The following is a 72,089-nucleotide window of genomic DNA, read 5'->3' on the forward strand; positions in this document are numbered from 1 at the left end:
CCTGCTCTATTCCCATGCGCCAACTGCTACTCTAGACTCACCTATTTGACTGATTTCTCACCTAGGGTTTCAGAGAAAAGAATGGTGAGAAATCAGTGAAATAGAGGGCTAGAGAGAGGGGTATTAGGTGGTTTAGGTAATATAGGTGGTTGTGATGATGGTATGGTGGTTGCATGGTGGTTGTAGCAGGTGAAGAAGGTGGTGGAGTTGCAGAGAGGGATGAGGTCGATGGAAAGAAGGGGAGGGGCTGTTTGGTTGGGTAGTATAGGGTTTGGTGTTAGAGTGTTGATCGGGGATATCAAGTTGGATGATCTTCAAAGCTAGGCCGTGGGATGTGGAGTTGATAGAACAATCTGACGGCGAGATGGAGTGGAGCTTGTATCTACCGTCGGATGCATAGATACAACGAAACCGACGGCGCAAGATGGAGTTAGGTACTGTGGTGTTAAGCGGAAGTATTGAGATTTGATGCATAGTCAAAGAAGCGACCGTAGGATTCAAATGCAATCTAATCTGAAGGCTTAGAATTTAGGCACTATGATGTTTGACAAGAACTTCAGATTTTGATGCACTATAGTGAAGCGACCATCGGATTCAGATGTAATCTAATCTGACGGCTGAAGATGGAGGCGGGTATGGATATAGAAAATGGGTTTGGGTAAGGGTTTTGGGTCTTGGGTATGCCAAGCCCATATCTTCTTTAAGAACAATTCTTCCTTCTTGAGCCCATTCCTAACTTTTTGGTCTTGTGCGCACCATTCTTTGCGGCTTCCTTGCGTAATTTCTTCCGGCTTTTCACCACTCTTCAGCTCTTTTCCGCTCCGCAAGTCATCCAGACTTTATTTATTACCTAAAAATATAAAATTAAGTAAGAAAAATATTTATTCTTGAAAACAATGAAAATACAGAATATGGGATAAAATGTAGAATTAATGCACAAAGGATGAGTTAATTGCCAACAAAAAGATATAGAAATATGCACTTTTTAGCACTCATCAACCGATACGGCCGATATTATCGGGCGAATACCGTATCCCCGATATCCTTCTTATCGTATCGTTCTCGGCCGATATCCGAAATATCCCCGATATATCGGCCGATACGGCCGATATTGACTACACTGGTCATGGCACACTTCTCTGGGCCAATTTTTGAAGCCAAGAAGGGACAATAATCCCAGGCCCAGAAATACCGCGGCAGGTACAAATTTCTGAAGCATTTTCACTGGAAAAAAACAAAAGAAACCTATCTTAATCAACCGAACCAAACTCTTACTATATAATTTAAATACAATAATTCAATAATTATATTTTTAAAAGTAAACATATTGTTTCTACGAAATTCCATTCCACTATGATCTGATATTATGATGTATTTATTGCTTTCGCTTCAATATCTTAGTCCTTATCATGTCTTGTTTTGGTGCAACTGTATACCTAAAAAATGATAAGTTGATTTAATCTTTAATTCCAATTAAGTTATCAAACCAGAAAGTCCACTTCCCATTGACCTAAACAAACTATTAGTAAATTAGAATCCTACTAAATCAAGTCAAGAATATAAAGCATAGTTTGGATAACTTTGCCTATGTAAGTGGCGGTTCAGATTTGTCTCCACAAGAAATAAATTTAGGGATCTAATCGCTTGCCATAAGTATTGTGATTGAGATTAGAAATGCATCTAACGGACAAAATTTATCATGTCCTTAAGGTTCCATAATTCTTCATAATAAATACCCTATTAATTTGCCATTTTAATATTTTATTAAATGTCAAATTAAAAATGATAATATATAAATTATTTTACTAATCATGATAATAAATATATTTTTATTAGCTAATACTTAGGATTAGTTTGGTATTGCTGCGAGCTTTACAAAAGTGCTTCTCCGATGTACATGACTATGCCGAGCTATGTAACAAAAGCAATTGAATGGTTGCCGATGTACGTTACTGTGCCGAGCTATGTAAAAAAACAATTGAATGATTGCAAATTATAAACTAAAGCTAAAAATATTTAAAAAAGCGACCAAATTGTGTCTGGGAAATTATCAGGTTCAACTATAGTTAGTGAGAAAATGACAAAAGCATGCATATTTCTGGAAATTGTTTATTTTATTTTACTGTGCTTAACATAAATTAATTTTTCTACTAGTAGAGTACATATATATGTCGTATTAAATTTACTAATTAGTATTATTACTAAAAAAGTAATATCTTTCTTAACCACTTTTTAAAAATCAATAATTGGTTGATATTTATTGTTGACAGATTAAAGTTATGCAACCCGAAAGATCAAAATATCGGGTTGCATAACTGTAAAAAACTTACATCAAAATGTAGTTTGAAAATAAAAATAATTATCTTCAAACAATAAAATATGACGAATAAAAATTAGTGATATAGATTCAAGGATAATTTTTGTCAGTTCTAAAAATAGTTGGGATATAATTGGAAAATAAAACATGAAATTAAGGTGAACTATAGCATTTTCTTTTGAAGCTTTTAAAAGCTTCTTCTCGCCCACTTTTAAAATTGATAAATTTTGCAAATATTTTGCATAAAAAACACTTTATGAAATCTTTACCAAACAGTAGGATGAAAAGATATTGTTATAAATATGTTTTCAAAGTATTTTTTTTTTAAAAGAAAAAAAACAATACCAAACTTAGTTATATTGGCTAACAATTATATAAGTGGACCATAGTGGCGGTGGCAAGTATTGATGCCCAGTGAGTAATTTCGCATCATCTCACGTATTTCTTGATAAATGGTTTAACGTTATTTTTATTCAGTGATGATGAATATTTATTGTTAGTAGAGCATATTGTTATTAAGTTAAGTACTTAACGATTTGACTTACTAACTAATCATGGTTTTATTATTTTTATGTGACGAATAATCTCACATTTGGAAGCGTAATGTCGTCGAACGTAATGGTCTGACCCTCTATCGATAATTTCCTCACTTAGCCACTGCGTTCATCTAAAAGTATAGGTTTTTCAATAGTCACCGCTGCGGTCAGCCAGCAATATCTTCTTAGGAGGTCATCCATCTCAGGATTACTCCATACCAAGCATGCTTAACTATAGTGATTTTTCTCCAACTATGAAGCCAATGATGCTGGAAAGGTCTCGGTGTTAGGAAAGGACAAATCATTACCTATATTCTATTTGACGAATCCTACCTGCCGATTCGGAGTACTATAACACCACCAACTTAATTTGGAACCGTCCTCGGCTTCGGAATATGTTCAATCCTAGACTCTGGCATTTTTTCTCATTCATGAGACACTTTCCCGACACAATCCGTCAAACATACTCTTTCACCCTCGACAGGCAACCCGTGGTTGACTCTGATACCATTTGTAAGGACCTAATCCTCCACCAATATTGTCTCCACTTAGTCACCGCGGTTGTTCGACAATGTGGGATTTTCAACTGACACTGATGCGGTCATTAATCAACAATTTTCTGGGAGGTAACCCATAGATGACTCTCGCCAGAGAACGCATAAATACAATGATTTTTACCAACTCTGGATCCAACTATGTTGAAAAGGCCACAATGTTACGAAAGGACAAGTCATTACCTATATTCCATTCGGTGAACTCTTCCTACTGAATTCAATTATGTACGTAATATATTTTGGAATTTTGAAAAACTAGAACTACGTTGTATGTGAGTAAATGGTTGCCATCGGAAATGAATTAACATTTTAAAATATAATAGATTAAGTGAATGAATTAGCTTTTCATTATGTCATTGAAATAGTAAGAACATAAAATGTGATATGTATTGTTGAGTCAATTCTGAGTTTTAATCTTTTTAGACTGTTAATATCTACACAACTATTCTTGAGACGAATGAGTTCAGGTGTTGTAATTTTGTTACAGCTTACATAGTTTAATTTATGGGTTCCGCTCGGTTGTTGGAGTAAGTGGCGCGATAAACCACATGTGTATAGCTAGGGATAGTCCCTCATGGAATAAAGAGGAATACACGTGGAGGATTAATAAGCTTGGGCTCCTCCATACATAGCACCGATGAATTTTAGTTAAAAATCCCATACCTCTTATCCCAATGTGGTCAATTGGGGTTCGAGGTTATGTGGTCGGGCCATGAATAGTGTCTGATGGTCCGTGAAGATCCTGAAAATTGGTATCAGAGCTCATGGTTGGGGCGACTGTCCAAACGTATAAGTGGTTGTGGATGTCACGCGATTTAGGCCGTAAGTGGAGTCAGACCCAAGGTGGAGCAGAAAAGGCCCAAAGTTGAAATAGCGCTCAAGTTGGAGTTAGTGTATCACCCATTGACTCAGGTGGAGCAGGGTTCTAGATAGGCAAGGCAATGCTCAATGTTGAACTAGCGATCAAGGTGGAGTTAGCGTCTCACACATTAACTCTCAAGTGGATCAGGGTTCTAGGTGGTCAAGGAAACGCTCAATATGGAGTTAGTGCTTACCTTCTCATTAACTCAACGTGGAGTTGGATACCAAGGCGCATAGTGATAATAATCATGATATATATGTAGCATATACAGATAGTAGTCGTATGGTCTGGAGTCTGATTGGACTGGTGAAGTGGTTTAATCTCGCCAAAATGGAGATTATTGGCGTATGTGGCACGATAAACCACATATACAACTAGGGATAGCCCCACATGTAATAAAGAGGAGTACATGTGGAGCTTAATAATCCTGGGCATCTCCTTTCGTAGCACCGAGGCCTTTTAGATTAAAACCGCACACCTCTTATCCCAAGGTGGTGAAGTAGGGAAAACATCGGTGTTATGTGGTTGGTCCCATAGTAGATTCATATGGTCCATGAAGATCCTAACATCGTTCACTGAAATAAGGAAGATGCAGAAAGGTAATACCATTTCAAAGGATCGATAAGATATCTTTGTAAACTAAAACAATATCAAATAAATTTTTTTGGACGGGCGGGGGGGGGGGGGGGGGGGGGGGAGGAATATGTAAAAATTAACTCCGATATTATTTCATGGCTGACTTGATTTTACAACTCGAAAAAGGAGAAGGATAGCATGGGAGAATGTCAAAGCGGAAAATGCTAGAAAGAATTTGTGGAGTGAAGAAGGGTAAACTTGATATTAATGAGTATTCAAATGTCTAAAATGCATAACTAAATACAAATTATGCCCGTGCCGTAACGGCACGGGTTAAGCCCTAGCGCTAAGTAAAGGAAGCAAGGGCAAGTCAATTATAGGGGGTTATCAATCCAGCACTATGTGGGGAAGATTGTTTTGCATTATATGTATTTGGTTATCTCTCATGGAATCTGATAACCCATATAATATTTATGGAGATAAAGTGATCAGTGATTAGTCAATGTCTAATTCTATATCCCCCGGTAAAAAAAAATTGATTATCTTTTGTAAGAAAGTAAAAGCCATTGGAAACTAACTTAAACAATATTACAAATATTCATGGATTACTTCGGCACAATATCTAAAATAAAATAAAAAATAATTGAATGGTTGGATAGTTGAGCTAATGGAGTCAAGACATGCATTTTCTTAGGGATGTTTGATTATTTTTTTCTCATGTATTTCATTCTTGCCAAGTTAAAATCAACTTGACATATTAGCATCTCTGACTGGATGTTGGAATAGTAGCATTTATGTCCATAATGATATTCGTGTTAATTAGAATACACATAATGATAAGTTTTGTGCACATAATTTACACGTTATTTGTTTTATCCTGATTTGTCTGAATCGGATTTGGCTGGATCCGACTAATATCACCTGATTCATCTGGATCTGATTCAATATGTTTGTTTTTTGAGTCAGATCTGACTCATCTGACTCAGAAATATGTGAATCAGTGGCTTGGTCTCATGAGTCAGTGACATGAATCTTATTTTAATATCCGTCAAAATCTACATCTTGATATATACCCTTATTCAATTTTAAGAATACCCATGTCTTCTAAAAAGTGAAAGCAACTAGCACAAGTTGCTTTCTGAAGTGGACACAACTAACACAAGTTGCTTCCAAAATTGAACGCAATTTTATACAAGTTGCTTCCAAAAGTGGGAGCAACTTTCTCAAGTTGACTCCAAAAAAATTATTTTTTTACCCTCGAGAATATTTGTGCAAGGTCAACCAAAATGGAGGGTATTTATAACATTCTCACAATTTTATTCCCTAACTCAAATGGTCTGAATCAGGAGTTACGTCTGAGTCAGAATAAAAAATAAACGGTCTTACATCTAACATCTGACTCGAATCAGATTCAGGCGCTGAGTCAACAAAAACACAAACACACTCTTAGACACAAATAAAAAAATTTTAAAAGAAATTAAACTTAATAATCTTAATAATATGAAACACATTCTTGTACCTCTCATTTCTTGCTACCAGAAAACGATCAGCCAGACTATGGTTATTAAAGAAGGGTCATACATACACTGTTAAGAAACATAAACAATAGAAGAGGTGAGTCAGTCTCTTTGGACCTTGGCTCTTGGAGAAAGGAAGAAAACAACCCCAAGACATTTGAAATGAGGACAAGAAATTTATTAGATCCAACTTAAAAACTGTGCTAGATTTTTCAGATCAACACTCAACAGTCTACTGACTCAACCACTTAAACAACTATGCAATTTCTGATGGCACGAGCAATACTCTTTCTTAAAGAATCCCATTATTGGGGCTTTAGAGTCAAGGGATTTTGGGGCCTTTTTAAGTTCTAACATCCTAATATGGATAAACCTAACTAATAACAAAAATCAAATATATCCTTTTCAATAAACATACTATTAAAAAAAAATCTACTCTTCTTTTTCTTTTTCTTTTTCTTCTTTTCTTCTTCATTTTATCATGATTTCATCATAAAGAAAATGATGATCATAACGAAAATGATGATCATAAATTATTAAAAAACTTAAATCTATAATTCAACTTTCTTTCCTCTACTTCTTCTTCTCCATCACATCGTGATTTTTCCACCATAATTTCATTATAGTTTCATCATGATGAGAACGATGATCATAAAGAAAATCCAAAACTATTATCTTATTTTTCTCCTTCCCATTTATAGATCATAATAAAGATTGTGATCATCATAAAAAGAAAAAACTAAGAAAACCCATCATTTATTTTTGCTTTTAGATGGTTAAAAAATATGATTCTATGAATTTCGGGTTAAAAAAAAGAAGCTTCTGAAGGTGTTTACGGCTGGGAGTTTTTAGATTCCCAGCCGAAAGTAAATGTTTCGGCTTGGTTTTCCAACCGAAATTAGTTTTTTGTTTTTTTTCTTTTGTTTCCAGAACCAGACGGCTGGGAAAACCCAGTCTTAATTGGTTCTAAAAACAAAAATAATCAGAAAAATGATTTCAGCTAGGAGTTCTTTATTTTCCCGCCGTAATAAAAAATACAGCTTGGAACACCATCATTTCCCAACCGTTTTTGCGTTCTACGGTTGGGTCGACAAATATCCCAACCGAATAAGTGTCAGTTGTGGCTGGGTTTTCCCAACCGTAACTGGTTCTGAAAACCAAAAAAAGAAAAATCGAAAAAACTTTCGGTTGGGAAAACCAAGCCGAAACAGGGACTCTCGGTTGGTTCGACAAAGTTTCCCGGCCGTAATCTTGATTCACGGTTGGGAATCTAAGAACTCCCAGCCGTAAATACTTTCAGAAACTTTTTTTTTACCCGGAATTTATCGAATTGGATTTTTTTAACCATTTAAAACAAAAATAAATCGTTGGTTTTCTTAGTTTTTTCTTTGTATGATGATCATCATCTTTATCATGATCTATGAATGAGAAGGAGAAAGAGAAGATAATAGTTTTGGGTTTTTTTTCGATGATCATCATCCTCATCATGATGAAATTATGCTCATCATCTTTTCACAATTTATGAATGAGAAGATAAGGACGGGGAGAAGATAATAGATTCAGTTTTTCTTTTTTATGATCTTCATCATGATGAAATCATGATCATCATTTTCATAATCATTGTAAATGAGAAGGAGAAGGAGTAGAAGAAAATTATAAATTTAGGATTTTTTTTTTTATTCTTTATTTTTATGAATAGTGAAATTTTGGTAAGGGTATAATAGATATTAGGAATATGATGTGATAAGGGATAACCTCATTTGCTATTCCATGATCCTAAAAATCCTCCAAAAAAACCATTGACTTTCCAAGCCCTAACGGTTAAAATCAGACCAAACGGTTAAGTTAGGCAGGTCAGATTTTGGAACCTAACGGAGCAATGTTACCATCCAAGTGATATGCAGATTTCACGACTGACATAATGTTTTGTAGTATTGTATTGATTTGATAACTGACTTTTTATATCACTGTGTCTCTTTCTATCGAAACATACGTCACACTTCACACTACAATTATTCCATAAATAATGATGGAAGATTTCGAAGAGCATGAAGTTTACGGAAAATATATTATACTCCTAGACGGGATATTTTCATTTGGGTCCACTTTGTTGCTAAGCTAGGGTCATGAGAATTTTCAACCCCAAACTCAGGTCCCAGGTTTACTGTTGAACTTAATGGTGAAATGCGGATGATGCAATTGCTTGTTTTTCACCTAGCTAGCAGTTGAAGAAGTTGGGATTATCATTGATCAAACTTGTCAGGCGACTCAGGGCTGTCGTGACAATTCAAGTAGGTCAGTTGTTCATCTGGGGCCTAGATGATTAAAATTGGACATTTAAAGGATCTAATTAAGTCCCGACTCTGCGACGCGATCGATCAGTCTTTGCCCATTGTGCGAGGTTATGAGCCACAAATACAAGCTCCCTGGAACATTGGATGTTGTACCCTTGAACGGCCACAACGGCACAAGCTCTCCAAGTTCCGTTGTATCACTCTCCAAACTTTTGGCCCACTACTTTTATTAGTCCCGCCCACAGAACAACGATTTCCTTTTAAAACTGGGCAGCGTCACACGTTTAGTTGCTCAAAACTTCTTAAAGACAAAATCTACATTCCTATGCAGAGGAGTAATTCTTACAAAGTGGGGGAAGGGTGCATCCACGTACTGTTCTTAGTACGATTGAGAGTGAATTCAATGGAAAAGAAATGGAAATCGACGGAAATTGAACGGATAATAGTAACTTCTGTTGCAGCGGCCTGTAATTTTATTAATTCATACTTGTTCTAAAATAGGGTTTTATTACATCTTAAATACTCAATGATTGGAAGATAAAACCCTAATAACAACTAATCTAAACCTGACGCGTGTTCCAATCTCAACAGGCAACAATTTCCAAAATGATCAGCCGACACGTCACGTCACGATTAATAAGGCAATTGATAAGGGCAGACGAACGTTTATTCGGGGCAGCTAAGAGTAAACTAGAGAAGTAGAAGGTATATGACAACACCATCCCATCAGGAGATCCTTGTCCTCAAGGATTGAATTTAGGAAAATGGTGAGCTATGTGTTTTGCATCCTCCCATGTAGCATCTGCGGCTGAAGAGTTGGTCCACTGAATAAGTAGTTGAGGCACATATACTCCATTACGCAGGATAGCTCTTGAGGCCAGGACAGCTGCAGGAATGACAAGAAACTGTCCCTTTGTATATAAAATAGGTAATGCAGGAGAAGGGATGTGAGTTGTAACAATGTGTTGCTTCAGCTGGGATACATGGAAGACGGGGTGAATCCTTGCTTCTGCTGGCAACTGTAGCTTGTAAGAAGCTAGACCAATTTTTTGTACTATCTCAAATGGCCCATAGTATTTGGCAGCAAGTTTCAAGTTTCTTCTGAGAGCCACAGATGCTTGCCTATATGGTTGCAGTTTCAAGTAAACCTTGTCCCCTACAGAGAAAACTCTGTCAGTTCTCTTCTGGTCAGCAAAAAACTTCATTCTCTCTTGAGATTTGTGTAAAGCATCTTTGAGTAAGGCAAGCACAGCATCCCTTTGCTTTAAATAAGATTCAACGTTCAGTAACAGAGGTGGTGGCAGTGGATGGAAAAGCTAAGTGTGGTGGGAGATAGCCGTACAAGGCTTGAAATGGGCACATCTTCAAGCTGGTGTGGTAATTGGTGTTATACCACCATTCTGCAAGTGGAAGCCATAAATGTCATTTCTTGGGATGGTGACCACACATACATCTCAAGTAACTCCCAAGGCAAGAGTTTACTCTCTCATTTTGACCATCAGTCTGTGGATGGTAAGCTGTACTGAGGTGAAGCTGAGTGCCAAGAGATTTAAAAAGGTCTTCCCAAAAGTTGTTGGTGAAGATCTTGCCTCTATCAGAAACAATAGAAGATGGCAGACCATGAAGCTTGAAAACCTGTGAAATGAATTCCCTAGCAACAGAAGAAGCAGTGTATGGATGGTGTAGACCAATGAAGTGGCAATACTTTGTTAATCTGTCAACTACCACCAGAATAACTGATTTTCTCTCACTCATTGGTAATCCCTCAATGAAATCAATTGATATGTGCTACCAATCATGACCTGGAATGGGTAGTGGATGCAGTAAGCCAGCTGGAAATGTGTGTTCCCCTTTATTCCTCTGACACACATCACAAGTGGAAACATATAACATGATATCCTTCTTCATGGCAGGCCAAAAGAAATAATATTTAGCTCTAATGTAAGTAGCCTACATACCAGAATGGCCTCCAACATCTGAACAGTGTAGAGAGTTAAGAATTTTAGATTTTGTTGTGAGCTGCCAACATAAAGCCTGTGTTTGTACCTCAAGACTCCATTAATGTTAGAATAGTGAGGAGTTGTGTGAGGAGTAATAGTGAGATGGGCAATTAGATGTTGTGCCTTAGGATCATCAGCACAGCTAGCAATAATTTCTTGTGCCCAAGAAGGTTGAGATAGAGAAATGGAATTGCAGGAAGCAGGCAAATGAGCTCGTCTAGAGAGAGCATCAACTACTTTGTTCTCTGAACCCTTTTTGTACTTGACTTCATAATGAAGTTTCAAAAGCCATTTCTGCTGCGAAGTTGTAGAAATACTTTGCTCCTGGAAGTAATTTATGCTTTGATGATCAGTGTTTATAATGAAATACTGACCTTGTAAGTAATGTTTCCATTTAGTGATTGCTTGAACAATTTCCAAAATCTCCTTTTCATAAGTGGATAAGGCAGCAGCTCTGGGTCCAAGGGGCTTACTGTAAAAATCTATAGCTCTGCCTTCTTGCATAAGGACAACTCTAATGCCTGAGTCACAAGCATCAGTTTCAAGGATGAATTCTTGCTAAAATCAGGCAGAGCTAAAACAAGAGTAGCTGTCATTACTTTTTTGAGTTGAAGGAAAGTTGTAGTTGCTGCAGGAGACCAACTGAAAGCATCCTTCTTCAAAAGTTCAGTAAGTGGTCTGCTAATGATGTCATAATTTTGCGCAAATTTCCTATAATACCCTGTAAGGCCTAAGAATCCTCTCAAGGATTTTAGGTTGGTAGTAGTGGGCCAATCTACCATTGCAGATATCTTCTCAGGATCAGCCATAACTCCATTGCCTGTAATGATGTGTCCCAAATACTCAATCTTAGACTGGCCAAAAGAGCATTTGGAGAAATTTGTTGTCAGTTGATGTAGTCTGAGGAGCTCTAATGTTGTTTGTAAGTGTAATAAGTGATCTTCTAAAGTAGGACTATAAACCAGAATGTCATCAAATAAGACAAGAATGAACTTCCTAAGATGTTCTTGAAAAATGTTATTCATTAGAGCTTGAAAAGTAGTTGGTGCATTAGTGATACCAAATGGAATTACCTTGAATTCAAAATACCCATGATGAGTTATGAATGTTGTTTTGTGGATGTCAGAAGGAGAGACTCTGATTTGGTGGTAACCAAACTTCAAGTCTATCTTGGTATAAAACTTAGAGCCATGCAATTCATCCAACAACTCATCAATAACTGGTATTGGAAATTTATCCTTAATAGTGATGCTATTCAACTTCCTGTAATCCACACAAAATCTCCAAGAGTTGTCTTTTTTCTTGATAAGTAAAATGGGAGAAGCAAATGGACTGTGACTGGGTTGTATGATGCCAGAGTGGCGCATTTCTTTGACTATATTCTCAAAAATGGATTTTTGAATATAAGGACATCTATAAGGTCTGAGACTCACTGGTTCAAAATTAGGTTTGAGAGGTATTTGGTGATCCAAACTTCTCTTAGGTGGAAAGGTGGTATGCTCAGTGAAAACACCAGAGAACTCAGTGAGTAAGTTGGCAACTGGTGGTGGGGTGATTAGTTGGACAGCATAGCTAGTAATGGAGAATAATTGACCAACAATGCCATGAGTATGTTTCTGAAAAAATTTCTTGACTGCAGAGCCACTCATTATGCTTAGTGAAGACTTCTGTTGAACACCAGTTAATGTGATTTTCTTACCCTTGTGTTTGAAAGTAATGCAGAGTTTTGATAAGTTGAATAGAACATCACCCAAGTTCCTTAACCAATCTGCTCCCAAGAATATATCACACCCTCCTAGAGGAAGTAGTCTCAAATCACCACAAAACTTGTGACCTTGCATAGTCCATTCCAACTGAGAACAAACACCAGAACTCACTGTTTTATCCCCATTTGATACTGTGACCAATAAATTACCGGTTTGAGCAATGTAACAATCTAAGATGGCAGCCAAAACAGAATCTATAAAACTGTGTGTGCTATACCAGTATCAATTAAAATGTAGATAGTTTTTTCTTTACAAAACCAGGAATTCTTATGGTGTCCCCTGAGATATTTCCAGTCAATGCATGTAAGGAGATTTCCATATCACTCTCGAGTGGAGGGTCTTCATCAGTTTCATGTTCAGGCTCTCCTCCAGGCTCATAAATTTCCTCAGCTTTTCCCTCTATAAGCACACATAAATACTGATTTTTACAAATATGTCCCCTCTTGTAATGATACGTATGATCTCTATACTTTGGTAGCTATTACTATAAAGGCGGAATTCAGAATAATAATAGACGAGAAACTTAGAAAACATAACACAAGTAGTGATTCGAAGAAATTTATCTTCTCTAGATTATGAACAAGAAAACGATTTACAATTCTCTCTTTGTTACGCTCACAATCTCTCTAAACAGTAGTTAACCCTAAACTGTTGCTAAGCTTGCTTTTACAATAAATGATTGTCTCGCCAACTTCTCTAGGTTTTTTGTGTCATTAGCTATTAGTCAAAGCTCTCTATTTATAGACTTTTGTCGTACTTAGCCGACTAGGTTTTCTATTAGGAATATATTTCCTAAAATAAGAGTATTGCCTAAAACAAAACTCTTCCCTAACTAGGAATTCTGCCTAGAATAGGATTCTTCCCTCAACTTATCTTGAGGTTAAGTAAGTTCCCTGAAGGAGTACGGATACACCTGTATCATGGGTCCCCCTTTTAAGAACTTGAACTCCGGTGAGAGTTAAAAATGAAGGTTAGGGAACTCGAGAGTCCTTTTTTCCTTGTTAAACCACTTGGCCTTGCTAGGAACTTGACCTTTACATCCAATCAGGAAAGCTTCCTTCTCCCCTTGTCGTGTTTTAGTCACTCTTCGCTCCAATATGAAGTCTTCCTTGAGTGGTTCTTCTCTATCAATCCATAAGTCTTCTACTCGTGGTAAGATCATAGTGTCGTCACCGTCATCGTCCAGTAATGGTGGTTCAAACAACTTCAAGTATTCGGCATTTATAACCGCGTACATTCCTAGATAAGGTGGCATATCCATACGAAAGGCAGTGTCACCAATATGATCGAGAATACGAAATGGCCCATATCGCAATGGATTCAACTTCTTATCTTCCCCCTTCAGTCGTTCCTTACCTAATTTTAACCGTACCAAGTCACCAACACCGAAATTACAAGGTACGAGATGCTTGTCATGTTTTGCTTTGTATTTGGCTTGTGACTTCTTTAATTGTGCTTCAACAGTTGTATGAATCTGAGATATCTTCTCTAAGAACTTTTGTGCCTTTTGCCATTCACTTCCTTTCTCCCCCCCCCCCCCCCCCTCCCCCCCCCCCCCCCCCCCCCCCCATTGAGGTGTCACTAGAAAATACTAGATCGAATGGACTAGATAGTATGTAACCATAACACGTCTCGAAATGAGATTTTTTTGAAGAACTGTGAACTGCTCTATTGAACACAGACTGTAGATATGGTAAACTCTCATCCCAAGTTTTAGGATGCTTATAATTATATCCCCTTAACTGGGGAAGTAAGGTGTAATCAATCACAAGATACCTCTGGGAAGCAAGGTATAACTGTTCACAAATTAGTTTGGGAAGCATGATATAACCGATCACAACTTACATTGTGAGTCATGGTATAACCGATCCCAAGGAACAAAACCGAGTTTCCAATATTCACATATCTCTTTATGTTCTGTGTGAAGGTTGGAGTTAGGGTTTACTGAGAAACTTCTAGATGTCAACATTATTTGAACATATACATAACTCTTATCATTAATTTTTCAAAGATATTCCTTGATACTCAAAGTGATCCCATACCAAAAAATTGAAAAGCATTTAATTATGATTTTCATAATATATGTTTTAATTACCAACAATTTAAGCATATCCTCTGGAAAATATTATTAGTTAATGTGCTAGACCAATAATACAAGTTTTCTAAGGGAGTTTTCGGAAATATGGTTTGGTAATTAATTGGAATTAGGAAAACCGAAATTAGGTGCTTTAATGATAATATCTTGAGAATATTTTCGGTTTTGGAATTTCCTTGTTGTCCAAACAACCTTGGTCTATAAATACTCGAGTTTTCATTTCTTGCAAACTATCCTAAGAGCAAGGCAAACTTTATTCATGTTGTTTCTGGTGGAGTCGTCTATCTGGAGAGGAAAGTACCTAAATTAGACGAAATCTCTTACGACCGCTAGTTTAAAGACTTCTATGGGATCAAGAAGTTCTACGAGTACCGTTGGTGGGAAACTAGATAATTGCATTGTTATTTTAGTTTTAAATTATTGAGTTAATTGACTAGCGGTTGTTGAAACTTTGATTGCACCTAGTTTGTTTATTCTTGAGAATATTCTCTTCTGACATAAAGCTCACTCAAACTAGATCAAAGTATTGACGGGATCTTTAGAACCATTTTCGTATCTAAAGAAATCTTGTGATAATTAGTTTTTGTATTGATCACAGACTTCGTTCTGTGTGTGATTGATCACAAGAGGATTCAAGTTGTGCTGTGCAGGTTATTATTGAAGGCAAACGAAGATCTGAAGACGATGAAGTTTTTCTTATTAGTTTTTGTATCTTGTGAATTGTGTGCACAGACCTTGATCGGCTAGGATCTAACTAGAATCGTGTTTATCTTTGATAGACTTGATTGGCTAGTTATGTGAGATCGACATCACCTTATAGTTACTCTTTGAGTTCTATATCGATCGATTGCAAATCTAAGATTTTGTTATTTCAGTAATCAAAGCTTAGGTTGATCTAACCAGACAAACGAGTTTATTAGTTTAAACAGAAGATCCTTTCTCAAAGACTCAATATATTTTATTACCAAAATTGAATAGAGTGGTTACCAAACAACTTTATCCTTTACTGTTTGGAAAACGATCAAAAGGATTGGTGATTCACGTGCGTGACTCTAGAAGTCGAAAGCACCGGGATACTGAGGAAACTAAGTATTTAGGGGTAGTCTACTTGGTCTCAACTATACAAAGTTGGTAATATATTTGGTATATCGACTTAATTCTGAGAGTATTCAAAACTGGACTAGGTCCCGGGGTTTTTCCTCATTTGCGGTTTCCTTGTTTAACAAAATCCTGTTGTGTCATTTACTTTGTTTTCCGCATTATAATTTTTATCATAATTAAGTAAATTACATACGTACGTTAATCTGAATTACTTGACGTTGATCCTAATAGTCAATTACATATCCTTCGGCAATATGACCACTGAACTAATAATCTTTATTGTTACTAGACAACCTTCTTAGATCGATGTTTTAGAAAAAGTGAATATAATTAGCACTTTATTCAGGATCTAGTTCAGGATCATTGGCATGACACGTTATTTGGTGATTTCTTAGATGAATTTTAAGATAGCATTCTCTTAGATCAGGTGAGTGATCAATCTCTAGAAAAATCTCTCGAGTACTTTTCGGACTCTATGGACCCTGAAATTCAAGTAATAGTTTTAGGTCTTGGGAGTAAAAAATTTGGGAGTAGTGATCTAGAAGAAGCTCTTGAGTATTTTAAAGACTCTAAGGTTCCGAAAATTCAAGCAATAGTGCAGAGAATAGTAATTACCCTAAGTTTGGGGTTAGTGATGGTTCTTGTGCTCTTAAAGTATCCCTATTAGAAGTCCCTAACTTGGGACTCGATATTTGTATGTATCAGTTATTACTTGAACGTCTTGAGACTCCACATCCCGATCCCCTTGATACATTCCAGGAGAAAATACAGGTATTAGAGATCCATTGTTCGGGTCTTTCCCAAATGGGTGCCCAAGATAAACCCATTTGTCTTTCATGAAACTTTAGATAAGGTTGTGTCATGTGTGTACATTTTTATGATCCTGTGTAGTTTTCTTATATTAGTGGCAGTTTTATTTGGTTTTGATGACCCACAGTTGTTTCGACTATTGGTACATGATTTGAAAGGTGACTAGCCATTTTGTGGTATTTGATGTCTAGTTGAAGACTTTAAACTTAGAACTTCTTGGTAGGTATCCCATGCTCATGCAACACGATAATATCCTTCTTTAACTCATTTTGTTTAGGTGGTAACAGTTTATCCTTGTTCATGCTTTTAATTTCATCTTTAAAACATTAAGGACAATGTTAGATTTAAGTTAGAGGTATGGGAAAACTTTTTAGTTGTATTAAATAAACTCAAGAGCCTAGAAACTTGTGTCAATTCAGAATAACACTAACCAATCTAAGTGGATGGAAACATCTTGGTTGTAGGAGTTAAGGGACCCAAACTAAAGGGTATATTCATAAAAGGACAGAGTTCAGGTGCTACAAATAACATGGTCGTTTCACCGTATCTCGAAGTCGTCATATCAGTTTCTGTTTTTATTTTTGCAAACTTTTTGTTTCTTTAGGTGATTTGGAGGGGCATTAATGTCGACTTGATTTCCTTTAGGATGAGGTAGAGTGATTGAGTTACTTTTAAAAAAAAAAAGAGATCGGACTAATCAGCTTAAAAAAAAATCGAAATGAAAAAAAAAAACATTATTATTGTTCAATAAAATGGAACATTGGGACCTTTGTGTATACCAGCTGAGGTGATATATAATTAGGACTATCGACCGCTAGGACCCTTGCATATACCAATTGTGTTGATATTAGAGTTCATACCAGTATCTCAATCCATTAGGATTTATAGGACTTATCTTGGCATTGACGTTCAAACAAATATTCTGGGAAACACCGTTCACCTTAATGAACATCCCAAACCATCTATCTTTATATCCATCTCCTTAATCTATACATGTGATTTGTTTGATTCCGGATATTGATGTTCATAGTGCGATTATCTGAGTAGAGATCTGTCACTTATACATGAATTTTAGTACGCTTGGATGCAAACTCGTGTACACCAATTGGATTCACAATCTGGGCGCTTCCATCTGTAGTCAATGAGAGTATGCCAACTAAGGAGATTTTTTGGTGTCGTTCTTAGATTCTGCACAAGTAGCTAGCCAGGATTTGGAGTAAAGGTTTTGTGCGTACACCTCTTGTAAACCCTCATGAGCCTATAACTCAGCCACCTAGGGGTTTTAAAGGCTTGTTGCACACGCTAAGTGCAAACGCATGCCTGCGATATTGAGATATGATTTTTATTTTCTATATTATATTTGGTCGCGGACTAGCAAATAATAAATTTTGAGGTATTTGATAGACACATTTTTGTGTCTAATTATCTCAATTATATATATATATATATATAATTGGTACTTATTATGGTGTTTTATGTGCATGTAGGTGTTTTTTGAGATATAAACTTTTGTGGAAAAAGTTGCTCGAAAAATAATATTTGAAACTCTGAAGAAAATTACTAAAGACACCCCAGAATTGTGTTAAAGGCACCATGAGTGGTTGATAAAGGTACCCAACAAATTATTATTCCCCCCCTCCCTAATTGCTAAATGGAAACCCAATCTGGATAGGGGGACTCCATCATCTTCCCAAATTCAAATACAATATTGGTGGGAAATAGGTGTAATGACCTGATAGAGTTTGGATTCAAGAATTGGACGTGATTTCATGAGATTCAATAGATGATTTTTGTTAGGATGATTACTAAATACTAGACAGGGCTGGTATATGCCTTTGATTTGACGAAAATTGGATAGAGTATCGGTTTGAAACAAAACAGGGCACGTTTACTGTATTGAGGATTTCTCAGGATTTTTGTTATTTTGGGGAAGTTTTCATGTGGCTGCAAGGAGTTTAACTCCATATGGTACATGTACTCCACATTATGGGGTATGATAGTTGCAAGAAAACAACGTGAAAAGATTTTTTTTTTTTTAAAAGGAATTATTTCTCGTAACCTGCTGAAAAAGGAAAAAATTCATTACGCGGGATTTTGAAGATTTGAGGGGGTTGTGTAGTATATAAAGGTTGTTTGGGGTCATAGAAGAATCATCTAGAGTTTGGGGATGTTTGGAGAGCTAGAATAAAAGAAATCACGAGTTGCATGCGAAGTTTTCTGCTGCTACAACTGAAAAACACGAAGAACATTAAGCTGCCAAGAACCGCCGTTCTTCAAATTTGCAACACTTGTTTGTAATATCCACTTTGTAACGCTCATACAACATTGCAAGTTTTCTGTTTTATTCAATTTTCACCTCCTTTTACATTTTTGAGACATGAAATATCATTTTGAGCGATTGATTAATATGAGGACCTAAACCCCTTTGCTGAGGTGACGGAGGAAGCCATTGTTTCAATCAAAGTGGTATATTTCTATTATAATTTGCAATTTCTTTTATGATTATTTTCCTTGATTGAAAAGTTGATCTAAGAATTTTTATTAAGCAAATGTGAATTATTTTCTTAGAGCATGCTTTGCCGAGGGTTGTTGATGTTCTACGCTTTCGAATTATAGTTGTTATTCTGAAAATTTATTTTTACAATATTTTAGAATCACTTTAAACGTAAAGAATTGTATGAATAATGATTAGATTGAATCAATAAATTATTTAATAGTGGAATTCTGAGTCTCACTTCTTTTGATAATCTTGTTATTAATTTTCAATTGAGTTTTCATTATTTAGTATTAGAAATTTTAGTTTAAAACCAAAATCTTTATAAGTCTGATAATGGAATTCTTATTTACCACTTGTACAACACATCACCATTCCCTATTAAAATTAACCTCAGTCGCACCCTACCGACTTGGCAGGATTTTCTAGATTTGAGATTAAAAAATACTTTCATATCCTTGATTCCTAAGAAAGATGATGTGAACGAAATTAAAGACTTAAGGCCGATTAATCTTATCAATTGTGCGCACAATATTCTTGCTAAGGTTTTAGCCGAGAGGTTCAAAGTCTCGTTACCTCGAGTAATTTTTGTGCAGCAACCTATATTCGTCACATATAGGCAGATTTTAAATGGGATTCTTATTGCAAATGAATTAATTAATTCAAGAGAGAATGGTAGGGTTCGTTTTCTTTTCTCGCGAACTTCCAAAAAAAATGTATTTATCATAAGGGGGAATAAACAGAAGCTAGAGGGGGACATGAAGCTGAGACCTCTAGAAGATAAAGGAATGCTTCAGAAAGTTTGTGGTCGTGTTCCACCAGTTATAAGTATTCGAAGCATCTCATGAAGATCCTCTATGCGCTCTCACGACGTTTCTTTGTGATTTCAAGTGGTGATCAAGATTCAAGACTTTGAGAATATTACTCTCACAGCTTGTTCGGTTCGAGATTTTCAAATCCCAGGAATTGGATTACGGGGTAATCCAATTCCTAGAATTGAATTCCAGTGAATCAATTCCTTAATCATAAAAACTATGTTCGGTTGGATTAATCACATTGTACTATAATCCAAACCTATAATATTACTCAAGTATCCGTATACATTCGATTACAGTATGTATGAATCCAAGTCATAAACACCTTGTACACTTCAGATTAGGGCAAGAAACAAAGCAAAACTGAACCAAAAATAGATCCATAGATGAATAGGAAGTTCTAGTAACCAAACCAACTTATTTATGAAGGTGCAGTTGAAAAATTGAGTAATCTCTCTCGTGTTCTTCTTTTTTTCTCTCAATCAATTTCGAGAAGACGGAAAACGAGAACGAAACTAAAACTCTAGACCTATGTTTTGATTTTGAGGGACAGTTTAAAACTCTAGACCTACGTTTTGATTTTGAGGGACAGTTTAGGATTTTGACTCATATATAAGGGACACGTTAGTAATTTTGACTCAATTCCCGTGTTTTCCCACGGAATTGAATTCCATTGCATCCGTAAAGCGCTGGAATTGAGATAATGAATTTGGACGGAGTCGGATTCCGTAGGAATTCAATTCCAACTTTTTTCAGTCCGTTCGGTTCGTTATAATTGGTGCAATTCCCTCGGAATCCAATTCCGAGACTCCCAAAAACTCGAACCGAACATGTTGTCATATTTTCATGAGAAGATCTCTTTTTCAAGAAAAAAAAAAACCTATCAAAATGGTTGGATTATTAATCCCAAAGTCATTCTTTCGATCTTCGGATTGCTTGGTACTCTTGTTGGCAGTTCGTTACTTCTCTTCACGAATTACTCTTTGTTAGTATTTTTTGATTGTATTTTGAACTTTGATCTCGATGTTCTTGAAGTTCATGTAATCTCTATTTTATCATGAATAAAATTTTATAAAATTTATCAAAAAAAAAAGAAACAAAATTCCCAAAGACTACTTAGAGTTACAGGAGGCTACTAGCACAGGGCTGCATAGGAGCTAGATGTATGTTCATTCCATATTTTGCGCACGAGTCTAAGTAAAAAAAGTCAGTGCTGTTTTATCAAGCCTTTTTCTTCCGATCTTTAATAATTAGGGGTGGGAACTCACTTGAAGTCTAAAGATTAAAGTTGGTTACATCACATTGCACTCTGTCATTTCCATTATATCATGAATCATTTGATTAAGAAACACCATGACAAGAAATGAATTAAGATCTTAACTAAGAATCTATTATTATCCCCACCAGACATTCGTCACCATTTGGAAAAATATACACCAAATCAAAAACTGAAACGATCCATATAAAGCCAGAAATTAATTACTCTAAAACAAATGTAATCTTTCATAAAAAAGAAAAAGATCTAAATTGTAGTACACTAAATAATTGAAAATTAATACAAATGATGAGAGGATAGAAAAAATATCCTACCAATGATTCTTCTTACTTTTGCTAAAGTTGCAATGTTCCATCGTTTTTGTCAGTAAAAGATGTGTTTCTTCAAGTTAATGGTGTTTTTAGGCAAAAAACTAAAAACTATTCATTTGTGACTATTCTATAAAAATATCTTGCGTTATATAATGTTAACTTAAACACAATACCTAATCACAATATAAAGTTGCAGAAAAAAATGACTGATTTTTGTTTTGTAGTTTTAATGGTTTGGAGACTTAAAGTCAAAGCCTAATGAGTTAAGTAATACAAACATGCATAAAAGAAAATATAAGTTGTCTTTAGTTCCCCACAAGATGTTAAGAATAATCCTACAATAATCACGTGCACTAATTTCTGATTAGTAGTCCTTAAGTTATGGCACTGATGTTGACATACTCAGCTCTAAACCACTGGATTTTCTTTAACATTGGATCTTCTCCAAGTCGGTCGTGATAACAAATATGCCATTTGCAAATGATGATATTGATTACTTTGTAATTTATACATGAATGACGACAATCTTTATTTCTTGATTAAATTTTTTTTGATGGTCCTTAAAACCTCGATGAATAAACAAATTGTATCTCAAATCTGTATTAGTTTATGTTCTTTCTCATCACACACAGTTGACAGTCTTCACAATTTCTCTAATAAGGTTCAATAAAAACTGTTAAGATTCTTTCATGATAAATTAAACAAACAAGAAAAATTATACAAAAAAGGCTCAGATTCATGCTTCATTTCTCTTATATATATATTTCATTACTGTTTCTATCTGTGCTGTTTCATCTCAGTTTTGGGTCTCTGTCTTTCAAATATCATCTTTTATATATTACAGAGTCGGAGTATTCTAGTGCAACTGATAATTTACAACTATGCTTTTGGCTCTTATAAGAGACTAACCAAGTTTAATAAAGGAAAGAAGCTAATGATAGCCAAGCAAAACTAACCAAATCTTTTGGAAGACGCTGCAGGACGAAATTCGGGTCACGAGAAGATGAAAACAACTTGGCTTTCTTTCTTGAGTGGCTGAAAGCAATAACCAATTTTCTTTGTCTCTATTTTCCTAGGAAGGATGTTTGTAAGCCATGTAATTGTGTGTTTCAAAAGTAAAATTCAACACTAGCACTGCTATCAATCAAAAGAACGTACCAGTCTAAACAACACGTGCAATTTAGTATCAGAAGTCTGTGTAACAAAGGGGAACTGGTATTCAATCAGGACCTTAAACTATTAGATTCCTCTCCGGATCACATCAACAGACCTCACAGAAGTCTCGAATACAATGATTCGGACATACTTATGTTCAACAACCTCCAATATCACACATCGTGTATCATTTCTATTGTAAAGAGGTCGGCAGATGTAAAACCCCAAGTCCTGATTTCAACTTCTAGCGACTTCGCCATATCTGTGAGCCACAACTGTCTGCTAAAATACTTATCAGTGAGATCTAACCATGTAAGGAAGAAGAATTGACATTCACTGCTAATGATAGCTAATACTACCCACCAAGGGTTGTCTGCCATTACATAATCTCTTTAAGCAATCCTAAATTGAATTTGGTTATAATCGCCTTTCAGACCAAACCATATCACAAACACCTATTTTGGACAAAATCTTTAATGCTTTAGTCATGTGTATACTTTTTCTCTTGTCCATAAGTTTAAATCTGTCAAATAGTATCAACTAATCAGCTACATGTACATACTCAAAAAAGGAAAACAAGACCAATAAAGACGAAATTGGATGCCAAACAATATAGGTTTTCATTCATGTCAGTCTCATTTATGAAATTTCATATGAACATTGTGACAGTTAAGAACTTGAGAGACCCACTGTTGATGATGATCCTAATCTAATCCCTAATTCATGTATGTCGTCGAATTAAGAAACCAACCCCATTACAACAAAAAAATAAACTACGAACAACAAACAAAGAAGAGAATACAGATTATATTATACAAAGAACCCACAAAAAGTAAATTCAAAAGTAACAAAGACATACTTTACTTGTGTTCTTCAAATATATCTCTAACTCCTTATTCTGAATCTGAAAGAGTAAATATAACCGGAGAGGGTGTCGCCATAGACTCCGAAACAGCAGAAGCAACAGCAATTGGAGAAATGTCAGAAGCAACTTTTGTTAATGCAGGCTGCATATGACCTCTGAAATGATGAAAATCTTCATAGTCCCTTCTATCTCCACCAAATGATATATCAGAAGCAACTTTATGCAACCCACCAGGTTTGCGAATTTCTTCACATTCTGCTGCTCTATCTGCTGCAACAGATAAATCAAAAGCAAGTCTTTGCAACCCAGGTTTCAACTCATTGTTACAAAAATCTTCATATTCAGCACGATCGCCGCCTTTTTTCTTCACCTCAACAACTCTTAACGAAGGAGTTAATTCGAAAATCTCAGCTGCAATTGTTAATGGACCTTTAATACCTTCCCTGGACCCTTCAATACTTACTCTACAGTCTTTAGTCCTTACTGTAAAACTAACAAGTTTAGCAATTTCTTCTAATTTTGAGATAATATTTGAAACAGGAGCACCGGAAACAATTCTAGCTTCTTCTCCTGTTTCTTCAAACAACCCGGATAAATCAAACCCTGGTGAAAACGAGATTATATCAAACGCATTCAAACTAGCCGGTCTGGGCAACCCCAAAACTCTCTTAGGGTGCGACTGAATTTCATTATCTACTGAATCTTGTTGTTCAGATTCAGATTCCGAATAAGATTTCTCAGATGATATAGACTCAATATCAGCTTCTTCAACACTACACAATTTATCATCTTCAATATAAAATTTGACAAGTTTGAAACCTTTCTTAAACCATTTATTCTCCATAACTTCTGGAATTGTAAATCTAGTAGCAGGATTTGTATCAAGCAATCTAGTTAATAAACGAACTAATTCAGGAGAAAACCATCTGGGACAACGAAATTCACCTTTATAAATCTTCTTGTACATGGACAATATATTCTGATCATGGAACGGCAAATAACCTGCCATCAAAACAAACAAAATCACACCACATGACCAAATATCAACTTTAGCCGCATCGTATCCTTTCCTGGCAAGAACTTCAGGAGCAACATAAGCTGGTGTCCCACAAAAAGTATGAAACAACCCATCTTTCATTTGATCAGAAACAGTACTTAACCCGAAATCAGAGACCTTCAAATCACCATTTTCATCCAACAATAAATTCTCAGGTTTTAAATCTCTATGAAAAACACCTCTATGATGACAAAATGAAACGGCAGAGATTAATTGCTGGAAATATTTTCTTGCAATTTCTTCTTTTAATCTACCTTTAGCTACTTTTTTGAACAATTCACCACCACGGACAAATTCCATCACGAAATATATTTTCTTCTTAGTCGCCATTACTTCAAACAATTGAACTATATTAGGATGACGAACCCGTCTTAAAATCGAGATTTCTCTTTTAATATGAACCATCAAACCGCCCTTCACAATTTTCTCTTTATCAAGAATCTTAATCGCAACAGATTCATTTGTTTTCACATTCCTAGCATGATATACCTTTGCAAATGTACCATGCCCTAATAATTTCCCGATCTCGTACCGGCCGAGAAGCAGTGCTGTTGATTCTTTCTTCTTCTCAGCAGCCATGGCCCTAGGATTCTTCTCAAACCCTAGGAGGATTTTGATTGATTGTTTAACCCTAGTAGCTGAGATTTGGCTCAAATCTAGGGTTTTTTTTTTTGAATTTTGGGGTTTGTGGAATTCGGAGAAAACAGAGAGAGAGATATCAGAGATGAGTTTGAGGAGGTTCAGGAAGATTTATACAGAGTGAATGAGGTGGATGGAAAAGTTAACGGATATATGTAACGGTGCGGTTCTGTTAGACAGATCAGCGAAGTGACAAATAAGGTAAATATTAAACGGTCAGATATTGGGAAAGACTAGACCATGAGATGACTAATTAGGGTTCAAGTATCGACGGAAATGACAGCCTCCAATTTGGTGCCACGTAGAAGATGTTCTGTTTTTGATGATCTGTGAACCGAGTGAGATTCAGCAATCATGTATTCGTGTGCCACACGTTAAATGAGTGATAATGTGGAACGTGATTGACGGTATTAAGTTGGTACGTTTTATGATTTGAGTGAATCGGAGAATATGCCGATTGCGGTTATGGTTTTTGATTAGAACGTGTGGGACCGGAAATGTACAAAGTGTGGTCCCACTTTACGTGGTGTGCATAGTAAGAGTACCATCATATGCGATGTTGGGGTGATCTTAGTATTGGCATCGGTTTTTGACATCTCAACCTCGGACAAGTTAAGTTGCCAAGTACATATCATACAGCTTCCTATATTCTTCTGAGCTAGTAACTGCAGCTTAACATATTTCTTGGTCGGACGCAAATGTACTAGGAACTAGCTCCTCAATCAATTTCAACTGTGGGACGCACCTTAGTTTCGTATGAATAATGATGCCAGATCCTTGGAAGGAAATATATGTGATTATTATTCCTGATTTGACAAGACTCAAGCCCGTTGAGGAGGGAAAGGTATGAATAACCAAGTCTAGGCGAGTCGGCGAGTCCGGCTATCACGCATTCCAGTGCATAACGAGTAGTTATGCATATAGTATATGATGTCAGATTTTACGTCCATTTATTTTATTTTATTTTTCATCGGTAAAGAATTTGATGCTGGTGAATTTCGACTCAGTTCACTGGTATCATCATCCAGTGACTTTACCAATGTATTACAATGACACGGGTCATTTGATAGTTTAAAGGTGTGTGTTCAGCACTTAAGTGCATCATAGCACTAGTCATTGCGAAAATAAGTTGAACTTCAGTTCTTAATGGCCTTTGGGCCATGGATGCCAGTAAACTAATATTATAACAGACTTGTTCATGTAAGCTTCGGCTGTATGAACCGTTTTTGTGCACATCTTGACTTCTAGAGTAACCAACCAATCATGGTCTTTCTTAAAAAATTATTTTCAATTTGTATTTTTTGATGAAATGGAATTGATTTAACAATGCCGATCAAGATAACCTGGCGTTTTTAGGGGCCACTCAAAAGGATTTAGGGGTCAACAATAAAACAAAAAAGGTCACCCAAAGGGAAAATGTAGCCAGCCCTTATCTCGCGTAATTCGTAATGGCGAAATTACCCTTATATATTCGGAGGATATGATAACATTGTTACCCTCCGAATGCAATCGGAAGCCAAAATCGTTCCCATACTTCCGATTGTAGTCGGTGCAGTATTAGAATGATTTGTGTTTCATTTTTTCCATTTCTTTTTAATTTTTGAGTTGTTAGAGTTATAGAGAAGAAGATGAAGGAAAAAAAGAGAAAACCCATTTTATCACTACAAAAATGGATGGATACGAAGAAGAAGGTGAGAATCATGACGAAGAACAAAATGTTGAGGGTTCACGACCGTTTAGAGAAGACGATTTGGGGTATATGTTGAATGATCCAAACTTTTGTGGAGAGGAAAACATAGACGACCCTTTCATGGAAGAAAATGGAGAATCGCATGATATTGAAGCTAACGATGCATGTAAAACACAGGTATTGTGTTAAGAAACTCAAATACTCGATTTGCATGCGTTTGTGTGCTTTTGTAAACAAGAAAAACCGATTATTGCATGCATTGAATGCCATGAACTACCCAGATTCGGTAGATAATTTCTAGATTAAACTTACGAATATAACACACTGAGTACCAAATATGTATATTCGGTAGTTACAAGATACTAGTTTACTGCCGAATATGAGAAAAACCCCAAACTGGTTTTCCAAAAATATCTACATTCGGTAGTTATGTAGAGTTATTTACCTCCGAATGGCCCCAAAAACGAATTCCTCAGAAAATTTCAAAACTCAGTATTCTTATCCTTTACAATCGGTAATAGTTTAACATTATTTGACTGCCGAATATAACAGTGGCCTCAAAATAAAATTTCCGAAAACTTGAAAATCGGATGTTTATCGATTAAAGTTATCTCCCGGTTATTTATATTCGGCTGTTTTACTATATATTTTAGCTTCCGATTATATCATTTTTTGCACTCAGTAAACTGTGTACATTCATTTGCATAAAACGGGTGTTTTGGGTAACCGATAGGATTCCGAATATAAAGTATTCGGAAGTTTGACTTATTTAATTACCTCCGAATATATCATTTTTTTCGCTCAGTAAACTGTGTACATTCATTTGCATAGATCGGGTGTTTTGGGTAACCGATAGGATTCCGAATATAGAATATTCGGAAGTTTGACTTATTTAATAACCTCCGATTATTGTATAATAATTTGTTGCTTTCATATGCAGGCCGTTGAAGAGTTTGTTGATGACTTCTATTTGAGGCCCGACACTTCCCTATACTATGCAAACGATTTGGTATACTCATTACTACTTTTTTCTTTTTTTCAAAATTTATATGTTAAATGGTTATGCTTATTAGGTTTGTTTTGTTTTATGCACGTTTAGACATTTGGAAGTAAGAAGGAGGCAAAGGAATGGCTTATGAACAATGCAAAAGATAGCATGTGCGTGGTAGTTCAAAATAATCATGTTAGTGACACTCGATTTGAAATGATTTGTGAGCGAGGTGGGACGCGAAAGAGTCACGAGGGAAAGAATAGTAAGTACATACGGAAGACGAATAGGAAATACCGAAGCAATACCAAGAAGATAGGATGCCCATTTAAGATTGTCTTCTATAAGCCCGATGGTATTAAAGGTAAAGAGTATAAAATGTATAAAGTTGATAACGGTTGTCACAACCATGATGATCCGTTGGATTTAATTGGACATGTAATGGTTGCCAAGTTAAAACCACATCAAATGCAGACGGTGAGGTCTATGCGGATCCAAAAAGCGAGTGCGATCTTAAGTAAAATAAAGGCGGACGATCCCGACAACTTGTATTCTTTGTCTACAATTAAGTCGGCCCTAGCTACGATCAAAAGGACTGATTGGGATGGTAGAACGGTCATGCAACAATCGGAGTGGTTAGCGGAGTTACACGGCTACACCTTGAGAAGGGAAGAAAAGGATGGTATAGTGGTTCGTATTTTCTTGGCACATCCCGAAATGATCCAATTGGCTCAATGCTTTCATCAAATTTTGTTGATAGATGCTACTTATAAGACAAACAAGTATAACATGCCGTTGTTGAACATTGCTTGCCATACTTCGGAAAAAAACACGTTTACGATTGCATGGGGTTTAATGGATCATGAGAACAATGTGAGTTTCATTTGGATGTTGGAGACGTTGAGGTCCATTTATAACGGTGATAATTTTCCAAGGGTTATTGTAACGGATAACGATCAAGCCTTAATGCATGCAATAGCGGTAGTGTTTCCGGAATCCCAAAACTTGCAATGTACGTGGCACATTCAATGCAATCTCAAAACCAATTGCCATCATCATTTCCAAGCTAAAAGACCAAGGAAGGGTACCAAGAGGTCAAAGGAAGAGGATGAGCGCATTAGTAAATTAACCTTGGAAGAACGTAAGGAAGAGGATAGGCTATTTGAAGAAAAGTGGAAGGAGGATGGAATAATTTGGAAAATGTTCATGAAAGCATGGGACAAAATCGTTTGGTCGATGACCGAGGAAATTTACGAATGTAACTTGAAGAAATTTGAGGATGAATACAGCACGGACTACCCAAAACCGGTTGAGTATTGTAAAACACAATGGTTAACGATTAAGGAGAGGTTTGTGTTTGCATGGACATATGAATATCGTAACTTCAAGAACGAGGCGACAAGCATTGCGGATGGGTCTCATGGTCGACTAAAGAAAATACTAATTGGTAGTCAAAATGAGTTGTGTCGATCCAAGAAGCAATCCATGAATTCACCAATCGTGATCTCGTAAAGATTACGAAATGTATGCAATTTAGTGTACACCAATTCCCGATGGAACATATTAAGGAAAAATTGCTTCTAAGGGGAGTTGTTCATAAAGTTTCAAGATGGGCAATAAATCGCATGATGAAACAATTGAAGTTATATAAAACTTATGATGACGAGAATACGGTTTGTGTTTGCAAGGATATGATAGGTATTGGACTCCCATGTCGTCATAAGTTGGGTAGGTATGTTGAAGTGATTGACATCGATGATATTCAGAATTTGGGAAAAACTTATACTTTTCAAATTTTGAAATTGAAATAATCGGAAGTATAATTAGTTACCCAAACTTCCGAATATGGGCTGTCTAACATTCTATATTGGCCCTTGGAACCACCTAGAGCCAAGGCGTGGTTTGTTTTGAACTTGCTATATTCGGAGGATAATTGTTTTGTAAAGTCCCGAATGTACGATGGCCCAAAAATCAGAATTTGGGAAAAACTTATACTTTTCAAATTTTGAAATTGAAATAATCGGAAGTATAATTAGTTACCCAAACTTCCGAATATGGGCTGTCTAACATTCTATATTGGCCCTTGAAACCACCTAGAGCCAAGGCGTGGTTTGTTTTGAACTTGCTATATTCGGAGGATAATTGTTTTGTAAAGTCTCGAATGTACGATGGCCCAAAAATCAGAATTTGGGAAAAACTTATACTTTTCAAATTTTGAAATTGAAATAATCGGAAGTATATAACATTATATTGTCTTCCGAATAAATACTGGCCCCAAAATGGGATTTTTCCTATATCAGAAATTTTGAGATTTTTCAATATATATATATATATATATTCGGTAGTGAGTGTACTTCCGAATACTGTGTGTCTACTTAAATATATTTTTCGGGAGACAAAAAATTCATTAAACTACCGATTATTACCAGTTTGTATCCAGGAAGATATGGCCAACAATATTCGGCCGATAACCATCAAATATTTCTCCCGAATACTGTCGATGTTCTTGAGAAATGAAGAACACGACTACATTCGGAAGTAAATGAGCATGAATATCGCCCGAATCTGGATAAATAACCGAAAACCCTAGAATTATTTTTTCTCGATTCGCCGAATTAAAGCGAAATAAACCCCAAAAATGATCGATTCTTACCTAATTGGGGCTATTTGACTTTGGAGTGGAATTTTTTTTTCTTCCACAATCGAAAGATAATAGGAAACTGGAAGAAGAAGAGTTGAAATGAGTAGAATTGTTTTTGATTTGGTTTTCATACAGTTTTACCATAAAGGCATTTATGTAACTTCAATATCATATAGGGTACCCCTTAACTAGAGTCTTTGGCTGGGTATAAATTGATGGCCCCTAAATCCTTTGGGGTGGCCCCTAAAAACGCTAGGCAAGATAAATCTGTTTACTGTCATCGTACAATTTTATTGTTTTAAATCCAAGAATAAATCCTGCACAATGAGGAGGTGATATAGTTACGGAATCAAACTAGAAGTTATCTAGTATTGATGTTTTAAAACTATTATTTGAAAAGGCCTAATTTGTATTCGTAAGATTAACTTAGCTCAGCTGACTTTAGCTCCTGCCGACCAATATCTAAGATTTTAACAACTTACAAAACAGTTGTTGGATTCAAATCAAGATCAAATACACGTAAAAATGAATCAGATGATAAGAAGAGGTCTCATCATGTGAGGAAAATTCAAGTGCCACATACACTGACCCAAATATAATGGCAAGAAAACTCTTTATCCTAAAAAAAAGTCGGTGAGTGTTGATAAAGATAGTAGATGGACAATTAACACCGTATTACTCGACCAAGACATAAAAAAGGAGAATTTAGATAAACCAACTAGTCAATGGGTTGACCAATATAAATGTGACGGTTGGATCGCTAACACTGAATTGCACCTATACAATGCAACGCATCTTAACAATTTGGCACGTTAGTGGGTCGTCAAGCTGCCAGATGTTTTCTATTTTGTCATGTGCAGTAAAACACCAAGAAAACCGGTAAACACATGGCAGTTCCACAGGGGATTATGATTATATCCTGCGATTTTCCTACCTATAGCCGAACATTCTGAGTTTCTAATTTTAAGAAAGACAAATTATACATAGATTGTGCAAATCTGGTACTAATGAGTTTGTGTTAGAAATTTGAAAGAATCGTGATGAAACTGTAATTAGAAAAAATTGGGACCACTGTTTGATTATGACAAGGGTTGCAATTTTGAATATGCGATGGAACTTGGAAGTGTGGAGTTTTGAGGGACTTTCTATTGAAGCAGACGGTGTTTCTTTTTTTTTCTTTTTTTGTCCTCTCAGGTTCATTTTCAAGGTGGTGTATGGTGGTGGTGGTTAGTGGTAGTGGATAGCATACCTGTGTAGAAAATGAAACGAGAAAATTAGGGGTCTTGTATGGAGTGTATGTTGAGTAAGTCGACTTACTAAATATGACAGATAAGTTCCTTCTAAATGCAACCAACCAAAACTCAACTTGCACCAAAAACGGAACAGGGTGTCTGTGACTGTGAAGGATGAAGAATCGCTTTTAGGGATATTAAAGAAAGAACCTTATTTTGTTTGTAAAAAGAAAAACATCTGAGATGAAGTTTGGTCCACATTTTGAATGAATTCCGTGCCAAACCAGCCTGGGAAGTAGTAGTTGTTAAGAAAAGATTAAGATTAGATGTTCCTGGCATTTAATACATGAGCACTACTCAGGCCTTTTCCTGCTTCAATCTATTATCCAAAACGAGTGTTGTGTGTTTGCCACCAGCCCACCACCATTAAAACATATTTCTGCCTGACCTTTCACATGACACCAGCTCTGAAGAACCGACCGACCCCTAAAGGATTTGAGCATTAGCTTAGCAAAATCTACAAGATCAAAATTGGAACATTCCTGGCACAATGGTGAAGGGACAGAAAGGAGGTCGCTGCAAGGGACCATCAATTCGTAAATAGCTCTTCCTGTCTTTCATGATACTCATTTACTACATAAAATTTATGAAGCATTGATTAGGCCAAGCACATGTGAATGTGTGGTGGACAAGAACCCCTTTCTCCCTGCAGAGACGTTCCCATGAATCCTCCTATTATCTCACCATCTGCTGGTTTGCCTAAACCATTTATCCATTTAAAGAGACGTCACGGGAAAATGAACACCATTATATAAGACACTGACTCCCATATGGTGATGCAAGGTAGTGAATCCAGGATCAACCATATCACAACACACTCGGGATCTAGAGCTCGTCCATGTACAGCGGGTACATAAACTGGAGTACAAAACCTTAGGAGATGAAGGATACAAACAATAGAGCTAAGCGTGGGACGTTTTGGAGCAAACTCACCTGAAGAAGCAGAAGCATAAGTGTTACCCGTACAACAGAGTTTTCATTGGGCAATCGAGAGCAAAATTTAGTATTTGATCATAAACGGAGATAACAAACGCGTTATCAGCTATCTTCAGCGAAAGGAGAATTCGAACGAAGGCAACCCCGGACATCTAACAACACGTGAGTAGTTTTGGGGCTTTTTAACTAGTATATCTGCAAACGGAGCTGTTGATTTGACTTGCTGTGACGTTGGAAGGCACCAACAATTTTATGGGTATAGCCACCACAGGGCTGCCTAGTATAAGGGTGGTTTCAGTTTCTAGCCAAGTAATTTTCAACAAATTTTTTTGCATAATTCTTATGTAGAGTACTTTCAAACAAGAAACCTAAGATAGCCTGCAAAATCACTATCATTTTAAAATGATTCAGATGGATAGGGCTCGTCAATCATACATGTGCATATATTTTGAATAAAACATTACAGCTAAACCAATTAACCATCGCTGACAATTCATTCCCTGCAAAAAAGAAACACTTCTTCTCATTATCGTTAACCAATATCTAGTTCTCCTGTTTCCTCCAAAATAATATTTTGCTGTGATGACATTTTAACGAAATGTTGCGGCCTCTTCCTTGAAGAATGTGAGTAGCTCCTCAACGCTCATAACTGTGCGATCTGCCAGGTCTCTAACTCGTCGGCTCACCTACAAACCATTGAGAAAAAAACTAATTAAAAATAGAAAACTAAACAGTTCACAAGGCCATCTGCAGGATAAACATGACATAGCATTTTCCTGTTCAGGTCTATCTCATAATTAGTAGATGCCTATCATGACCAGGTTATCACATGCAACTAGCATCAGGCGTAATTTCCTCAAAAGTAACGCCATCACAGCCATGAACTGCACTGAGCAAGATCTGAACCAAGACTAGACCCGGTACTATAACAGATGGTTCTTAGACAGTTTGTTATCTAACAGATCCAACTAGAACAGGAGCCCACTTAGAACACTTCGTCAAAGCCGACCCCACACCCCTATGCTGGGATTTTAGAGCACCAAAGGTACTCACCATAGACTACAGGCTATCCACATGATATATCAATTACATGCAACGCACTAAAGCTATATTAACTAACAGGCAGGACATTACGAATGTAAACATTGTAAAGTAAGAATGCTTATAGTGCCAAGTGAAGTAAGCTAACCGTTCCGTTATTGGCTTCTTCCTCACCAACCACCAGCATATAGTTGTATTGTGCCAACTGGGCTTCTCGAATCTGTAGATTCCCCAGAAAAATTAAAATTAAAAAATTACCAAAAAACATTCGGAATGTAACAATGACACATCAACGCAAATGTGTAGCACAAGTAATTTTACATACTCTTAAACAAGAGAAAACAGAAAGAGATCTAATGAAGTGAATTCCTACATGCAGATAAAGTTCCATGGTAGGACAAAACAAAAATGCCTAAAATATAAATTCAGCTAAATGCTTTGGTGCATTGAAAACCCATGGCCAAGCCAAAAAAACGGCGTCATTTGCATTTTTAACAATGCATGAACAGATAAATCCGAGGCTCTACTTTTAATTTTTGTAAATAATAAAATGGATCCTATTTAAGAAGGGAAAACACTCTTTAACAACTGCAATGAAGCCTATTAAGTGCCAGATGAAAGAAACAGATATTCATGGGCAAGCAATCCATTATTTCGCAATCTGGAGAAGAATAAAGGCAACAACATAGGTGGATGCAAGTCTGGAAGGATTAAGAAACAAACCTTTTTGTCTATCTTTCTATCAGTGATGTCAACGTCCACGTAGTATCCAGCTTTGTGGATCTGATCTTGCAACTACAAGATAAATAGAAGTACCCCGTTTTTAGATGAAATGAAGAAGGCAAACAAATAGAAAGGATGAGCAGAAAAAATACTTGCACAAGATAATTACAACTGAAAACAAATGAGAAAACTAAAGCTAAAATATTTGCATACCATTAAATTCAAATTATAAATGCCTACAAACTAAAACAGCGCAAGAGATTACATACTAAAAGAAGGCAATAGAAACTATCTTATAAGTTTTAAGCATATTCATCAGCACTACCACACACATAGATGTAGATAGTCTGTTTTAAGGGTGCCAAATATGTTATGAAACATCACAGTGACACCCACGCATGCTGCAATCAGATAACCTATCAGGCTATCCTCCGTCTGCGCGTATGAGTTATATATTTTAAGCATATTCGATAGGCAGTTTTAAGGGTGCCAACATATGTTATGAAACATCACAGTAACACCCACGCATGCAGCAATCAGATAACATATCAGGCTATCCTCCATCTGCGCATATGATTTATATATGTTGTACAATTCTCACCTTCAAAACCTAAAATCGCATATAGCTGCATCTCTTAATGAACATAATGGAGAAAGTACGGTTACTAGTTGATGCTACTTACTTTTAGGGCATACGGCGTCGACTTCTCCGATATAGGGCAAACAATTGCCTGTCTTGGACTAAGCCAGAAAGGCCATTTTCCCTTGTAGTGTTCCAGCAGTATGGCGAGCATACGTTCAACAGATCCTAGGATAGCCCTGTGTATCATAACAGGTTTTTCCCTCTTAGCTTCATCTTCCGCTGAATAAGACAGGTTGAATCGAGATGGTAACTGAAAGTCCAACTGCAATGCAAGTATTCCTCAGTTCCATCAAATGGTAGTTTCAGTAATTGAGAAAGAAAGATAAAATGAAAGAGAAACACAAAAGAAAAAAGGATAAAACCCAAATGGGTACAAATTTTGACCTGTAATGTCGCACACTGGAACTTCCTCTTTAAAGCATCAAAAACGCTAATATCTATTTTGGGTCCATAAAAGGCACCATCTCCCTCATTTATCTGTAAAAAATAGATTCATAAACAGCTACCAAGAAGAAAAAATGAAGTAAAACTACAGAGAATCCTATAAAAAGCTGCTTCATAAAATAGAATGTTATCATTCATTTCCATTGAGAAACATATGTTTTCTACTGTAACGAACTTTTCATATGGTTTCCGTTGTAATGAACGTTGGGTGTGTGTTTTGGGGCTATTCTCTTAGTATTCCACCTCAAGAATTAAATAACTCTAAAGAAACAGAAAAGAGACCTTAATGATGCAGCAAATCGAACTCATATCACCAGACATGAAACACAATACGTAAAATCAACAGAGACAACTAAACAGAATAAAGTAACCTACTCAGAATCAAACACATGGTAAAGACATAAAACTTGTAGCACTAAATGCTATTTTTTCAGTGCAAGCACCGAATAAGACTCGGCAAGGTATTAACATAATAGAAGTATAAACTACTGATTCGTAGATCAATCTACTTTACTTTTAGATTTTAATCTATAATAGCGCAGATTTCTACGAAAATCAAGCTAACCCAAATTGCGTAACAGGCTAACAGCAAATAAAACAACTCCAGATACCAAGATTTAAGATTGTTGGAGCCAAAATATAATAACTTACCTTCCATGGCCTACCAAACTCATTCAGTGCTTCAGTGAGAGCACCTTCAGCTTTATCCCAGGTCTCTATTTCTCCTAGGTATTTCTCTGGTCTCTGTACAGAAAACAGAGATACAACGAACTCAAGTTATTCACTTCATATAACAGTAAGAAAAACAAGACCGAACAGAAACAAAAACAATCAGCGGTAACCTAGGCAAGTCGAGCATTATAATTTCTAGCAGTAAAGATTTGTTATCAATATTAGATGCATTTACAAGCCTATGTTACTTAACCACAAAGAATTACAGCACATGGAAAGCTTATAAATAATGAAATCTTCATGGAGACCAGGTCTGAGTTCCTGATTCATCTAAGATGAGGTGTGAAGTGCAACTGACCAATTTAATGTCTTAATTTTTAAAATCACATGCTGCAATTCTACTTAAACCCCCTGGATATGAAATACAGCCAGCACAGTTTCTTACCGTTGATAGTTCTAGCTCAAAGGTAAATCCAAAAACGTCATATGCATATCTTATAAATTCCAAGACACTCGTAACTTCATCTTTAATCTGTAAAATAGAAGGATGAGAAGTGGTTACTTCCGAGCCTATGCCTATTATAAATACAGAATATTCCATACTTGCCAAATCATACTATCAGTAATCTTGAACTCACCTGGGATTCCCTGCAGAAGATATGAGCATCATCCTGAAAGAGGAATATTTATATTATGTCAAACACACTATTTAATACAGAAGCAATCTGGCTCGTCAAAAAGAAAAGTAAGAAGTATACAGATTAATAAACTGAAAAACAAGAAGTATTTGGATTCAAGGACTGAAAAGGCAAAGAGACTAGGAAAAGCCTATGCTGGACAAAAGACATGAGTGGACCAAGCATCCGAATGAGATGTAGTGGTTACTGGGAATTATTCTAAGAGTTAAAATCTAGGGACCAGGGTCTGCATTACGGTTATGAGTTGTGCGCCTGGGCAAAGTCCTGGTTTTGTGATCCAGCGTATTCATCAAATTTTCGGATTATTTCGAGAAAGAAGAAACGGTAACGCCATTAACAAAAGATACCTGCTGGAATCTTCTAACACGTGTCAATCCAGTCAGTGCCCCACTAGCTTCATTTCTATGCAAGACACCAAAATCCGCCAGCCGGAGAGGTAACTCTGAAACAGAAATAAGGGAACCGCTTTAATGAATGTACTTAAATGTAAAAGCAGTTCTGTGGAGAACAAAAATAATGTTAAAGCAAGTATGTATTTAATCATGATAAAGAAAATAACTTGTTTTTACATACAAATTGAAACAATATTCGAGACAGAGAGCAAAGTCAAGAAACCAGTGTTTGGCCTATTCACAGTTTGGATGGGAAGTGTTAATGATAATGATGATGGAGAAAAGTTGAATACTGGCTATTGACTACATATGAAGAAGCCACATGAATAGGAAACATATTTCCAGAACATATGCTGACATCGGCAGCAGGTGTACTTTTGAAACACAGTCAATTAATTCAATCTTTTGCCGAAGGAGGATTAATGACTCAATTCTCTAACAAGCTCCAATGTACATGCAGAATCCTAATTATAATTCAACGGACAATTTTTTTAAAGTAAAAAGCATTTTAACTAATCTTTAATAAGCATTATGAAACAAGTGCCTGTTTCTTAACTGCCCGCGAAAAAGTTCAACAATATTTTACCTCTATAAGAACGCACTCTATGATCAAACATCAAGCAGTGACCAGGGCAATTCATCGGCTTAAGTCCAAACTCCTGTTTCTCAATCTGCAAATAAGAGAACATTTGAAAATCAACGATGTCAATAAAAAAAATTATATGATATATCGGGAATTAGAGGATTATGTATAACAATCTAATGAATGGTGTTTGAGTGCAGGGAATGTGAAATGCATCAGTACAAGAGGACGGGAATCTTGAAAAAGACAACATTTTTTAAGGCAATCAGACAAATAATGTAGCCATGCCACACCAGACCCTTCAGCCTAGGGAAGCTGACCAGCAAGACTATAGGATAGAGGAGTGCTTTCAAATGCTTGTGTTCCCAATCTAAAGTGTGTTTTACAACGACATAAACATAACTGTTGATGATCAATTCATTGACAGGGAGGTTGTATTAGGACAGATGTGTACTGCATCCCGTATGGAGATACCAGTCACTACACTCTTCTTCGTGTTGAGAAATCAATGCAGAATTACGCAATTGAGAAGTTAGTTGACATCTTGATAGGTATTCAAGTTAGGGCTTCTGGTTAATTTCTAATTTAAACCAAACAGTTTGATCTCTGGTGAAAATACAAGTTAAGCCACTGGAAGCATAACACTAACTCAGAGAGCAGTATGAATTATCAGATCCTTACCTCAAACACAAACATGTTCTCTTTATAGTTTGCAGCATGACCAGAAGTTTCCCAGAGTTGCATATTATACATATTTGGTGTTACAACCTGCCACGGATTACTAAAATGAGATGCAGAGCACTTAACATCGCAAATTTCAGTTAGATGGAGAACAAGAATTGAGTTTAACCTCTTCATAACCCCTCTCCCTGTATTGAACTTTTATGAAATCCACTAATTTGTTGTATATGCGTGTTCCATAAGGCAAGAAAAACCAGCTTCCTGGGCTGAAAAGTCATTTCAAATAAATGCAATTAAGGACAGCCATCGCTTCCCAAAAATGACTAACAAATGAAGAATCTGTGAATCAAATACCTAAGGGGGTGACAAAAGAAAAGCTCTTGTTTAGCTCCCAATAATCTATGATCGTACTTCTTTGCTTCCTCCAGCTTGGTGAGATATTCCTGCATTATAGTTTCCAGTTAAAGAAGTCACTCTAATTTAGCTCACAAACACACACACACACACAAACAAATGAAGAAAAAAAATAAACAAATAAATAAAAATAAAAAAGAGGAATATCTTAGTGTAAAGAACACAATTATCAACCACAAACACATGTTCAATAAAAACTAGACGACCTCGATATACGCCAAGGAAGATAAACTTTCGGTTCAGACAGTATTACAAAAGAGCGGCACAAAAAACATGTTGATTCTTAAAATTCGAAACATACCATGCCCATCACAAAAACTGTCAAATCTTGGTAAAAGAAACGGTAGCACAATCTCTAGTCAACCAGTTGTCTATATAAAAAACATTCTATAAACTAAAATGCTCTTCTTACACAGAAATGATGTTTACATACAAACTTGTTATAAACTCAAGCAATCATAAAATTAATGGAGGTATCTAATATATTGTCCAGAGATATCATAAATGATGGATAACAATTATGCAGGCCATCAAACTATACTTTTATATACTAAGTAAGTCAATACATCAAAAATACCTTCAGAAGTTTTTTATCTGGATATGATATCCCGTAAACTCTTTGCAAACTTTCTCGATCCTTCTTTCCTCTCCAATAAGCAGAGGAAGCCTGAAATTTTGTACACAGAGTTCAAAATAGTGCTTTCTTGACAGAGAATAGGATTTACGAAGAGGAGAAATAGATAGAGTAAAAGCTTCTTTAGCCATGTGATCATTATTACCTTTAAACAGGCAATTGCCTTCACAAATGATGTGTTTGGTATATGAGGCCCACGACACAAATCAACCAAGGGTCCACATCTATAAACGGTGATTGTCTTGTCTTCTGGCAATTCGTTGATAATTTCAACCTACATAAGGCATTTAAGTTCTTTGCTTTATTCATACAAACGAAAAGTAAAGGTAGTAGCATATTGAAAGAATTGCTCACCCAAAATATAACAGTTTAGGCTAAAGTATAAGAGTACATCATAGAACACCTACCTTGAAATTGTTTTCTGAAAACAATTCAAGCGCTTGCTGCCTCGTAACCTCAATGCGCTCAAATGGTTGTTTCTCCTGCAATATAAAGAAAAAATGAGCCACAAGAAAAAAAACAGCTAACACAGAGATTTCACCTACACTTGGAGACAACTAATGACATCTATCTATTTTCACCAGATTCACTGTCTAGCATGAACATATTTTAACTAAGTATGTGGCTAGGTAAGCCGCCTTGCACGGGAGATTTTTGACAAGCATGTTCATAAAGTCCTATCATACAGAAATACAACAGCCTTCGTGAAAATGGATTAATGAGCTTCTTAAAGATCTTTTGGAATAGAAACTCTTCCTATTCGATTTGGTGGAAATGGTTAGCTTGTTCTGATAATCGACCTGAGCTTAATGAATTTGAGAAGGGAAGGGGTAAATTTGTATTTTATACTACATTTCAGCCTTCTCGGATCACTTCGAGGGAAGTAATCTTCTGGTTTCAGTACCTTTACCTTTGGGATAGCAGCACCAAGTTACCTTTTTTTAGACAGTACAAACCAGAGAAAGATATACTGTAGAACTGGAGGAGAGTAAAGTAACAGAGCTCCCAGTCTTTATGGATTTTGTTACAGAGACCCCATGATCATAGAATAACAGTAGCGATCAAGAGTATATGGCTTCATTCTTTGAATTCCTCTGTAATTTTTATTCTATAGATAGACATTGTTTTTAGCTTACGGTATGAAAACCGGATGATGCACAAGTATATCTCATCCGATATGCACCGCATAAATAGGCGTCTATAGATATTGTTCATAAGATACAAGAATACAACAGCCTTCATGAAAATGGAGCTTCTTAAAGATCTATTGGAAATGAAATTCTTCCTATTCTATTTGGTAGAAATGGTTAGCTTGTTGTGATAATCAACCTGAGCTTAATGAATTTGAGAAGGGGAGGGGGGAAACAAAAGTTAGCTTACCGCAACAGCTTTCTCCGCTGCTTTTTTGATGATTTCAAAGTGATCCTCATTCAAGCCAAGATCGCCATAAAATGCATCATAGTAAAATCCCTACACAAACAGCAATTAAAATTTTAATAAGCTGACCCGCTCAAACTGGGTAATTAACTACTATGCCATATCAAAAATCACAATACTGATGAAGCAACACAATTGATATATATAAATGGTAAGTACTGTGATGAATACCAAAAACTAGCATGGTATATATGTAGTTAAATAAAAATCATTACGCACAACTTTTATACCCATTTCCATTCCTAATTAAGCAAAAACTGTTTGTACTTTGTAACATCAATATCGCTACCTCTCCTCTTGTCGTACATGGACCAATACACAACTTACATCCATACTCCCTCTCAAGTGCCTGCAAATAAGACAACCCAACAACACTATCAGACCAACCTCACCTACATCTTCAAAAACCTTCTATACAAAAATAACCTTACCTCTCCAAGAATATGAGCACTTGAATGCCAGAATGTATCCCTCCCTTCATCAGTGTCAAATGAAAACAACTTTAATTCACAGTCCCCTTCTAGAGGTCTATTCATATCCCACAGGCTTCCATTTACTTTAGATATCAATGCACTCGATGCCAACTGTTTATGTATCATCATAGCAATATCAAATGGCGTTGATATCCATTTTTTCCCTTCCTTAACATTCCCATCCGGCAACGTTATTCTAAAAAGCAAGAATCGAGCTTACTACATTAAAAACTAGGGCATAAATTTATTAAAAATTAAAAAACAAAGAGAAGATAAAAGTAGGAATTTTAGATCTTACTTGATAGATTCCCCACCAATGAGCTCACGCTCTTTGATTTGTTGAAGTTTAATAGAATCGAAAAATTGGATACGTTTTTCTGTGATGGAATCGAGATAAGCTTGGTCTTTAGGAACAGTAACTGAATTTGAGTTTGACTTATCTTTCGATTTCTTCTTGTTCGCATTAACATTACCCGATTCAGGTGTTTTATCTCCCATATTATCTATTGCTAATGAAGAAATTGGTTTCAGAAGAGATGATAATGAATCTGCTGGTTTCATTAGTAAAAGCGGGAATCTGAAAACCCTAGATAGAGAGAGCATGAAAGGGATACAACAAAGGTGAGTGAAGGAGTTATTCAGTGCTGGTTTTTGCAGGGTTTTTAGTTGGATTTGTTGTAATAATCAGCTCAAGTAAGGGTAATTTGGGAAAACAAATAGACGGTTTGAGATCACGAACATAAACGATCAGGATTGAATCGTGGTAACAATGGCAATTACGAACTTAGAAGGGGTCTGTAAAGGGAAAAAAAACGTTTAGTCCAAAACCGCCTCAAAAAGTATGGAATGGTCCATCCCCGGTTAACTAGGTATAATTTAGTCCAAAAATTATTTAAAATATGGAAAATGCACTAATATCCCTCATAATTTCAATTTAGTCCAAATATTTACAGTTTAGTCCAAAATGACTCATGATGATGTCAACAACTTTATAAAAAAACAAAAATATTTAAAAACGATTTATCTTTCACACCGCTCGGCCAAAATTCACAAACTTTATATATTCGGAAAGCTCTTTCCGATACCTACAAAAAGAGTAGTTATATAATATATAATTTTCAGTTTTTAAAAAACATAATTTTCGCTTCATTATTTGTCTGGACAAAAAAAAAAGTATACAGGCATGAAACTTTAATAAATTTAAACAGTCATTTTTTTCACTTGTGCACCACTTTGTACACGGCTACAAAACATGTATGAAATCTGTCATTCATATTCACATCCAGGCCTATTTTCTCATCGGAATTATACTGCTCCACCAATATGACACCCTCCAAAACATGCACGAAACTGTTTATTCATAATCAAACACAAATTTGCTTTTTCATGGAAAAATACACTGGTGCATCAATATGTACACCCCTGGAAAGCATGCATCAATTAAATCGATTATTCATAAGCACACCTTAACCTCCTTTTTCATGGGAATATTGGTACACCCCTCCAACCATGCATAAAGTTGACCATCCGTAACCCCTCACAAACCTACTTTTTCATAGGAATTACGCAAATGCATATGTACACCGCTACAAAACATTCATATATAAAATCAACCATTCATACCCACACACTGTCCTATATTTCATGGAAAATACACTAGTGCGCATATATGTACACTCCATCAAAACATGGAACAAATTAACCATATTCCCTACAAATAAATCTATTTCATGGGATTTACACAGGTGCACTGGAAGCTACACACCTACTCATATTGTATTAACATAACATGAAAACTCAGATGGATTTGATAATCCCACAGGTGCACTGGCAGCTACACACCTACTCATATTGTATCAACATAACATGAAAACTCATATGGATTTGAACCATCAACCTCCACAAACCTTGTGATAGGCTTGAGTGCTCTACCATTTTGAGCTTGTGCATTCCTAAATTAGATGCATAAAGCGGAAAAAAGAATTGACGTCAAAGGTGCATTAGGATATGATATAATCAGCATTGTACAACTATATATACACATTAAGAATCAACAGGCGTACAACTATGTAACACATTAACAATCAACGTATAACCATGTATACAATAACAATTAACATGTGTATAAGTACACATTAAGAATCAACACATGTATAACTATGTGACCTAGGTTACTCTCACCAGCAAGGAAACAACAAAACAATATGAGCGAGATCACTATCAGGAATCTCCATAACCAGCTATGTGTCATTTTCTCACATGTGCACAACTTCGTACACCCAAGTTACGAATAAAAAAAAAGAAAAAAAAGAAGATAAACTCACCTAAATTAATGATTTTCCATGTCGCACGTTGCAAATCTTGAGTAATGCCTGCATCTTTCTTTTTACCAATCCCTAGTTGCAATAATTGTTACCCAAATTAAAATCTTGAGCAATGCCTGCAGCTTTTTTTCAATTTCTTTAAAAAAGTTTAAAAAGAACACCGACTGTTACAACATATGGTTTCAGTCCTAAATGATTCAACCGAACAGAAAGACAATTTAAAACAAACATCATTACATGGACCCCACTTTCAGAAAAGCCCAATGTGAAATGACACCATATTCAGCTAAGAATTTAATAATACAAACAAGTAAAACAGAGTTTACCTCCAAAAGATGTGGTAAAGCCTCCATTCATTTCCATGTAAATTCCTAGCAAATCAATTCTTGGGTAGGAGGTTGTCGGCACATCGCTTCACCAAAATAAAATAAAAAAAAACGGAATCTGATGCCTTTCCTACGTAATTAGTAGGTGTATAATTATGTACACATTGATGATCAACAGGTGTACAACCATGTACAATTAACAACCAAAATGTGTACAACTATGTGCACATTAAATGAAAGAACACTTTAAGTACTACTATGTTTTTGAATTGATAGAAGAAGAATAAATCTCTAACATGATTTCTCTAGCTTTTCCCGTTTCATCTCTAAAGACTAAAGCAATTGCAGAGTCGATTTTTAACAAGGGGAGAAGAGAGACCGAAGTGAAGCGAAGTGATAAGTAACATCTAGGTTTAGCTCGTCTGAAATCTAGACAGCCCAACTTATTAAAACTAAAAAAAAAATGTTGATTGCATAATAGAAATATTTTCCTGTGTACTCACTACCGGGTACTGAAACAGAACCTTTTATAGGATTTAAAGATACTACTTGAACCCGACAGTTCTCACTGAGAGGACCCTTGAAAGATTTGAAACCAATTGACAATACTACATAGTACATAAATGCATAAAGAAGGCATTACAACCAATTTAAGAGACCGTTTCATTCTCTTCAAACCTTTTTCTCTTTTACTAATGGAGCCTTCACCATTATATAGTTATATCTTAAAACAAATATCATGGTACTACTACTTACCCAATATAGCAGTTAATTTCCTTTGGTTAAGATTGTTTACTAAACTTTGATTAAGAGTCTTAAAGTGGGCTATTATGTACGCATGTAATTTCTGTCACATGTGTACAACAAAGTACACTTATTTTACAGGTGTACAAATATGTGCACATGTTATTTTGTCATAACCAACAGTCAGTGACTCTTCAATAACATCTGAGCACTCATCTAACTATACATGATTTGCTAAACCAATTCAAGTGGCCCTTTATTTTTTTGTTAACACATACAAAGCTTAGGTACATGATTGTTTTATAGATATCTTTACAACGAGACGTTAAATTATTCAACGATCAACATGTGTACACCTACGTGCACATTAAAATCAATAGGTGTACAATTGTGTACACATTAACAAACAACATGTGTACAACCATGTACACCCAAATGATCGTATCTTCAAGTTTAGAAAACCGGATAAATGATCGTATCATGCAACTTATACGATGATGATAGTGGATATCTAGATATGTGAAGTACAATAGAAAATCCTCAAATCCACTACATTCTGACTGCAAGAAAACTAGCATTATATAATCATATGGTCATTTCCAAAAGGTATCTCACTAATTAATCCCCTCTTTTATTAAGAACTATCCGAGAATGTTACTAGATTGTACCAAAAAGAAGACATCAAAAGAGAAAAACGATGCAATAAAATGACAAACCAAATAAGAATAAAGAAAGCGTATAACGACGAAGGAAAAACAACAACATTTTACGCAACTCACACAAGTACAACAAACTAAGGAAGCTAATTTGATTCAAAGACACCTTATTATATTATTGGCACAACCATAATCACGAGCACTTCAAAACACTAGCTATTAAATGCACTGAATCTATAATTCACGTATATAGTTTTCTACTTAATTAATAAGCAAAGCAGTACCCACAAGTTAAATTCTACAGTTCCCAAACTAGTAAAACAACGAAATAATATACGTGGCATTTCAATTTAGTATGTTCCACATACAGAGTGAACTTGCACCCACAAAATTTTTATCCGGTGAACCAATAATACAAGTGACTGTGCTTTAAGAACAGCACGTTGTGCACCAATTTTCCCATCAGTAGTATTGATTGTGATATCATCTTGAGACACCACAAAATTAAAGCAAGCTATAAAGAACCAACAAGTGCGATAATAACTCTCAAAAGTATTAATTTAGCAGAGAAGTAAGATTCATTTTACCTTTAACTCAACGTGTCTTCCACTAATTTTGTTACTCTTGATGTCATCGTTATACTTGCACACACATCAACCTCCTTTCATTTTATGTTAAAAATCGGGTCATGGAATTTTCAACAGACAGCACTAAAGAGTATCCATAATTTCCCAACTAGTGATTCCAATTCAAGAGGACCAAGTGGCGAAGATAAAGAACCACATGATGATGCTCTAACAACGGTGGAATACCTCCTTCTGCTGCTCCACGGAGATTGTTTTGGTACAGAAATGCTGTAAATTCTTAGTTCTAGAACAAGGCTTGGAAATCGGGATAGTATCTTGTTATACTATTGGCATGAAATGATACAAATATATGCATAAAATGAGACTTTCTAATAGTTATTTGCGACAACATCTAATATTGGTGGGCATACAAAAGCGAAACATCTTGAGCATAAAACAAAACTAACATAACCAATGTCAATGAACCAAGAAAATAACAAAATGTAGATTTAAGTTGAATCATATAGGTCATACAAAAGGTTACCTGTGGGTCGATAATGAATTTTTGATTTCTGACATTAGCGATGAGACATTCCTATCACAATAGAGACATTTTGTCAACCAGCTAGCCAGCAACAGTGCTTTTTAAGTTCTTCGTATCTCTAAATTTCAGTTGGAAGAGATGAACACAACCACCGTGAATGAAAGAAAAAATAAAACAAAGGTCAATATCAAAATATATATATATATATATATATATATATATATAAACCCTATAAGCAAAAAGTTTTTGAGAAATTGATTACATTAGTTGATTACCTTGATTAATCCATTTGATGTCTGGAAATCAGTAGAGACGGAGATGAAACCTGGTCGTCTTTGTGTTGATGCTGATGATTTAGAAGGGAAAATTTTAGAAACAACGGAAGAAGATTAAGAGGATATGATTGATTCCACCTACTACACCAGAAGTGACTGTTTGTACCCAACATAAACCATATTTTCCCATGCAATGACATATATCTAAATCCATGAATCGAATGAGAAACTAAAATTGAAACTGAAATAATTAGGCTTTTGAAATCGCAAACATAAATAAATCTGAAATCGATTCCTAAACAGATAAATTAACAGTTGCAATCAAATTAAATTATAAGAACATATTACACTTGTCTTTCCAATCGCTTTCAACGATGAATTCCTCGATGTTGAAATTGAATCTCATCAAGGTTTCTTCTGGATTGAGTTAATCTTCAAAAAGAAAGAGTTTTGGTTTTCAAGTTGAATCAAATTGAATGAATTATTTTTTGATTCTCAGATTTATGGAGATTGAACTTTCATTGAAAAGAGATTAGGTTTAGGATTTTGTTCTTCATGGGAGAGCATTTTCAGACATGGAAATGAAGAAATAGAAACTGAAATTCGATAATATCACAGGCGATAGGTATTTTCGGTATTGAAAAATATCGATTTGGATTAAATCGTTAGAAAAAGTATTAACTCGTTGAGGGTTTGGTAAATTTGGACCTCCTAGTACTAGGCTTGAGGGGACAGGACTACAGTGTCTAAAGCCCAACTAATATGGGATTAAACGTCAATTTTTATGTTTGTAAAATGGATGAACCAGGAAAGAAGGATTAGTGATCAAGGGTTGCTTATGGGAAAAAAATGACAAGGATCAAAACTTATTTTACAAGTAAAAGACTCAGAAAAGGTCGATATGGTGAGAAAACAACCCGATCACTAAGATGTTCAGCCGCAGAAAAAACAAAGATGGTAACTCAATCATAGTGGAGTACTGCACGTTACAAAGGACTCATTACAACATTCCAATTACTCAAAATCATGTTAAGAGTAATTCCCTCAAAAAAAAAAAAAGAACTCACACACCAATTATACATGAGAATCTTAACATTATCAATGATACAATCTAAGTTGCTATATTTGCCATTTAAAACCCTGTATTTTCTCTCCATACAAACTGCCCACCAAATGGCGAATGGAATCAGATCTCATATATTTGTTCTAAGAGACTGATTTTTACCTTTTTTTCCTATTTCATTTTCCATAGAGTCTTCTTCATTGTCTCATGAAGTACCCATTAAATGTGATACCCATGCAGAAAGTAGTTCCATATACTTCTAGTAGTTTGACAATGAAGGAAGGTATGGTGATTAGATTCTGAATATTTCTTACAAATGAAACATCCATTCACAGCAAAATAATTTATGTCGGAGTTCATTGTAGGTGCAGCATTATAACATAAAGTTCAGGCAAAGAATATCACCTTTTGTGGAATTTTGGGATTCCATGGACTTTTACGTGGGAATGACATCAGACCATCATCTTCAAGAGCTTTATAATAACCTGCAACATAAAATTGATCACCAGGTTGCCAAACGCAATGATCATCACCACTTCCAGGAACAATGTTAGGAAGTAATGGCAACAGTTGAGAATTTCATCCACTTCATCATCATTCAAACTCCTACAAAAATCCAAATTCCAACCTCCATCAGTGGTAGCACAATCTTGAATTGTTGAATCTTTTTTTTTTTTTTTTTTTTTTTGCAGTTTGTAAAGGTCAGGGAAAAGAGACATTAAAGAGTGTGATCATTCACCCCACTATCCTTCCGTAACGAACTTTTATTACCACTTCTTATATGAATGATAGTATTTTGTTGCACTATAGGTCTACATTTTATAATATTCCAGACCATAAGCTTTTACCAGTTGAGTTATTAGTCTCATTTAAAAGAAAGCTTTCTCATTACCACCAAAATTCTGCCTGATAATTTTCATTTATAAAGCTTTTTGCTTCTTCATATATCTCCACATGCATTTGGTATGAAGTGATATGTTCATCAATCTCAACTTTTTTATACCTACTCCTCCTCTTTCCTTTGGAAAGCAAACGTTGCTCCATCCAACCCAGCTCTTCTTTGGTTTTTGATTGGATGAACCCCCAGAGAAAATGCCTCATTATTTTCTCTATTTGCTTGTCAACTGAAATAGGCAATTGAAACAGAGAGATAGTATATTGGCAAACTTGTGAGTACATGCTTGATAAGCATTAGTCTTCCACATTTTGATAAATATCTTCTCAGCCAAGAGCTAAACCTTTTTTGAAATCTTTATAAAATGACACCCCAGACGCCCACAACTTTAAAATTTACTCCCTAATGGAATGACAAAATATTTTTTTGAAAAAAAGGTTAGATGACACCCAAAACTAATGGCACGCTCAACTGCATTGATTGTATTACCAACAGCTGCAACAACACTCTTCTTGAAGTTGACTTTTGACCCAGATGAAAATGCGGGGGTCTAACAACCACACCCAACAATTCGTTTGGAAATCTGAGAGGACTTACTCCAATACACTTTATAGATAATCAACTAGACAGACAGACTCAATCTAGAATAAAATATATCAAAGAGTTTAATATCTCTAACTCTTAATTCAATCCGCAATCGGCAAATAGAAATCTGCGAGCCCGATTGAACATAAGAGGAAGTACTTGAACGGTACCAAAGACCAATTTTCAAGTGTCAATCAATGTAAATCAACAACCCAAGGTTGAATATTCTAATTGATTGATCTTAACGCACAACCTGTGATATTTTAATTATATAACAAAATATAATGCGGAAAAGAAATAACACAGACACCAGAATTTTGTTAACGAGGAAACCGCAAATGCAGAGAAACCCCGGGACCTAGTCCAGATTGAACACCATACTGTATTAAGCCGCTACAGACACTAGACTACTACCAATTAACTTCGGACTGGACTGTAGTTGAACCCTAATCAATCTCACACTGATTCAAGGTACAGTTGCGCTCCTTACGTCTCTGATCCTAGCAGGATACTACGCACTTTGAATCCCTTAGTTGATCTCACCCACAACCAAGAATTGCTACGACCCAAAGTCGAAGACTTGATAGACAAATCTGTTTCATACAGAAAAGTCTACAGGATTGAATAAATCTGTCTCCCACAAAAATACCCAAAATTTTTTGTTCCGTCTTTTGATAAATCAAGGTGAACAAGAACCAATTGATAAACCGGACTTATATTCCCGAAGAACAGCCTAGTATTATCAATTACCTCACAATAAACTTAATCGACTAGCGAAACAAGTTATTGTGGATCACAAGCGATAAGACGAAGGTGTTTGTGATTACTTTTCTATCTTGCCTATCGGAGATATAAAATCTCGAGCCAATTATTTCAATTGTACTCAACACGATAGAAACAACAAATAAGATCACACAACTACAAAAATAATAGTTGGGTATGGCTTCACAATCCCAATGAAGTCTTCAAGTCATTAACCTACAGGGTCTCGAAAAGAAACCTGAGGTTAAAGGAGAATCGACTCTAGTTAACACAGGAGGTGTGGGGATTAGGTTTCCCAGTTGCTAGAGTTCTCTTTTATATAGTTTTCAAATCAGGGTTTGCAATCCAAGTTACCTTGGTAACAAAGCATTCAATAATCACCGTTAGATGAAAAACCTGATTCAACCAAACTAATATCTTTCAACCGTTAGAACGAACTTAGCTTGTTACACACAAATGAAATGTACCCTCATTTAGGTTTATGTAACCGTACATAAACGTGTACACTATGTTGGTTCACAAATAGTTAACCAAGGTCAGCCATATGATTACTCTCATATCAACCTTATTCATATCAACCATAACTAGTTCAAATGACTCAAATGAAACTAGTTAAAAAGTTGTTCAATTGTTATGGAAAACACAATTGAAATCAAATCGGTTTGACTCACTTGAATCAATCATGGTTTGCAAAGATTGCATTCCTTATGATTTAAATGTTTAACTTCATGAAATGACCGATTTGACAAAGTAACCAGCTTAATTATGTGTTAGGGTATGCGTACTTAAGCAACCGGATTTGAATTTGTTAAGTTTCCAAACTCAACGGAAATTTTTGGTTCGAAAACTTCCGCCAGTATGCGTACGGGTACGCATACTTAAGGTGACTAGTTTAGGAGTTTGTAATTCCCAAACTCAACAAATATTTTCGGTTCGAAAACTTCTGCCAGTATGCGTACGGGTATGCATACTTATCTTGTCTCCTTCACCAATTTGGTATGCACACATATGCATACACTTGGTTCCCGGTTTGTGGATTTATACACTAATGTGCGAACACACTATATATGCTTATATCCAAACATGGTTACATTCTCAACTCTTTATTTCAATCATTTAAACATTTTTCTATAATGACAATAGCCGTTTTCACACACTATTAGCATCAAAGCAATTTTCAAGATATTGAAATAATCATTATCGAAACATTCCAAGTCTTACACCAAATGATTGTATCACACAAACCATGTAAGATGTTACTCAACAATTTTCTCATGATATAAGATGAACTTGGACGAAGCGAAAGCTTACCAGCACATATTTCGAGAAATATGTAAGCGAGATATACTCAGCTCGAAGTCTCAAATGTGTATATAGAGAAAACTATATCTTAACACGACTTATGTCTCAATACAGGAGATAGTAGAAATAGACTTTCCAAGTGATAAGATGAGTTCAAGTCTCCACATACCTTTTGTCGACGAAGTTCCAAAAGCTCCCCTTAGTAGTTCTTCGTCTTCAATTGATGAACTCTGTGAAATCTAAGCTCAACTACACTATTTATGTCCTAGTCCAAGACATCTATAAATAGGCTATAAATCAAGACTTATAGTTTTGATCACTAACATTGACAAACATGCTTGAGATAGCAACGCATGCGAGTTCGACCGAGCAGTGCTCTAACACCAGACACCAATTGAAAAGCCAGTAAAACATTCTTCAAGTTTCTAATTTGCTGCACATCATCATCTAGGAATACAATAAGATCATCTGCAAATTATAGGTGATTAATTGGATTTGCATCTTGAGCATGCTTAAAACCAGCAATAATGGGTAGAGAATATGTTTTTCTAATCATTAAAGACAAGACTTTAACAATCAAAATAAAAAGTAATGGTGAAATAAGATAATCTTGTTTAACCCCCTTGCCACTACTAAATAAGGATGAAGCAGTACCATTTATGGCCATAGAAAACCTTGTTGAAGAAAGACACCATTTAATCCAGTTTCTCCAGACAATGCCAAATCCAAATCCTGCAAGAGTGTAATCTAAACAACTCCAACTAATGTTATCAAATACTTTTTCTAGATCAATCTTCACCACCAGACCAGGAAGATTCAACCTTTCCCTAAGTCTATAAGCTCATAAGCAATGAGTATACAATCTGATATTTTTCTACTGCCTACAAAGGCACCTTGAAACTCTGAATGAAACTCTGAAATGATAGTAGGGAGCACAATTTTCATTATATCTGCCAGCCACTTGGAAATTATTTTATACACACCACCAACAGGGTTTATTGGCCTGAAATTGTGCATTAAAGTCTCACCATCACATTTTGGAATCAGAATAATGTTAATGCAATTCAATCTCCAATATACTACCATTGTGCTGAAACTCCTTGGTAACGACCATGAGGTCCACTTTGATAACTTCCCAAACTGCCTTGAAAAATTCCATAATGTACCCGTCTGCCCAGGAGATTTGTTGGTGCCAAAATTCCGGATCACTTTTTTAACCTCATCCTCATCAAATGGCTTCTCAAGCAGAATAGTGTGTTTCAGACTCAATGAAGGCAATTCAAGATCATCAAATTTAGGCACGTTAGTCACATTCTCATTAAAAATATTCATATAAAATTCTTTGCTTTTTGATTTATCAAATCCTTTGTCATGGGATACATACATACCATTTATCATCATAGAATGAACAATATTGACTTTTTGGTTATAAGATGTACTTTTATGAAAAAAACTTGAATTTCTTTCACCATCTGCCAACCAATGCTCTTTTGCTCTAGCAAACCATTTCCTTGCCAGATTCAATGAAGTTTGTTTATAATTTACTTTAACAACCTCCCTTGCCACAAAATCATCTTGAGAAAGACCATTGCTCTCCTCTAGACTATCCGAAACATCAAATTGTGCTTCAATTTTATCAACTTTTTTCTGCAAAGACCCATAAACCTCCCTTTCCCAATTTTTAATGAAAAACTTTATCCCTTGAAGTTTCTTAGCAAAGACATTACCAGGTCTACCAAAAAACTTCAAATTTGACCACCAAATTTTCATTTGAATTAAAAAATCAGGATGAGATAAATAATAATTTCCAAATCTAAAAGGAGGTTTGTGCAGTCTAGCGAAATTGGAGAGTGATCTGAGATAGGTCTTCTCAATTTAAATTGAGCCAACGAAATACATTTTTTCCTACTCTATTGTGAAAACAAACCTGTCCAATTTGCTCAGAAGAGATGGATTTTGAGATTTTTTCCATGTGAAAGAACCACCAGACGTTGGTAAATTCGTTCAGTTTTGAGAGTTAATTTTTTCTCATTTTCTTGCAAACTCCACCTTGATTCCTTTTTGATTGGTATAAAATTGCATTCCAATCTCCACCAAAACATCAAGGACCATCCATAATTGTTCTGTTGTCAAATAATTCTTGCAAAAATTGCTCTTATGCACATTTCTGAGCTTAAGAGTAACTGACAAGGCACCTAGCATCTAATCCTCCATTGATATTACTAATGAATTCCACATTACAATTATACCACCAGACCTACCCTTTGAAGGTAAATAAACATAGTCACATCCAGGATAATATTCTATGATCCATTAAGAACATTAGGATCCCTAAAAATAGAATCCCATGAAGAAGAAGAAGTATAAGAATCGTGATGATCATTTGAACAATTAGCAGAGTTATTATCCAAGTTTTTTTATTCCTCTTTCCTCTTCAGCCATCCAATCTTCATCGACGGAGTTTGCACTATACGCATCTAAAACATTATGATTGGCCTTTTCAATATGAAGCTTGTAATTTTTTAATTCAACGTGTCCCTGCATAAATCCCTTGAAAATTGGTCTTCACCCTTGATACCCCGTACGTTTATTGAACCAGATATGGTAATCTACCACTTTCTCAATATCAAAATTCGGAGTAAACAAGGAATAGGGAACCATATAAAGATCTTTAGTTGAAGTAGACGTTGTGTTTTTTGTACTAGCTGTTATAATCTGAGAATTTAAAACACAACCATCCAACGACAAAGATTCATTCTCATGGTTCAAGACATGACTTGATGATATATCAAACGATATAGAAGACTCTTTGTTCAAAAAGATATCCAATGCTTCAGGATGACTCTGATCATGGATCGGGACATAATCTGGGCCGAAACTCGGATTTTTATCCGAGCGACGCCTATCCGTCTGGTTCATATAACGATCTGAGTTCCCTTAGTTGGTTGAGTCCTGCGCAGGGACATAATCTCAGCCGAAACCCGAAACTTTTTCAATATCCAATGAGCAACGCCTACCCACCTGGCCCATATTTTGACTCAAATCTAAAATCCTGTCAATATGAGATGCATCATGACTCGGTTTAGTAGCCGAGTCTGAGCTGAAAAGTGAATTTTCCAACCGAATCAAATTCGCGCCATTCTTGGTCTGATTTTTAGATAACCAAAATTGACCAATTTTATTCCCTCGATTAGCCGACAAAATTTCCAGAAAAATCTCTGGAGAATTCAAATTAACAGATTTAACATAAGAAAGTTTGTTATTGAGCGAAACTTCCTCTCCACTTGATACAGAATCTGGTAGAATAATATTGCTGACTTTAATCGTTGTTTGACCAGTAATTGCTCATCATAAATGATTAGATTATGATGCTTCATCTTCTGATAATTAATGGTACGCGCATAATTCTTATTGTGCAACTCATGTAGCCAATTCAATCGATAACCAATATCTGTTATAGTTGATAACAACAGGGATTTGCATGATATCACATTTGACCTCAATCTTATAACAATTTAATTGAGTAAAAGACAACGAATTATCGTGAATGCTTTTTAATATACCCCAAATAGAATAATCTTTCTCAAACGAAAATATATTCCATAAAATGTAATGGAAGACCACGAATACCAATTTAACGAGAACTTTTCATAACATACTCATTTTTAATTAGTGAATTCGTGATCCTACAATGACTTAGAAGAACTTTAGACTTTCCCACACGAATGATGACTGGTTGTTGAAGCTGATAGAATTCTTCACCATTATTTGATTCCTACCATTAATAGACCGTAAAATAATCTTCCTTTCCCGGTTAAAGAATTTTGAAATGGCCTTAGCAATGCCATACCAACAATGATGAACATTAAGGACTTCTACCGCAATACTCTTGTATAGGGATTCAAAACATGTTGTTCTTTTGTTTGGGTAGAGAGAAAGTTTGGAAAATATGATTTTTGAAAACACCTCTTGGGATGCAAATAAACCTCGCGTTTTTAGGGGCCACTCGAAAGGATTTAGGGGCCAACAATAAAACAAAAAAGGTCATCCAAAGGAAAAATATAGCCAGCCATTATCTCACGTAATTCGTAATGGCGAAATTACCCTTATATATTCGGAGGATATGATAACATTGTTATCCTCCGATTGCAATCGGAAGCCAAAATATTTCCCAGACTTCCGATTGTAGTCGGTGCAGTATTAGAATGATTTGTGTTTCATTTTTTCCATTTCTTTTTCATTTTTGAGTTGTTAGAGTTATAGAGAAGAAGGTGAAGGAAAAAAAGAGAAAACCCATTTTATCACTACAAAAATGGATGGATATGAAGAAGAAGGTGAGAATCATGACGAAGAACAAAATGTTGAGGGTTCACGACCGTTTAGAGAAGACGATTTGGGGTATATGTTGAATGATCCAAACTTTTGTGGAGAGGAAAACATAGACGACCCTTTCATGGAAGAAAATGGAGAATCGCCCGATATTGAAGCTAACGATGCATGTAAAACACAGGTATTGTGTTAAGAAACTCAAATACTCGATTTGCATGCGTTTGTGTGCTTTTGTAAACAAGAAAAACATATTATTGCATGCATTGAATGCCATGAACTACCCAGATTCGGTAGATAATCTGTAGAATAAACCTACGAATATAACACACTGAGTACCAAATATGTATATTCAGTAGTTACAAGATACTAGTTTACTGCCGAAGATGAGAAAAAACCCCAAACTGGTTTTCCAAAAATATCTACATTCGGTAGTTATGTAGAGTTATTTACCCCCGAATGGCCCCAAAAACGAATTCCTCAGAAAATTTCAAAACTCAGTATTCTTATCCTTTACAATCGGTAATAGTTTAACATTCTTTGACTGCCGAATATAACAGTGGCCTCGAAATTAAATTTCCGAAAACTTGAAAATCGGATGTTTATCGATTAAAGTTATCTTCCGGTTATTTATATTCGGCTGGTTTACTATATATTTTAGCTTCCGATTATATCATTTTTTGCACTCAGTAAACTGTGTACATTCATTTGCATAAATCGGGTGTTTTGGGTAACCGATAGGATTCCGAATATAGAGTATTCGAAAGTTTGACTTATTTAATAACCTCCGATTATTGTATAATAATTTGTTGCTTTCATATGCAGGCCGTTGAAGAGTTTGTTGATGACTTCTATTTGAGGCCCGACACTTCCTTATACTATGCAAACGATTTGGTATACTCATTACTAATTTTTTCTTTTTTTCAAAATTTATATGTTAAATGGTTATGCTTATTAGATTTGTTTTGTTTTATGCACGTTTAGACATTTGGAAGTAAGAAGGAGGCAAAGGAATGGCTTATGAACAAGGCAAAAGATAACATGTGCGTGGTAGTTCAAAATAATCATGTTAGTGACACTCGATTTGAAATGATTTGTGAGCGAGGTGGGACGCGAAAGAGTCACGAGAGAAAGAATAGTAAGTACATACGGAAGACGAATAGGAAATACCGAAGCAATACCAAGAAGATAGGATGCCCATTTAAGATTGTCTTCTATAAGCCCGATGGTATTAAAGGTAAAGAGTATAAAATGTATAAAGTTGATAACGGTTGTCACAACCATGATGATCCGTTGGATTTAATTGGACATGTAATGGTTGCCAAGTTAAAACCACATCAAATGCAGACGGTGAGGTCTATGCGGATCCAAAAAGCGAGTGCGATCTTAAGTAAAATAAAGGCGGACGATCCCGGCAACTTGTCTTCTTTGTCTACAATTAAGTCGGCCCTAGCTACGATCAAAAGGACTGATTGGGATGGTAGAACGGTCATGCAACAATCAGAGTGGTTAGCGGAGTTACACGGCTACACCTTGAGAAGGGAAGAAAAGGATGGTATAGTGGTTCGTATTTTCTTGGCACATACCGAAATGATCCAATTGGCTCAATGCTTTCATCAAATTCTGTTGATAGATGCTACTTATAAGACAAACAAGTATAACATGCCGTTGTTGAACATTGCTTGCCATACTTCGGACAAAAACACGTTTACGATTGCATGTGGTTTAATGGATCATGAGAACAATGTGAGTTTCATTTGGATGTTGGAGACGTTGAGGTCCATTTATAACGGTGATAATTTTCCAAGGGTTATTGTAACGGATAACGATCAAGCCTTAATGCATGCAAAAACGGTAGTGTTTCCGGAAGCCCAAAACTTGCAATGTACGTGACACATTCAATGCAATCTCAAAACCAATTGCCATCATCATTTCCAAGCTAAAAGACCAAGGAAGGGTACCAAGAGGTCAAAGGAAGAGGATGAGCGCATTAGTAAATTAACCGTGGAAGAACGTAAGGAAGAGGATAGGCTATTTGAATAAAAGTGGAAGGAGGATGGAATAATTTGGAAAATGTTCATGAAAGCATGGGACAAAATTGTTTGGTCGATGACCGAGGAAATTTACGAATGTAACTTGAAGAAATACGGCACGGACTACCCAAAACCGGTTGAGTATTGTAAAAAACAATGGTTAACGATTAAGGAGAGGTTTGTGTTTGCATGGACATATGAATATCGTAACTTCAAGAACGAGGCGACAAGCATTGCGGAGGGGTCTCATGGTCGACTAAGAAAAACTATTGGTAGTCAAATGGAGTTGTGTCGATCCAAGAAGCAATCCATGAATTCACCAATCGTGATCTCGTAAAGATTAGGAAATGTATGCAATTTAGTGTACACCAATTCCCGATGGAACATATTAAGGAAAAATTGCTTCTAAGGGGAGTTGTTCATAAAGTTTCAAGATGGGCAATAAATCGCATGATGAAACAATTGAAGTTATATAAAACTTATGATGACGAGAATACGGTTTGTGTTTGCAAGGATATGATAGGTATTGGACTCCCATGTCGTCATAAGTTGGGTAGGTATGTTGAAGTGATTGACATCGATGATATTCACCCATTTTGGAAGCAATTAAATTTCACTCCGAACACCCCGGTAGTTGATGGTCCGTCTTTCTTCGAGTCGGAATTGTGTGCACGAATAGCCGAGCGTTACGCTACATCAAACGGCACCAAAAAGCAAATATTGATGCATAATTTGGAGGAAGCCCTTCACCCTTGTTTAAGGGAGGTTGATGAACCTATTAAGCAAAAGAACACCGGTAGGCCGAACACCGAAGTGTCGAGGACCATCCAAAGAAAAGTTGAAGGAGTATTTGTCTAATAAAAGAATATTGTCTAGGCACGAGCGTTCGGAAGCCGAATTTGAAGATGAGCCGGAACCTAAGAAAAGAGGTCGTCCAAGAAATGATCAAAGTGGACCAACCACCCGACAAGTAAGTCAACCCAATGTTGTTGAAGAAGTTGTTGATCAAATGAACGCCTCGCAACAAACCCAACCAATGGAAATTCTTACTATAAAAGAGGACAAAGGTACTCTTCGTTGCCCTAGAGATCTTAATGGAAGACCAAATCGATCCACATATACAATATACAAAGAGTATTTGGAACAACTCCCTCCACTTATCATTCCATTTGTTTTGTCGACCGACGAGGTTGATGGGGATGGAAATTGTGGGTTTCACGTTGCTACGGAACAAATGGGTTACTTTAGAGAGGCGGATATCGAAGATGTCACCCAATGCCAATATTTAAGAAATAAGATGGCGGTACAACTAGTGAAGGACAAGGGTTTTTATATGGAGATGATGAGGCGAGGAGATAGATACGACAAAGAACAAGAGTTCAAAGACTTAGTTGCGCGTGTGAAGTGTCGAAAGGGATTGAAGACAATCGGATCCAAGTATTGGATGACAATGCCTAAATTTGGATATCTCCTAGCGGACGTTTTGAATTGCGTGGTACATTTCTTTGTTCCTCCTATGTATGGACTTAGCATGACGTTTGCACCCACAAGAACGTCTTGCGACGAGTCGGTTAAAGGTAGAAGAATCGTAATGGCATTTGTGAATGAAATGCATTTTATCGGTTTAAGAGTAAAAGATTGTCCGTTACCTCCGTTGAGTAAGTGGCACGATTACTTCCCGATGAACCATTGCAAGGATTGGGTGAAACAATATGAGTCCAACATGGTTGATTGGGATCGTGTTATGGACAACAACTTTCCCGCTGAGTTACTCGAATTGATCCCCTCGGATGATGACGATGTTTGATCGTTTTTTTTCGAGGAATCGGCTGAGTTACTATAATTTTTTTTGAAACTATGTAATCGGAACAACAGTATTATAACACTTCAATACGATTAATCATATTCGGGAATTCCATATTTTATCAAACCGCCGATTAATATTAAAAATTTGAATTTACAGCACTCAAACATCACATGTTATTCTTTTTTCCCAGTCCGAGATGCAACAATCAACGCGGCTTCGAAATGTAGAAACGACTCTCCTCTCCACTTGGAATAAGCATCTTGTGCCGCAAACCTGTCGTCTCTGTGCCTAGCAAGAATACGGTTGTACTCGGTGCACAATTTTATAACATGGTGCACCCTTGAAGAAACATGCGATGGTTCATAATTGTGGCGTGGCTTCTTGTACTTACCAACAAAAGGACCCAATGAAACGTTAATCCAAAATATACGATCGTCCTGCTGTTCTTTGGGTAGATCTTTCACAATGTAATAATTTTTTATCCATTCGGTCTCTTCCTCAACTTGTTTTAATCTTTCTCTATGATGGAATTGTTCTTGACCTCGCTTCTTAGCCTTGATTTCCTCTTCCTCCTCCTCCGTTGCCACTAACGATGGTTTAATTTTTTTGGGTTGTTTGTTCCTTTTTTGTATTTCTTCTTCCATTGTTGCAATTGATGTAGTTGTTCGCTTGCATCTTCGAAGTATGTTGTCGATTGATGATGGACTTGCCATTGAAAAGGTTTTTCATTCCGATTTTTTACTCAATAATAACTGAGAGGGGTTACCCTCCTTATATAGATTAGAGTTCCAACGGATCTAATTTTTGAAAATATGGCCGTTGAGGTTTCGTATCATTGGTGCACTACAATCGGTTGTTAACGATACACGTATTACCCCCGAATAAGACATTCGGTGGCAAACTTAAATTCTTATCTACCGATTAAGTTGGAAGTTACCAAAACTTAATCGGAAGTTAAATTAGTTACCAAAACTTCCGAATATGGGTTGTAACCTTCAATATTGGCCCTTGGAACCACCTGGAGCCATGGCGTGGTTTGTTTTGAACTTGTAATATTCGGAGGATAATTTTTTTGTAAAGTTCCGAATGTACGATGGCCCAAAAATCAGAATTTGGGAAAAACTTATACTTTTCAAATTTTGTCTTTGAATAATCGGAAGTTAAATTAGTTACCAAAACTTCCGAATATGGGCTGTCTAACCTTCAATATTGGCCCTTGGAACCACCTGGAGCCATGGCGTGGTTTGTTTTGAACTTGTAATATTCGGAGGATAGGTTTTTTTAAAGTTCCGAATGTACGATGGCCCAAAAATCAGAATTTGGAAAAACTTATACTTTTCAAATTTTGTCTTTGAAATAATCGGAAGTTAAATTAGTTACCAAAACTTCCGAATATGGGCTGTCTAACCTTCAATATTGGCCCTTGGAACCACCTGGAGCCATGGCGTGGTTTTTTTGAACTTGTAATATTCGGAGGATAGGTTTTTTTAAAGTTCCGAATGTACGATGGCCCAAAAATCAGAATTTGGAAAAACTTATACTTTTCAAATTTTGTCTTTGAAATAATCGGAAGTTAAATTAGTTACCAAAACTTCCGAATATGGGCTGTCTAACCTTCAATATTGGCCCTTGGAACCACCTGGAGCCATGGCGTGGTTTGTTTTGAACTTGTAATATTCGGAGGATAGGTTTTTTGTAAAGTTCCGAATGTACGATGGCCCAAAAATCAGAATTTGGAAAAACTTATACTTTTCAAATTTTGTCTTTGAACTAATCGGAAGTTAAATTAGTTACCAAAACTTCCGAATATGGGCTGTCTAACCTTCAATATTGGCCCTTGGAACCACCTGGAGCCATGGCGTGGTTTGTTTTGAACTTGTAATATTCGGAGGATAGGTTTTTTGTAAAGTTCCGAATGTACGATGGCCCAAAAATCATAATTTGGAAAAACTTGTACTTTTCAAATTTTGTCTTTGAACTAATCGTAAGTTAAATTAGTTACCAAAACTTCCGAATATGGGCTGTCTAACCTTCAATATTGGCCCTTGGAACCACCTGGAGCCATGGCGTGGTTTGTTTTGAACTTGTAATATTCGGAGGATAGGTTTTTTGTAAAGTTCCGAATGTACGATGGCCCAAAAATCAGAATTTGGAAAAACTTATACTTTTCAAATTTTGTCTTTGAACTAATCGGAAGTTAAATTAGTTACCAAAACTTCCGAATATGGGCTGTCTAACCTTCAATATTGGCCCTTGGAACCACCTGGAACCATGGCGTGGTTTGTTTTGAACTTGTAATATTCCGAGGATAGGTTTTTTGTAAAGTTCCGAATGTACGATGACCCAAATACTAGCCCCAAAATGGGATTTTTCCTATATCAGAAATTTTGAGATTTTTTCAATATATACATTCGGTAGTGAGTGTTCTTCCGAATACTGTGTGTCTACTTAAATATATTCGGTAGCCAAAAAATTCATTAAACTACCGATTATTAGCAGTTTGTATCCAGGAAGATATGGCCACCAATATTCGGCAGATAATTATCAAATCTTTCTCCCGAATACTGTCGATGTTCTTGAGAAATGAAGAACACGACTACATTCGAAAGTAAATAAGCATGAATATCGCCCGAATCTGGATAAATAACTGAAAACCCTAGAATTTTTTTCTCGATTCGACGAATTAAAGCGAAATAAACCCCAAAAATGATAGATTCTTACCTAATTGGGGCCATTTGAAGTTGACGAAGTGTTTGACTATCGGAATCGCCACCACCGACTACATTGCCGGGTACGCGTTCTTCGCGTTCTTATACAGTTGAAATGAGTAGAATTTTTTGATTCGGTTTTTATACAGTTTTACCAGAAGGGCATTTATGTAACTTCAATATCATATAGGGTACCCCTTAACTAGAGTCTTTGGCTGGGTACAAATTGATGGCCCCTAAATCCTTTTGGGTGGCCCCAAAAAACGCGAGGCAAATAAAAGGAGACCTCATTTATTTTGTAGGTTCCATCTTCGATATCTTCATGAAAATACAATTTGAATTAGAAAAAACCTCCAAAAGTAAAACTTCCTGATGAAATCTTCTTGAACACCTTTGTTTTGGATTGGTAATCTCGTCCACCGCAGCAACTGGAATTAATGAGATCCAAGAAATAGAATCCTCTGGTAAAGAAATCTAATTCAAACGTCCTTTAGTCTCTCTAGAACTTTAATTTTTTATTTCTTCCTTTAGAGATCCAACTGAACTCAGAATATTTTGAGTTTAGAAACAAAGCTTGGGTATTAGCAGATTTTTCCATGGCAAAAGAAAAGAGATAAGAGAAGAAACGAGATTGTATAAAGTGAAGAAATCTGTAAGCCAAGGTAGCTTATAGATCAAGATAAAGAAGAAACAAAGTGAAAGCCGTGGCCATGGTGAAAAGTTCGAGTCAAAAAGAAACAACCAAAGTCATGTAACTCTGTAACAAAAAAAAAATAATTTTGAAGCAAGTAACAAAACTTGGTTTTCAGGTAGTAGAGATTTGATTTTTTTCCAGGTGACAGAGAGTCAGTAAATGTTGGAAATTTGGTCAAAATCTAGAGGATAAAAAACAAACAGAAAAATGGTGTACACTTGATTTTAATGCTCTTTCTATTATTTCAGACAATAGTTCGACCTTTTCCAATTAATTGGCGAGTACAACAAGTCACTTTAATTATTCTTTCGGGATTCGGTGAAGCCCTAACACCGTAATCAAATTCAAGGATTGTATTTCCTTGACCCGACCAAGAACACACTATTTAAGATTCTGATGATGTTATTAGAGAAGAAGAAAATGATGTTTTCGAGAGAAACAATCAATGCTACTTATAGGCATTTCATGTATTTTGGAGGTGTAAGTTCATCACCAAACACAACTTCAAAAGGCATCAATCTTGGCTATTGGTAGAGACACGTCTAATCAAAATTTCAATGAAATTTGAGTTGGGTTTTCAACCTAAAACCAAAAATTTCTCTAAGACGTTGTCTCGCATTCTGCTAAGGGGTGTTGCCCCCTAGACCTCAGCGACCTGACCTGCTAGGTTGATCCCAGTCGGAAGGGGGTAAAAAAAATGCATCCTTTTGAAAATACCAAACAGTAAATACTTGATGGCAGGTTGATCCCAGTCGGAAGGGGGTAAACAAAAATGCATCCTTTTGAAAATACCAAACAGTAAATACTTGATAACCAAGTATTCACTATTCATTACTAAAGTCTAACAGGGGGTTAGTCCTCGAGTGATTTCTGGGGAGTTGAATGTATTTTAAATCTCAGGAATTTTGAGAGAGTTTGAGAGAGTGTAGGGAGTTTGAGAGAGTTTGGTGTTTTTGAGTTCAGGGAGTTTGGGGGAGTGTAGGGAGTTTGAGAGAGTTTATTAGAGGGAGTTTGAGAGAGTTCACTTCTAACTCATTCTCTTTTAAGAAATAATAAACCCTCATTTGCAAATAACATTGATCTTTAATCAAATGAAAAATAAATAAATGAAAATGATCATATCTCTGTATCAATAGTATGTTATTTTTTGCAACGAGATAATTTTTTCCCCCTTCAATTTAACGGTCTCCATACAATTCTAACTCCCTTTATTTATTTCTGAAATTAGGGTTCTTATTTGGGGTGGTTAAGGGAGTAGTGGTTGGTTATAGGTGGTGATGGTAGTGGTGAGAAAATAGTTTTGACGGTGGTTGCAGAAGTGGTAATGTAATTCAACTCAGGGAAGCGCTAATTGTGAAGACTTCTACATTTTTTTTTGCTGGTGCATCTTACGGGATATGTAGATCTAAACAAATCTATATATCCACACGTTTTCATGGACTCTAGATCACTATCCTAATATTTTCATAGAAATGTTTCACCATATCATAATGGCCATCATATGATAATCATTTCATCATGTTGGGAACAACATTTTTGTTGCTGAGATTTGAGAAATCCCTATGATTTGAAAAGAAAGATTTTGAACCAAATTTGGTTGTGAGACCAAAATACACTAAAATCTCTACTCTTTTGAGAGATTTGTTGTGAGACCAAAATACACTAAAAACTCCTTCAAACTCCCCAAAGAAACCAACTCCCTAATATTGTAGGGTTTTATGACTAACAGGGAGTTCAAGAGCTTTTTTTAAACTCCCCAACGACTAACAAGTGTTTTCTAGGGAGTTTAGGAGACTCTTCTAAACTCCCCCACGATTAACGGGGATTTGGAGAGACTCCCTCAAACTCCCTCAGGACTAACAGGAGAAAACCCAAATACATTAAAATCTCTCGAACTCTTCCACGACTAACCCCCTGTAAGTATTTATATAAGAAATCTCCATCAAGGGTTAAAATCTCTTTTACCATCTCCTGGTCGATTCGGAAGTGTAAAAGCAAAGATCTAGAGTTAGTTGATCAGAACATCATTCATGAATTAGAAGATGGAAAGTCCATTAATATTTGGTTTGACAGTTAGATTCCTAACTTGAATACCAATTTATCATAGTTTCGTAACCACAAACAACAATCGAATATTTGTGGCTGATCTTACAGACTCATTCAATAAAAGGGGAATCACAACCTTATCACCTCCATGTTCTTTGCAAGCATTTCTAAGTGCATGTTTGATATTCATCTGTTTGCTAACAATGATAACAGTTTAAAACAAGATAAATTAAAATAGTTCCTAACTCATTCTAGGGAATTAACGTTTAAGTCTATGTATGACAAGCTTAATTCTCCTAGAATTAAATTTGGGCAACGAAATCTGAGTGCTTATTTCTGGAAATACTTATGAAAATTAGGAATCTCACAAAGAATTATGATATTTTTCTATAAATTTTTTACAAAATTCACTTACGTTTAACTATAGATCTTTTGGAAATGTAAACAGAGCTGCACCGAACCAGACCGGAACCGACAAACATGGATAAGAACTGATTTGAAAAGCTCATGTGTAGGTACACGAAATATCTTCGAGGTGGTATGGGTACGAGTACGGAGCGTACCGAAGTCCTGAACTAATATAAATCCTTCGATTTCAACCATTATTAATCCTAGCCGTTGATTTTAGCCTTCGGTATTCTATCAACGCCACCCACAATCCATTCATTCAATCACTTATTTTTTTCTTCTTCTTCATCATATAACTCACAACAACACGTCCCCTACCATCACAGCCACCACAATCACCGTTCTCCACCATCTTCTCATTCTTTGTTTATTTTTTTGATTCTTCTTCTTCCTCCTCTTGTTTTGTAAGTCGAAATCAAATTGTTTTTTTTTCTTTTAGGTTTTTTGTTTCTTCTCGAATTAATTTGATGTTCTTCATAAAATGAGTGTTCTAGTAGGGGGTTTTAGAAAAATGATTGTTGGTGGTTGAATACTTGGAGATGTCTAGTAACTTTGGATAATCCTTTTGATGATGATGTATATAATTCATCTTTGAGGTTACATTTGATTATTTTTTGTTTGATTTTATGGTTTACTAGAAATAATCCGTGCCGTAACGACACGGCATGAGAAAAATTAATCTAAATTCATGGTTTCTTGTAGCAATTCTCAAACGTTACACAGGTTGATGAAGGTTTATTCTTTCTTATTTTAAAAATATATGATTCAAAATATTATTTTTTTTGAATAATAAAATATGAGTGTAATAATATTAATTTTAAATGGTTGCAACAATTAAATTTTCACTTTGTAGTTTTGTTGCTAATAAATTCTTTTAATTAGTGAACAACTAGGGCTGTTCATGGTCGGTTTTGGTTCGGTTTCTAGCCAAACCAAAACCGAAACCAATATTATTGGTTTCTAAAAATCTAAACCAAACCAATCCATTAACCATTGGTTCGGTTTCCAAATGGTTCCAGTTGGTTTCGGTTTGTCCCAGTGGTTTTTGGTTAACCAATAATTATGTCAAACCAAAAAAAAATACACAAATTTACAGATAAAAAAATCGTAGTTGCCGATAGTATTGGTTTACACAAATATACAGACAAAAAAAAATCAAGAATAGTTAAAGCTTACTCTAATTCTAGAGATCAAATGAAGATATATAATATATCTTAATTTAGATATTGACAAATAAAAAAGAAGGAAGACGGGAAGAAAAAAGTCGAGTAGCAGCAGCTGTAGTTGGGGGTGGAGAAGGGAGGCGGCTGAGAGAAGGAGAAAGAGAAAGAGGGAGAGTATCATAATGAAATATTAGATTTAGGGTTTCTATTTATCCTCTAAATTAATGGGTAAAATCTAATACTTTTAAATCGACGGTAGAAATTAAGTTTAAAAATTAATCGGTTCCCCAATGGTTTTTGGTTCGGTTTTCAGGTCAAACCAAAACCAAACCAGTAATGTCGGTTTTTCAACATTTTTTACCAAACCAATCCAAATCTAAATGGTTTGGTTCGGTTTCTTGCTTATTGGTCTGGTTCGGTCGGTTTCCAACGGTTAACCGACACCATGTTCAGCCCTGTGAACAACCGACAAATTAGTGAGGAACTAATTATTCACTTGCACTTTGTAGTTTTGTTGTAACATAATTAGTGAGGAACTAACTATGAGGATCATCAATGCATATATCTGTATCGGAAGGAGGTTATAAATCTTATATTCGTCGGATATCTATGGTTGGGGTGAGACCGGGATGGTCGGATGCAACGTTTATCTCTAGAAATGTTATCTGACCGTCCTAAGCTCACGAGTTATTTTTATAAATAAACCTTGTCGTAAAGGCCTTGCTTTGATATGATATGTGATAAATGTATAAGTGTTTGTTAAATTACCTGAATCTTCTAAATTACTGGTAGTGCACTTGCAGATAAAAAACTACCATATGTTTCCTCCTCCATTTGAAGACCATGTTTGTAGTTTTGATGACGATAAAATTTGTGGTTTCATTTAATATATAGATTTTAAATAAATTTTTACTCCCATTGATTTTGGTTTTATTGTACGGGTAAAAATCCAGAACTTAGATTTATTTATTTTTAAATTTTAGGTATAACAAAACTATTTGGTTAAAATATGAATTCGTTAATTTTAGGATGCTTGTTCGTCATAATGAAACCAAATAATTCCTCAAAAGTTTCCACCAAGTATTAAATACATGATGATTTTCAAATAAATATTCGGCATTGGAACGAAAAAAGATAATCAACTATAATTTTTTTTGCACCTTTATTTCAAAATTACTGTTAGTGTACACCATTGATCAATATTAGACTCTATTGGAGTTAACATACGTGCACATCATTGTTCAAAATATTTCTTCATCGTGCCTTATCATATCTAACTGGTTCCAAATTTATTTATTTTTAAAATATTGATAAAGGTTTTAATGTTATTTTTCTTTATATGTTGACTAGCGTATGACCCGTGCCGTAACGGCCCGGACTTTTGATTGTGTTAAGAAAAAACGATCCATAATTTTCGACCCGGGCTTTTGATTGTGTTAAGAAAAACGATCCATAATTTTTTGTTCTCGTAAACATGGAGTCACCCACAAAAGAAATTATTATGGAGACATGGTGGCCAGTTTAGATGGATAATCAATACTTGGTAGTGTATGCTGGTTAGAGCTTCTCCAATGGAATGTGCGTGAAAAAAAAAGTCTTCATCCATGTAGGATACACAATCATTTTTATAAAAAATCATCTCCAACCCATTGATGTGAGGATAATGTGGTAAAAAAGAATTAGACATCTTATGGGTGAACCTCTAGTTTTAGACATTCATTTAGAGGATGTCTTCCCATCCTAGTCACATTTTTATTAATAAAAATTATTATAAACAAAAATAGAAATAATTTTAACTAATTACATACCTACAAATAAGTAAAAGAATGATACAACACTTTATAGGTTGGAGATAAAATCCATTTTCTCCTAATATTTAGGATAATATACCTAAATGATGTCTGAAAAGTTATGCCACATAGGAAATATACACATTCACCATTGGAGAAGCTCTTAGGATAGCATCTTCTACAAAATCAGGAATATTTTATTGGGTGTTTGGATGTATGCTCAGATGCACATCCAAGAATTGCTTTTTAACTTCTTGAAGCAAAAAGCTCAGCAGTTAGTTTGGATACACAATTTCAAATGATTTTCAGAAGCAAAAAAATTGACTTCTTGTGAATCAAATTCTTTTTGCTTCTGACTTCTGCGACGGATATCCAAACATGCTAACAATGTGTTTTAGGTGCAAAAGATAAATCGAAGAGTGTTCAAACATTTGGTAGATTATCCACTCAGCAAAGTAAACACGGGTGTATTAATTGCCTCCGTGAAGTGGCAATCAAATGTTTGGTGTGGTTGATTCTTGAATGTTTGGACTAGTATATTATTGTGTATTGATCTCGACCTTGGGGCATAAAACATGGGCAGTGCAGCCAGTTGAAAGCATGAGTGTGCAACTGGCTCCCAAGCATAACATTTGTAAGATATTGGACTTCCAAGCCAACATTGCCTTACTTAGAGAAAGGGCTATGGAATGAGTGTTTTAACGCTCATTCCCTTTCAAATTGAGTGAGTGATGGAGTGAAAGAGTATTTTGTGATCGTGGGACCCAAAATTAACAGACTAAGCGGCTGATGTTTATCCGTTTGGAGAGAAAAATTCTTTCCAAAACGTCTGAACTTGTGCCTCCCGTAGTTTTTATTAATAATAAAACATGATGTGGGTCCCACATACAAGAGTTTTAAAATAATAAAACTCTAAAAATGGGGTTGAGAGGCATATGTTTAGCGGCTCAATGTAATTTTTTTCCAAACGGCTGACAATCAGCCGCTTAGTCTCCACTTTCACACACTCTTTCGCCCCAATGAGTGTACGGGTGATTATTGATGAATGAGTAAACATTCTCCCTCCATAATAGCACCTAATTTGAGCAAATCCATTTCATTTTGAATGAAAACACTCACTCCATAACCCTTGCCCTTAGATCCCCTCGATTTGATTTTATTTTGCTTCTCCTTCGTAGATGTCTGGCTCCGCCCCCTTGCATACAAAAGTAAATTTCTTCATACACATAAGTCAGAAAGGTCTACGTATTTTTCTTGTTGATTATACGGTGGATAGTTTAGACGTACCATCAATATTTGGTTTTTGTTATTGATTCTGACCTATATGCGTAAAACGGTTACGTAAAATGTCATTGTGCGTACTTCAAAACCCCAAATCTAAGCACATCTTTTGCATAGTTGCTATAAAGAATTCAACGCTAGCTATTAGAGATCAAAGCACACATGGGATGATTGAGGTTATCAATGTGTTGCAGAGGGATAATGTTGGTTTGTCACTAAGTATAGTAGCAAACACGATAATAAAAAATGTGGTTTATTCAACAGGAAGAATTGTATCATGCATGACAATGAATCTTATTGCGTATACATAGTTTGTAAAATTATTCAGCACGAAGATGTATTTGTCACTAAGCTTTATTCTTTTTGAAGTGTAAACCATTCGTGCACCTACGAAATTTGAATTAGGTGTGAATTCTTGTAATTGCAAATTACATAGCATACCAATCATAACTATAATTGCAAACTGAACGGACTATGATGTCAACCGTTCATTCTTCCACTGAATGTCAAGGTTTGCTTCACTTTTACTTTTTCCTCCACTCTTCTTGATGGCGAGGTTTCTCTTTTGTCTACTACTATTATCGCCAGTACTTCCTGCTGCTCCTCTCTCAGTTTCTTGTCGTGGTTCCTAAATTTATCCAGTTTTCAAACATGCTACAAATTATCCATTTAGCCAGACTATCTTCTACCCTAAGTTACATGGACATTTGCCTGAGATTAACCGTTGACAATTAAAAAAAATTAAAAATAAGATTTCAACTGGGATAAAACTTCTACAGCCAGCACAACAAAGTTTTCAATAAGATTTTCCTGAGATTAACCGTTGATCAAAGTTAATCACCTTCATTATACCGGAACTCCTTTCTCCTCGATTTTTTTTTATACTACGCCTCTTTTCTACACGAGAAAGCTTACTTTTCGGACATTGGCAGCAAGATTGTTCAAAACAGCTATGATAAAATCCCAAGTACTTCAAGAAAAAACTTTTATGAAGAGATTATTTAACTAAGAATCTCGGCAGAGAATTAACCCTCCTCCAACGCTCCCATCCGACGTATATTAGCAATTCAAAACGGCTTGAGGCGCATATCAGGGAAAAGATTTTATGAAGAGATTATTTAACTAAGAACTTCAAGAAAAAACTTGAATAATGGTGGCGTATACCTTATACAGGGAATACTTTCTATTCACAACAATGTCAATATGGATTAGTCATATTGCTGACTGAAAAGGACAAAAAATAGTAAAAGTTCACTGGCTCTATACTTCAAAGAATTTAACCGTAACACAATGCATTTTAATGTGGAATAACCATCATGTGAATGCATGTGAGAGAGCAACGGGGAAGGAGAGGATTTACTTACTTCACGATGCAGGCACCACCAACTTTTACTTTACAGCAGCCTTTGCATCCCCATATCTACACTGCCTTTCTTATTAGCAATATACTGCAAAAGTTACCAAATTGATTGATATCAGTATACCAAAATCTAGAATTTTATCTCAAATCAGAATTTTTTCAGAAGCTAGCCCCAGTTTTTGTTACCATGGTTTGAATTTTTTTGCGTCCCGTTGGTAGCATATGACAACAGATATCTAAGAAAATGGTAAACATGACCGAAAGTTCCTTTTGGCAGCATATGACAACAAATATCTAAGAAAATGGTAAAAATGACCAACAGTTGATAAACGTGAAACACAACAATGTCGGGCAGTACACGAACACAACAAATGCTACATAATAATTCATAAATTTTTAAAAAACAACAAATGTCCTGGTTCCCTAATTATATGTTTATCACCAACAAAATTTTTCATAAAATAAGCTTTGAGAAACGTACTAATCATACAACCCTTGCAAGAGATTTGATGGAGAACAGTTAAACATTTGATCGTCTTGACCTTCTCTATTGCCATGCAATTGGTTTCAGATGTTAATAGCCTTGAAGGGTATGTTTTTGCATATGTTAGCAAGCAAACTACGATGACAACACCATCATTGTTTAATAGTGAAAGTCAATTGAGGACAGTAGAACAAAAAAACGAATAGTTGTAAGATTTCAGTTAACAATGTAATACGTGACGTAATTGGTAACTGCTTAAGCCGACTGGAAGTTCGCTATCAAAAGTGAAAATGACTAATATAGTAATGTCTAGTTATTGATTAGGATTACCAAAAGTGATTAGGATTACCAAAACACGTTAGGATTATAGACTCCATTTTTAAGAATTTGTGTAAGAAGTAATAGCAAGGAATCCCAAGCCTAGGATATAAAATAGACACCCAAAAGAAGAAATCAATAACGTTACCTAATGCAGATCCACATCACACTACTTGCAATTAGTTGTAAACATAAAACTGGAAAACA

At 35.8% G+C, this 72,089-nt stretch overlaps 2 protein-coding genes and 1 long non-coding RNA gene across 3 annotated transcripts in view; all 3 read right to left on the reverse strand.

Annotated features, from left to right (window-relative positions):
* Nucleotides 1-23,075: 23,075 nt before the first annotated feature.
* LOC113302180 (CBL-interacting serine/threonine-protein kinase 12-like) lies at nucleotides 23,076-25,127 on the reverse strand. The gene has a single exon (XM_026551032.1). It carries the CDS (start codon nucleotides 24,978-24,980, stop codon nucleotides 23,373-23,375), a length of 1,608 nt encoding a protein of 535 aa, XP_026406817.1. The 5' UTR covers nucleotides 24,981-25,127; the 3' UTR covers nucleotides 23,076-23,372.
* Nucleotides 25,128-32,961: 7,834 nt separating this feature from the next.
* Nucleotides 32,962-42,064, reverse strand: LOC113302179 (threonine--tRNA ligase, mitochondrial 1-like). Its single transcript, XM_026551031.1, has 20 exons — nucleotides 41,721-42,064; nucleotides 41,381-41,618; nucleotides 41,239-41,298; nucleotides 40,893-40,982; nucleotides 39,920-39,994; nucleotides 39,658-39,786; nucleotides 39,456-39,545; nucleotides 38,819-38,907; nucleotides 38,634-38,730; nucleotides 38,465-38,551; nucleotides 37,787-37,871; nucleotides 37,156-37,250; nucleotides 36,749-36,781; nucleotides 36,556-36,642; nucleotides 36,090-36,182; nucleotides 35,379-35,471; nucleotides 35,035-35,256; nucleotides 34,352-34,423; nucleotides 33,777-33,848; nucleotides 32,962-33,273 (listed from the first exon to the last, which is right to left on the reverse strand). Exons 1-20 carry the CDS (start codon nucleotides 42,023-42,025, stop codon nucleotides 33,178-33,180), a joined length of 2,208 nt encoding a protein of 735 aa, XP_026406816.1. The 5' UTR covers nucleotides 42,026-42,064; the 3' UTR covers nucleotides 32,962-33,177.
* A 28,015-nt stretch (nucleotides 42,065-70,079) lies between these two features.
* The window catches only part of LOC113301859, a 3,574-nt gene continuing 1,564 nt past the window's right edge, over nucleotides 70,080-72,089 (reverse strand). The window contains exon 3 of the long non-coding RNA XR_003336507.1: nucleotides 70,080-71,168. This is a non-coding gene — a long non-coding RNA (uncharacterized LOC113301859). The remainder of the gene's footprint in view (nucleotides 71,169-72,089) is intronic.

The sequence above is a fragment of the Papaver somniferum genome, chromosome 8, assembly GCF_003573695.1.
Source record: "Papaver somniferum cultivar HN1 chromosome 8, ASM357369v1, whole genome shotgun sequence".
In the NCBI taxonomy this organism is placed as follows: domain Eukaryota; kingdom Viridiplantae; phylum Streptophyta; class Magnoliopsida; order Ranunculales; family Papaveraceae; genus Papaver; species Papaver somniferum.

Bases quoted from the DNA above. Each gene is read 5' to 3' on its own strand.
- LOC113302180 (XM_026551032.1), bottom strand. From the start codon at position 24,980: ATGGCTGCTGAGAAGAAGAAAGAATCAACAGCACTGCTTCTCGGCCGG.
- LOC113302179 (XM_026551031.1), bottom strand. From the start codon at position 42,025: ATGCTCTCTCTATCTAGGGTTTTCAGATTCCCGCTTTTACTAATGAAA. The intron at 41,299-41,380 runs GTAAGGTTATTT...TCTTATTTGCAG, and splicing joins GTGCTCATATTCTTGGAGAG to GCACTTGAGAGGGAGTATGG. The intron at 39,546-39,657 runs GTAATAATGATC...ACAAAATTTCAG, and splicing joins AGGCAATTGCCTGTTTAAAG to GCTTCCTCTGCTTATTGGAG.